Genomic DNA, 72,089 nt, shown 5'->3' with positions numbered 1-72,089 from the left:
CTCTCAGATTCGTCTGGCTAATTTCAGCATATGCAATGGTTCTTTCAACTCTGTGCCTGCCTGCAACGCCTCCCTCTCTGAACTCTAAGGAGCTGAGATTCACCTTTCTGACCATCTTTCCTGTCTTCTATATATCCTCATAAAATATTTACTCTTCTCCTGAATGACCACTCTGATTATCCTTAGACTCCTTTCAGTTCCCTGATGATGTCATGGAAATGTTAAACCCATTATGCTAAGTTAGGACCTCCATCTGCAGCGACCTCTTGGCACAAGCTTCGAGGACAGCATGATATTTTTACATAAAAGTTAGTCTTCATTCAAATCCTAGAGGTCTGATCCTGAAAAAACACTGACAGCTCAATCAACCCTAATAAATACTTAACTAGGTCCATGGAAAAACGCAGAATACAGTTCCACCAAGAAAATCCATTACACCCTTACAATTGAGTCATAAAATATGTCTATAAAATGTACAATTATTTTACCATATTTTTTATTGGAAAATAAGCATTTAGTGTAATTTACAGGTTTAACCCAAAGGTAGTGAGTCTATGACATTCTTTTTCATTAAGCTATTAGGGGAGTCAGGAGTGACAGCACCCAGCTCTAATTATCTTTAAAGTAGTGTTTCAAATTGATCATGCATAATGCAATTACAAATCATAATTAAATTAATTTATATTGATTTAAGATTTTATAAGTTTTTAATAACTACAGTGTAGAATATCTGTTTCCACAAGCTAACACTAGTATTTTCAGGCGGGCGGAGCCCTCTTCTGTCATTAAGAACTTAGTAATCTTGCAGCTACTTTAATGTAAGTGAAGGCTAAATTTTGGGCCTATAAGTGGGGGCTGCTGTTGAAGCTCGAATGTTGGAACTCAGGCCTCCCGCAGGTGCTGGGTGTTAGTTCACCTTGCTACCACTGCAAAACAATATTCCATATCTAGAAGTGTTGAGCATTTAAATACAGTTTTGTCAACAGTTTATATCCAATTTAAAATCACCAGTTTTGAAATATTCCCACACCAGCCGCACAAGGCTCTCCTCTTTCCAAGCGCGCCCCTGCCCTCAGCTGTCTTCACAAACAATAGCACAAACTATGCACAGGAAAAAGGAAACCTGTGTTCTGACTGAGTCATTGGCTCAAGCAGTCAAAAATAAAACAAAAATCAGTGTAAGTGCAAAAGTCCCCCAAGTTTAATGGGAGTAAAGTTTGGAGGCGGAAGCCGACTCTACGCACACAGCGACCTGCCCTCCTCCCCAGCCTTGGTCTATTCCAGATACACCCCTGACTTTGTCAGCCACTGTTGTCAAGGACTACACTTCCCTCAGAATTCACATCCTTGAGACCCAACATCTCCCCTTGTTTTTCTCTCGAGCTGCAGGGAGCGCTAGGGAAGATCCGGGAGATGGTGGTGATTCTGAAAAGATTCCCGTTTTTGTGGTAGAAACAAAATATCAGCAAAGTCTGTCACTTCAGTCTGGTTTTGTCAGGACTCAAGAACTACTCCCTTATGACCAAGTAGCGATTGTATCAGACCTGTAGAGGAATCCCGACACACTACCTTCCTTTCCAGATCTCCAGGGCCTGAGATCTGGGAGCTGTTTGTACTAGCCACTGCTCTCACCGGGAAGTGTGGGTAGAGATCTGAGGATTTCTATTTTATTTTGCTCTTTTATTCGATGGTTTTCTCTGAATGTATTAAATGCTGCAAGTCCTATGAGAGGAAAACGAAAGCGAAGTCATCGGATTCAGGTGGGCCAGCTTGGAAACGGAAGTGATATAAGAAACGTTCAGATATGATCTCAGTAGCCCCTCAGAAGGCATCTTATCAACAAGCAACCACTAAGTTTTGGGGAGCAAGCTCCAAACAGGCTGGGGCAGGAACTACCTCCTGCCTGGACAACCTTTGCTGCTCACGAGCGCCCCCTTTAAGTAATGGGAGGAAGCAAGCGGGATACAGGAGCACAGGAAGCTTTTAGGAGCTAGGACCCCAAGGACTTTTGGGGCAACACATACCCAAGGGAAAGGCTTCATCCTGGAGCTTCACAGGCCTTGCAGTTGGAAATTTCTCTCCTCCAGCTCTGCCCAGTGCAGAAGCCTCACCAGAACCCCTCACTGGGGCCGCTAGGAACTCTGGGACAGAGGGAAACAGAGGGACCACTCTGGGAGGTCCATGGCGGCAGAGCTTCCAGCATGCAGTGTGCAAAGGAGAAAAGTCCCCAAACTCAGCTAGAGGTCGTGCAGGGCTGAGATTCCGAGACAAAACATGGAGACAGTAGGAGTTCAGGAGGCCCTTCCGTACCACCTTTGACTTAAATCTGTGCGTTCCAACCACTACAATGATTTCAGATCCAAACAAGCTTTCTTTGCAAATTCTCTGGTTAGCAAACAGCACACACACACACAAGCAGGCAGTAACCCAGTCCAATGGCAAGAAAGTACAAGGGGTCCCCTAACTTGAGTAGATACAAGCCTTGGTCCTCTCTCCACCAGAATCAGCTTGGTCTGTGCCCTTCCCTGATACAATTCGGGACTGAAAGCCTAAGACAAGCTACCTGATCCAGTTTCAAAGTCCCCTTCTCTTAGTCTCGGACTGTCAAAAACAGCCTTCTAGTCTGATTCAGATGTCTTTCATTCTATTTCTACAGACAGGCAAAATGCTCGCACGGAACAGGGAAACTCTAAACGAATGTGATGACTTAGCCAACGAATTTGGGAAGATTCTTAAGTTGTAAAATCGTCTTTACATGAAAACATTCTTCAGAGAGAGGGGATAGGGAAGGGACAGCTGAGTGTTTGCTAGCAATCCCTAAGCACATGGCTGGGAGAAAATAAAAGTAGTTCAACCAACTATAGCATATTACTTCCCTTAATTAATATTAACAGATGGTAATATGAATTTTCTTAAACTTCAGTTAGAGTTTAGGGGGAAAATGAAGCCTGTAGCCTTAGGACTGGAAATGCCAGCATGGTCAGTCCTGTGTGCCCTAGCTTTGAACTTGGCATAATAAAACCCTCCCTTCTCCTGCATAAATTACAGTATTCTCCCCTCCATGGGGAATGTGAGGAGATAATCAAAATGAACTAGTTTAGAAATTAAAAAAAAAAAAGCTCAACAACCTCTGACTTTAATAAAGTCTTCCAATTAGGGGTCAATTTTAGTATTTATTGGACAATTTCGGTTGGGGTAGACGGACTTTTTTTCTTCTTCTCGATTTTGGCATCGGTATGTATGACTAGCAGTCTAGGTTGTTAAATTTCCAAGCAGGAATGAGTTTAAAATGCATGGATTCTATTATGTGTACAATTTAATCACAAGGTATTTAAAATAGACATTTCCATCTAAAATCCAATCAGAAATCAACACAGCTCCTCAGGCGTTAGATGATCATCTCGGTTTTTGCATTTGTAAACTGGGAGAAATAAATGTGACTTGTGGATACCAAGAGGTCAAGTACGGCTGCTCAAATATTTTTCTTACAAAATGACGGATTTATTAGACAAATAAGTAGCCCGGCTGATGCAAAACCCCCAGTGATTGAATTTTGACGTTAAGTCAACAACAACTCGAACTACATCAGTGCTTCAAGATTTAGTTATGATGGTAGAGATTACTGAGCAAATAAGAGACAGAAATGAATACAGATTTCCGAGGAGCTGCCCCTGGCACCCTCTTCTTGACATTCTCTTCCATATGCTCCCCTTGTTCACACTGTATTATAATTAAAGGACTTGCCTATGCCTCACAATTGGAAAGGAACTTTAAAATAATTAGGCGTATTTTTCTGTTTAAAAAAAAAAAAAAAGGCTCAGAACGAAAGCCAATTGAGTTTCATAATAAATTCCTTCCTGGCCTGAAAGTCACCCGCAATTCCACAATTAGATTGGAGGGAGAATGCATTGAGTCTCTCTCTCTCTCTCTCTCTCTCTCTCTCTCTCTCTCTCTCTCTCTCTCTCTCTCTCTCTCATTTTTCTTTCTCTTTAAGTTCTTTTCTTCCTCTTTAATAGTTTTGGTCACAAACACTTGCTTCTGTGTATTACAAAACACATCGTTCTGTGTAGTTTTGAGGACATGAGAAATGTCAGCATTCCATTCAAAGATGAGGGCCCTCCGATAAATGTATATCGAGAGTATGTAAGATTTCACCTCTCCAGTGTCAATAGCTGCGCATACGCTTGCGCTGGCCGTGGTGCTGAAATTTTGACTTTCATCTGAAGAAGGGGCCTGCAACTCTCTAGGAAGCTTTAGAGGACTGTGTTTCTTCTGAGAGGAGCCTTAAATCATTGAGACTATATTTAAACATAAAGCAGTTTATTTCTGATATTCTCGCGGATAATAGGACTAATCTGTTCCTGGGGGTGGAAATTTTGTCTTTTATTTATTTTATATCTGACATCTTTATTCCAGGGGAGAGTGACTCAGTTTCCCCTCGAGTGCTCTTGGTTCCATCAAGCATGCATTCTTTCTGCGATCTCTTTTTTTTTTCCTGATTTTCCTTCCCTTATTGCATGATTCTCAGCTATCGCCCCTGGGTAGTGGAGCTTCTCGGTGTATAGATGTATAGATACAAAACTCTATTTGATTTTAAGGCTTTGTCTTATTAAGGGCTTGAGTTGATTTGATCTTGTAACTAGAACTTTACTTTCTGGGTTGCTGGACTCAGAACTCCAGAGGTAATAAGCTTGAGCCAAATCTTTATTTAAGTACAATAATTCCACTCTATAAAATAAATCACTCATTCAACTTTCTCCCCCAGTTTGTCATATCTCTGCCATCTAAGCCTGCAGCCCTTACCTACACATATGTTTTCATTGTGCTGAATTTTAAAAATGAACTGTACAAGGTGACTTCCTTGGAAAGTACACCTAGGAATTTTAAATTTAGCCCTGTGCTAGCAATAGAATTCACTACAAAGAAGCGATCCGTGATAGTTTTTACCCCTTGTTGCTCCCAGGATTAGATGATAACTTGTAACAAATAAAGCCTTTCTATTAGTAAGGAGAATATGCTCTTCTAAAAAAAAAGAAACTGAATGGCATCTTTTTCCAACATATACTTCTGTTTACAGTTGCCTAAACTCATCTCCAGATTTATATTTCAATATGCTATTTAGGATGCAAAATTCCTGTCACATTAAAGAGTGCTCATGTCTTGCCCGCTTCCAGCAAATCACAGCAGCACCTAATAAATCCAGCTGGGGTTCGCTCCTCAGCCCGATGCTGCTGCAGTCATTATTGTCCTGCCTTGTTTCATGTCAGAGGCCTCTTTGCCTCATCTGTCATGAAACCAATTTCACTTTATTTACATCCATTCACTAGTTTAATTACTGTGCTGATGAACAGCCTGGAGGAATTAAGTTACGAGTCTTTGGAAACCAAAAGAGACAGATATATGGGCTACCTTTTAACTACAGGGAAAGAAAGAAAGGCTAGTGGCTTGCACCAAAATTTGAAGATACAAAGTATTTCTCCCTACCACGATGCTCTTGAAATTCAGGATCATCCATCCTCATGTGTTCAGCACCTCCTGGATGGAAGTGTGCTTTAAAATTCTTCATATTTACAGACGGACCAGTTCTGCACAATAGCATTCTCCACTTTTAAATGCACTAACCCCCCCCCCTTTTTTTTTTACTAAGATTCACATATGATTTCTTAGCCAAACCAAACAATCAAAGTAGTGGACTCTTTATTAAAAGCAGATAATGAATGTTAACCTTTCCCTGTATCTAAGATAGAAAAATGCTTTTGTGAGAACTGTAAAACTTAATACCTCTAGTCTAATACATAGTACAAAGTACTCGACCTGTATTTTTTACATACTGTAATAGCACTCAGATAATTTTTATTTTATACCATTAAGCACTATTTCAGGCATGCCTTTAATGTGTTGTTAAATCTTGAGTAAGAGCATCCTGTTACTTCCTTCTTTACATGGCCCAACATAACAGAATGTTATAGGTGTATGCTGATGGGGTCTTATGATCTAAGTGAAAGATGAATTCTCCATATGCAATCCAGTATTTACTCACACGCACTGGAAATATAAGATCAATAAACTTTTAGTCATTCCATATATTACAAATTAACTTCTGCAATATAAGCTTATTAATCATGACAGTATTTAAAAAAGACATAGTCAATGGTATGTATTCCCAATTATATCACTCATTACAGCCTTTATAACAAAAATTTAGTAACTTCTCATATTATTTATCATCATCCATATCATTTTTCACATCATCGTTTGTTGTGAAGACAACACATACACTCAAATTAACTTTTGATAATTTTATCGAAGTCTGTTATCTCAGTTAAGACTGCACATGGAGATAAGTAAGTTTTAAATTTAACTTGATTACTTTTTTCTTCCATTCATCTGTTTCTGGTATGGTTTCTAATCTTTTAAAATTAATATACCCATTGGGTTTACTTAAGAAATGTGTGTATATGGCAAACATATTCATCACATAATACAATTTTATTTTTTTCTTCTTGAGTAGCATCTGCAGAGTCTCCATGTGTGGATACAAAGTTACTTTGAAGATTGCACAAAGTTTCTAAACTAAACGTCTAGTTGAAACTTACTTCAAACATTGGAAAACAAGGGATATTTCAACACAGAAACAAGAGAGGTGAGTTTCATTTGTTTGGTTTTTTATATTTTGTCATTTAATTTTTTTAACCTGGATATTCTGCATTTTAATTTATCAAAAACTCAGCTTAGAGTTTAGAGGAAGGGGCCAAAATGTAAATGTGTTAAACTTCCTGTCTGTGTGGATGACTAGAAGTGGAGGGAACCCTATTGCCTGTGTGTAGATGTATATTAATGTATTACATATTCATTGTAAGTCCCCAGAGAATGCCCTCTGTGCCTTGCTTGTGTCCCTATAATAAGCGTTTCCCCTACTCCTTCCTCTGTTTTTAATAAAATTCATCGAGAAAACAATACACATCACAAAAAAAATTTTTTTTTTGTTGCCCAGTGAGTCTTGCTTATAAAGGCTGTTAAATAAAGAAACCCTAGATGGGACCCCTTGAGGTAAAACTTCCTTCTACGCAGCACACACACAAATACTACGCTAATTCCTTGGTAGACAGACTTTTGTGAGCAGTCTTCCACTTAACGCAAAGAAGAGCACTGTTGATTTTTCAATATATAGTTTATTCCTTTTAGTAAATAAAAGTAACTGGAAGGGATTTTAAATGTTTTCTCTCTCCCTCTCCCCTCCCCCAGCTCCCTCATTCTCCCTCTATCCAAGACCTTCCCCTCCTTCTCCAGCTCCTTTTGATTAATAGATCCATGTGGCTAACGGCCTGACATATGGTGTGCGAAGCAGCTTGAGATAGTACCTTAGGCATCCCCTACGGCCATTAACATATTAGGGGCTTATGTGCACTCAGACAGCCAGACCTCATTGAGAGCCAGCATTTGCAGAAAGGCTGCACCCCAGAGCTGTTTGATAGAGAGTTTCAATAATGTACCACTCTTCCACTTTAGGGGACTAGCTTCTGGTGCTGAAACGCTGAGACGGAATTGGATGAAATTTAGAAATAAGATTCAGTTACATTCGGCAACAATCAAAAAAACAACAAAAAACAAAAAACCCACCGTGCTTACATCTGTTTGTATATGGATATGCACGTGGAGGCTCAGCTTCAAGCCCACAAACAGCCACAGCTCCTAAGGATCACATCAGCAAACAGCTAACGTCAGCTGCTTGGATTTATTTTGTTTAAAGATTTATTTTGCTTAAAATCTCCTTGATACCCAGAATCTAGCAGTGACGTACCAGTACAGTTACTGATAGATATCTTCAAAAGCAAGACCCAAACAGCATAATTTAAAGGGATACTTTATTCTGAATCTTGTGGCTTGATATTTTTTTTCTAGTAGAAGAAATCACATGCAGTTTACATCTGTAGCGTTTAAAAAGAAAATCAGGAAGAAAAATTATGAAAATTTAACTTTAAAGGGTGTGTTTGTATTTTAAAACATATTGGCAAATCAAATCCTTAGAGAGATGACTCATCTTCCTAAACAAAATATCAAAGTTTTACTAACAAACCAAAACTCTTGGCAATAACTCAGGAAGGGGGAACAAAACCTGATAGCAAATGTCCGAATATATAAATGTTGGGCGCGGGAGATAATGTAAAAAAATCAAAAGATACATCTCATTCGGAGCTTATTTGATTCACTTTAACCTCAGAACTGAAGCTTGAAATTCGCTTTGCCCACGTTCTCGCCCTTCCAGCGTCCTGCTGAGAAGCCACTGCACCCCTTTTGAACTATATTCTGGCTGTTTGCTTGGCAAATAAATACTGTTCCGCCCTATTAAGCCTTTTAGGCAGTTTTCATCTCTGGATTTCTCAAATACAGAGCTAATAAGGCGATGCTTTGAAGCTGTTTTACTTTCAAACTATAGCCCCGAGGCGTTAAAACCCACAAAAGGTAAGTGAGAAGTAAACCGCCAGGAGCGAGGCTGCGCCCTTTCTTTCAAAATTGCTGGGACTCCAGCCGAAAATGGTCCTTTTCAGTTTAGAACCTGGATTCTATTGGAAGCCACCCCCCCCCGGGTTTTTATTCGGGTGCCACTTCACCAAGGGAGTCAACAGAGAAGAGACAGGTTTAAGTTTGAAAGTCTGAGAATTTCTTGGAGGGAGGTAGAGATGGGTGGTAAAGGCTGAGTTGGTTACCCTAAGTGGAGGTTGGCAAACAAGTGTCAAATGGGAGGCAAAGATTAGGAGTCAGTGGCAGTGAGCTCAAGGAACCAGTGATAGAACTTCTGCAAGAGGCGTGGCAGCGCGCGCCAAGAGATTGCTAGCCGAGATTAAACTCACTTCAGCCAGGACGTTAAGATTACCCTTTAGGAAGACTCTATTAAGGTACACTTGCTCCCTGCTTTCCCAATCCCAAGATAGCTCCCGACCCCGCCCGCCCTTCCGCACCCAACGTGAGATTTATTTATTTGTTTGTTTGTTTATTTATAACATAGGAAAAAAAAGAAACCGAAGCTAATTCGGTTTTAGTAAAAACGGATGAAAAGCGCTTGCCGCTGAAAGGCCACACATTTTAAGTAGATTTCCCCATGTCAAAGGCGCCCTACCCACCTGCCTTTTCAAATACCCACATTTCCGTTGCTAACACAGAATGCATTTTAAGATTCTGCAGAGCCCAGGACGCGAGCTCCCAAACCAGTGAGCCTCAGAGCCCTCTTCACATTTAGCTTCTCTTTCTTTTTCTTCCTTTCATCGCAACGATTTGGTAAAGTCGCATAGATGATCAAAATTAACATAAATCATTATTAGTTATTAGGATTTGCTCTAAATTACACTGTGAATATCGCACCAGCCCCATCTGCCGCCCCTGCTCTCTCAGCAATAGATTGCAGATAAAATAAATGTCCTTACCCCATTAGAAGGTTCCTGTCTCTGTAGCCAAAAGCCAAACAAAAGCAATAAATACCAGGCTTTTTCTCCCAGTATTCAGCTGCGACTCTTCTCATCGCCCTTCCTCTGGAAAAGCTCAATAGCTGCCTGAAAATATTGCATTTTATATCACCAAAGGGCGATTAATATTGCATTAACTGTATTTAACATTTTTAAGCGCGAGTAATCTACAATGAGTTACTTTCTGTTAGTAAGTACAGGGGCATCAGGACTCCTGCAGACCACTTAAGATAGCCTTGTGAACGTATTATTTATCTCACACGTTGTATTTTTTTTTTTTAATAATGTAAGGGTGTGCCGCGCGATGTTTGAAGTAGAAGAAGCCGTGCTAATGGTCTGCTGAAAGTATTCTGACACTGTCTGGAGACGGCCAGGTCTCTGCCTTCATTAAATGTTTATTGTCAACACTTGGCAGGGGCGGGAGGGAGAGAAGAGACCTGTGCAAGTGATTTTCCGCGGCTGGAAATTGTCAACGTTTTGTTTTATTCTGATTCTCGTCTACAGAAGTTTGTATACATTGTGCTGTGCTGAGGGTAGGCGTCGGAGTTATTAAACAAACTTACGCTTGCAATTCGTTTTCCTCCATAAGTGCGCGGTCTCTTTCCTTTCCTTCCTCCCCTTTTGCCAAGTCTTCTTCAAGCTCTCTGACAGTCCCTTCGGTCTCCCTCCACCCCTTTCAGTTTGTTAGTAGCCACCTCCCTCAGAGCAGACTGGGGCGTGCCTCCCCCATTCCACCCGGGGATCTGAGGGGGAACGCGAGGATTTTGCAACACCCCCAATCCTTTCACCCAAATATAAATCCTTCTAGTCTGATTCATTTGCAACCATAGCAAGGCATTAGTTAACTTGCATCTTAACAACAAAACAAAAACCTAGGTCGTAGTCATCCAATTCTTTAAAAAATAAACAAAAAACAAAAAATAAAAATAAAACGTGCAAAACCAAATTTGAAACTTCTGCATCCTTTAACTGACTTTTGACTCAGGCAAGTTGGGATGTAGAAAGAGAATTTTTAACTAATATGAGATTTGAGTCTTCTTCCCTTTTCACTCAGACTGATCTCAAAGGCACTTAGGAGAGGGACTCAACCTCTGACAGCGCCTAATTTTTGAAACCCGGAACTGCAGCTGACTCCCCCAAGGGTCCTGGGCGCCTTTAGTGCGCATGCGCGGGCTCTGCTCCCTCCCCCGCCACGCTCCACGCACTCGGAGTCCGCCCGGACTCGCCCCCACCACAGTCTGCGCTCGGCCCGCTACCTGTGCGCAGGCGCGCGGGATGCCTAGCCTAGGGCTCTTAACCCGCTCGCACCCTCCCTTCCTTGCCTGACTGAATGCTGTCCCTGACCGGGAAAATGCTGCTTGTTTGGCGACTAGGAACCTAGGGGTCAGGGGTCCCCAGCAAGAAGCTTGAGCTTGTGGGGTGGGGGGTAGGGGGTGGGTACAACCCTGATAGCTGAAAATGCGACCCGGTTGCTCTGGTTTGAAACCTCACGTGCCAACCTCCCTCACTGTGGTGAAAAGTTAGGCCGGTGAGGTAGGTGGGCTGTAAAGGACGGCAGCCGGGAGCAGGGAGCCCGCGAGCTGCTCCCGCAGTCACCCGGAGTCCGAGGAGTGCCCGGACGGACAGCCAGCGCCACCCTCTGCAGCCTGCGGTTTTCAGGGATGGAGTCACCCAGGGCTGTTTCCCATCAAGCTGACTTGACAACAATTAAGAAAGTTTTTAATTAGCTTCTTGTTATCATTCATTTTATTAATTTCCAGAACTCTCAAGCCATGAATTATTCAGAGGGCCAGGCAACCCGAGTGGGGTGGCCGCGCGTCCGCGTCGCACGTGCCCGGCTGGACCGCGGCCGCGTTGCGCACTTGAAGTCGCAGAGGCGCGAAGGTTTGATCAAATATTAAATAACGTAATTATTGCGACAAGACTTATCTCGCAGGTGAAAAGAGAGGGCCCCTGTGAGAACTTGATTTGGCTGCTTTTTTTTTTTAATCAATTAAGCTGGTGGCCTCCTTTAAAACAGCCCACGAGGATTGTGTGGCTCCTCTGGTGTGGCTGACTGTTGTAGCAATGACAGCGGCGGCAGAACATTATCCAGTATAATTGTGGTTGTCACTTCCCTCTGGCCATCCAGACACTTAGAAATAAGGTTGGAAACACTAATTTTAGCCAGCCAGAGTCTCCTATTTAAACTAGAAGCACTAAATAAGGAAAGCCCACCCACTTGCAAGATAGAATGGGGGTGTTAGCCCAGGTAACATTCAAGTCAAGAGGCACAGAAAACAAAGATGAGTCTGACCCTGGGGCAGGGACTTACCAACAGTCTTGATCTGGGTCCTCTTTCTGAGAGGCTAAATGTAAGAACTGGACCCAAGTAGTCTTAGTATCACAAGAAAGTAAAAACTGATACAATCACTGCGGTGGGTGCCTACTGTTTATTTAACAGTTTATAACTGAAGTTCAGAATAATTTAAGAACACGCATTAGACAAAAATCTATCCAGAAGCTAGCTGACGGATGCTGGGGACATCCTTTCTTAAGAACTACAGAAAAAGCAGAAGAATCCCGTGAAGAGTTCAGAAAGCAGTTTTAAGAGAAAGGTAGCATTCGGTGGCAAGGCATATATTTTCCTTTTTCCGCTTTCCTATTTTGCTCCTGAGTGTCTTAAGAGACTAAAACAGAATCGGACCCTAGTTCCCCTACCTTTTGAAACGTGTGTTATTTAGAGGAGTTCAGACTCACACATTTTCCCCGATTAGTAGATATGGGAGGCAGTCCATTCCGCGTGTTTTCCCGACTTTCGGAACCAGAGAACTTGGAAAGGCCAAACTACCACAGAGCAGCAAACCATTGCCTTCTCTTCAGGGCTTTCCTTTTAAAATTTGCCATCGGCTGCCGGCTAAAGGAGTCTTACAAGAGCTCTACCATTCCTTCCTGCTCTGTACACATCCAACTTACTAGAAAGCAAAACTTTTTTTTTAAGTTTTGCACAGTTTCCTACTACATAAAATAGGAAACCCTGCAAAGCAATGCATTTTCATGATGTTTTATTAACATAATACTCTTTTTTAAGTACTGGGCAAGGATTTACTTAATACAAAACAAATGCTTAAATTCTTAATACATACATTATCCATTATTATATAATACAAATGTATTTGCCTGCAACATTTCTGTTTGAGCAGATTATTAGAAAAACAACCTTCGTAAATCTTTTTATTTGTTCATTCCTGGATCTCCAACAATGAAATCTGGTCATACTTTTCTATAAAATAATGTGTTTTTACAAATGTATTTTATTAGAAACTCTGATGATATTTCAAGTCAATAACAGAAACAAACCAATTTTGATGGAAGAGATCTATTTTTAAAAATACCTCTAGTGCTTTTTAAAATATTAACAACTGTTTTAAAATCACACCTTTTTAAAATGTACTATTCTTTTCTGAACATCACTTTTCTTTCACAGATATGCCGGTGAAGTTAAAAAGATTTAGCTAAAATAAGATGACTTCAGAGGATATAGTCCCAGCTATTAAGAAAGTTTGTACATTTGGCATTTGATCTAGTTCCAGGTCACAAAAAAAAAAAAAAAAAAAAAAAAAAAGAAGGAAGGAAGGAAAGAAAAGGAAGGAAGAAAATCTCTTGTCAATCTGAAGCAATAGGTGGTATGCAAAATGTTCTAAATGAAGAGAAACATTTGACAAGTTATTGGGGCAGACCAAAGAATACTTTTAAAATGTATTAACTGCCAAGGAAAAGTCGTTTAGTTACAACAGTTTTTAGAAGTGTTTTTAGAGTAGAACAGCACATTCAAACCTTAGATGCCTGTGTCCCTGACCTTGACTTAAATGCCTTTCAGGTGCCTGATTATTTACAGCTTTCCGTCACCGCTCTGAACGGGGTGCAGTGGCTTAAGAGCTTCTGGAATTAAGATTAAAAGTTTGAGGAAATGGACAAGCAATTCATCTTACAGGAGTTATCTGAAACTGAACTCTCATGTAGAAAAAAATAAATAAATCTCATCCTTTCATTCCTGCTGACTCCCCCTTCCCCCTTGATTTTAATGTTTGTTTTCGGCTTTCTGTTTGATGTGGGTTTTTTTGTTGTTGTTGTTTTGTTTTGTTTTTTGGTTTGTTTTGGTTTGTTTTGGTTATCTCATTTATTGACCGGCTCTACCAGGACTTGGCTCAATGTAAACACAAAAATGCACCCAGATCATAAAATTGTTCTTCTTTCAGTCACGTTTTATTTGGAAGTGTGCTGGGACACACCTCCCTGTTGTATGTTGGCGCACAGAAATGGTTCTGATGGGGTGGGGTGGGGTGGGGGGGCAATAGAGCAAAGACATAACCAAGGAGAAAGCCCTGCAGACACAACATGGACAGGAGGAGGATCAGTCGGTGAGACATTTCAGGATTAACACTGGCAGTTTGTAACCACTGTGTGAGCCTGTGCATGAAAGAAAATATTTACAATAATGTTGTGTTTTCAGTGGAAACAGGCAGTAAATAGACTGTGAGATCACGCTATCCACAAAACGGTCTATCAGAAAGCTAGCCCAGTTTAGTGCTCAGTTTCAAATGCATAGAATGTTTTGTGCTGCAAACAATGATATACGACATAATTAAATAAACAACAACGCCTACCCAGAGTGAGACCTAATCGTACTTCTTTCTGCACCTTTCAGATCATGCATGATTTCAGTCTTGCTAGACAGTGCTCCCCCCCCTCATCTCTTCCATTTTCCTCTTCAGTTGTGGTTACAGGATAGTAAGAAACCATCTCCACGTGAGATCCAAACAGTATCCTATGCACAACAAAGCAGGCATTCCACTAAACCACATTTCTTGTTGTTTTTTTTTTTTTCCTTTCTCAAACTGTCTTTCTCATTTAAAAAAAAATCCATCAGCAGTTTGGATTATTAGTATGAGATACCATACATGATTTTCTATTTTGGAAACTCATAGTGCAAATTGAAGTTTCTGCAACTCAACGTTTATCCCTGGTAATAAATGATCCTTGAACAACAACAAGAACAACAGGGAAACACTTCTGCTTTCCCGGATAAGTGCAGACCTATTTGAAACGAACAGGGTGGGAGGGGCTTTAAATCTTTAAATCTCTTCCTTTCTTCTGGGATTTTAGGTGATTTTTCTTACATGGGACTCCTGCCCCCAAATGAAAGCAGAAACTTCTCAGCTTTTCAACAACTTCGTGTTCTCCAAGGGAGGGAGACAGGGACCTAGAAAAGTGAGACTGTATTCAGTGGAGAAAAGTGGAACTGGAAGGAAGTTTCCTCCCTATGATCTCCCACCCTATCATTCAATCTAAATTAATAAGTGTCAGCAGAGTTTGAATCCGGAAAACAGGGCAGGCACGTGAAGGTAAAGTTCTGTAAGTAGGGTGGAAGGAAAAAAAACGTTTCAGATTTGTTCATGGATGCATGAACAAATATATAAAAGTAAAACCCTACTGTAGGTGTTAAGATCGTTTAATTATCCCAGAACAAATATTTTTTTCAGAGAACCTAATTTCTGCCTTTTGGGCTCTCATGGCCTAAAGACCCTCACCTGACCAAGACCAGGCCACAAGGCTGTGGCCATTGGCTCCTGGAAAGTGAAGATTCGGTGTGAATGACCAGGCAGCTTCCCAAAGCGCATGTAAGCTAAGGTCCAGCTGCTGGGCTGAAGCCTTGGAGTCTCTTTGGAAAAGAGGAAATGAATCAAAGAGCGCACATACAGTGTAGGATTTTAGAAGGGAGAGTTAAACACAGAACAACTACCTTCCTCCCCAGAAGCTCAAGGTCCGGGTTGTTTGGTTTTCCTGTAGGACTCACTTGTGCTTGGGAAGTTGGAGTGGTGGTAGTAAGGGTATTGCTGTTTTCTCTTCCTTGGGGGTAAACGAAGCTGCAGAATACTGCTCCCAGGAGTTAAATTCCTAAAGCCTCCTTCTTTGTCTCCCACCCCCTCTTTATTTGTCTAGGGTTTTATGCTTTGTTTTTGGTGATGGTTGGTAGTTTTGTCTTTGTACATAGTTCCTTGGTCCCCAGATGATTTTTGTAAGTGTCTCTGGTCAAGATATCTGTCTATCCCCAGTTCTTCCCCCATCTTCCCCTCCCACCCTAGTCCCCAGAACCATCCTGCTTCTCAAAACCCCCAGCTCTAGTCTTTGCTTTTCTTCCCCCCCACGCCCTGCTCACCTAAACGCCCCCCATTTCTCCTTCTGCCCATGCAACTTTCTCCACACCCACACCCCTTCTCTAGGCTGGGGACAGTGGGGCAGGGTGCAGTGTGGGGCTGAGGGAAGGGCAAGTAAAGGAACTCCCCAAATGCAGGCAGGATAACAGACACTCTAAATGAGGGGAAGTAGGCCAGAGAGAGCCCCAGAAACGCACCCCTCAGCTCCCCAGTGTGCCCCACCCGGCGTCTCACACCCTCCTCAGTAAGTGGCAGAGAATTTCATCCGCTTCTGCTTCTGTCTCTGGTTGCAAAACCACACCCGCACCACGTTCTTTTTGAGGTCCAGTTTCTCGGCGATGGCGGCGATCTTCTCCGAGGAGGGCCGGGGTTGTACGGCAAAATAGGCCTCGAGGGAGCGCTTCTCGGGCGCGGCGATGGAAGTCCGCTTGCGCTTCTTCTCGCCGCCGTTGAAGAGCTCCGGCTTGTTCATTTTCTCACGCTGCGCGCCCTCGGCCTCCTCCAGCCACGCCTGCAGGATGGGCTTGAGCGCGATCATGTTGTTGTGCGACAGCGTGAGCGACTCGAACCTGCAGATGGTGCTCTGGCTGAGCGAGCCCACGCCCGGGATCTTGAGGTTGGCCAGCGCCGAGCCCACGTCGGCCTGCGTCACGCCCAGCTTGATGCGCCGCTGCTTGAAGCGCTCGGCGAACGCCTCGAGCTCGCGCGGGTCCGTGTCCGAGTCGCAGATGGACGCCAGGCCGCCGCGCCCACCACCGCCGCCGCCGCCGACGCCGCTGCCACCTGCCCGGCCGCCGCCGCCCGCCGCTGCCGCCGCCGCGCCGTGGTGCGCCGCCGCGGCCACGAGCCCAGGATGCGGCAGCGGACGGCATGTTCATGGCGGCCGCGGCCGCGGGTGCGACAGGTGGCCCAGGCCGTGCATGTGCGGGTGCGGATGCGCCGATGCCGCCCAAGAGCCCGCCGCCCGGGCCGCCGCCGCCACCGCCCAGGCCACCGCCGCCGCCGCCACCCCAGGGGCCGCCGCCGCCGGGCCACCGCCGCCCCCCGGGCCGCCTGCGCCCCAGGGCCGTCGTGGGCGCCGCCGCCGCCGCCCGCCGCGCCCGCACCCCCCGCGCCGGCCATGAGCGCGAGCGACGGCGACGAGATGTGGTCCAGCAGGTCACCGGGCTCGAGCGCCTGGTGGTGATGGTGGTGGTGGTGGTGGTGCGCCAGCGGCACAGTGGACGTGGACGTGCAGGGCACGCTATTCATCGTGTGGTACGTGGCGTCCGGCTTGAAAGGGTGGCTCTTGCCCTGGGACACCGCGATGTCCACGGCCGCCAGCGCCTCGGCCCGCGCCAGGAGCGTCTCGTCCAGGCTGGCGAAGAGGTTGCTCTGCAGCTGCAGGCGACACAAACCAAACCAAAAAAAAGGAAAGGAAAAAAAAGGAGGGGGGACAAACACCAAAGAAACCACAAAACAAACACACAAGCCGGAAAGCACGGGCAAAAGGCAAAACACAAAGCGACCATGATAACAACGGAGGGGTGGGAAGATCCGGGTAAACGGAGGACCGGGGACGATTGGAGACCATGCCGGGGTGGGGGAAGACAGAAGGGAAGAAGAGAGACGGGAGCAGCGAAGGGCGGAGAAGGGGGACACGGAAACACATTCCGGGAGAGGGAGTGGGAGACGACAAAAAGGGCGAAAAGAAGAAGAAAAAGAAGAAATGGAGATGTCACTCGAAGCTAAGGACCCGTGCCACACACCCGAGCGAGCGAGCACACAGATCGCCTTGTGCAGGCGTGAAATTAACAGAGAAAGTGGAGCCAAGTGGAGAGCCGCAGCCCCAGGGCTCCCCGCGAATGACAGGCGCTGGACAGAGGCACAAGAGGACAGGACCACTGCCTCCCGCGGCCCCGGGCCACACGTGCCTCACAGCGGGGTCCCCCTATGAACAGTCCCGCCCGCCCGCAGGAGCGGGGCCCGGAGCCGCACCGGGCAGCAGCCGCCATGCAGCACCGCCGAGCGGGGGAGGGGGCGAGCGCGCGGGCCGGGGCCGCGGGCGTGGGGCGCTTACCGGCGGCGTGGGCAGGCAGGCCCGCCGGATGGCCTCGGAGCTGGAGTGCAGCGACGGGTACTTGTGCTCAGGGAGGGTGGGATGCATGGCAAAGTGAGGCTGCTTGCTGTTCATGGACATCATCTTGGCGGCTTGGCATGTAAAAATCCACAAAACACTCGCAAAGTCCGCGGCAAAGTCCGCTCGCTCGCTCGCCCGCTCGCCCGGCCTCTGTCCCGAGGCTACGCTCGGCTCGGCGGCTCGCCTCGGTCTCGCCGCGGGCGGGGGCTGCTGCTGCTGCTACTGCTGCTGCTGCGCCGGCGAGCGCGGCCCGCTGCCTCGGACCGCGCAGAGCGCCCGCCCGCGCGCAGGTCCCGCGATCCCGCTTCTCCGAGAGCTCTAGCCCGGCGCGCCGACGGGCTGCGCTCCTCTTACACCTGAGCCCCACTTCTCGCGGCCGGCCCGGGCAGCTCTCGCGAGAGCTCGCGGGCCCCGCCGCGCTGACAGACAGCAGCTGTCTCCGTCTGTCTGGCGCGCGCCCTCCCCTGCCGCGGTGCCGTGCTTGGGCGAGCGCGCGCGCGCTCGTCGAGCCGCGACCGGCGGCGGCGCGTGGGAGCCGCTCTTATAGTGACCACCAGCAAGGACAAGGCAGGTGATGCACCTGTAGCTGGCCAGGCATGCGCACTGCACGTCCCACCGTCCCTCCGCGGGTCTGCAGAGATCAAAAGGGCCAGCTATTGTTGAAGGGTAGGCACCTTTTGGAGGAAGAAAGACGGGATGCAAGCACTCTTCTCGGGGTGTTTTCCTCCCAGAATATATGCGCATTATTTAGGCACACCTCCACTATCCGGGGCCTAACGAGCGGTTATATAATGTATACAGAGAGGCATTTGTATGTTAAATTATGCCCGTGCGTTCCTCTGTATATGGAGAAAAAATAACAACACAGAAACGCGCTGTGGAAGACGCTGTCTTTATGCTGCAAGAACCTGTTTCTTTCATGGTTTATAAATAGGCTCCGGGAGAATAATAGTCATGACAGACAGTTGTTTGAAGCAGTCAGACGCTATTGATTTCCACGTAATTTAATTTCTCTGCATACTTTGTTGTTGCGAATATAACTGTGTCAGGCACCACCAGTGACAGTCACTTAGGAGCCGCAAGGAGGATGTGCTTTCTACTCGGGGAAAGGCTGTTGAAATGAAATTGTGCATTTCTCTTATTGTTTGTCTCCTTTAACCGTGTACAAACTCGCATTTCAAAGGAGCTCTAGGTGATCTGACGCTTCTAGTCATCAAAAGGGAAAAATAGTAAACAGGGTGTATCGGGGATCTTTATCTTTTTCTCTCCTGTCACACACACACACACACACACACACACACACACACACACACACACACACACACTTTTTTTTCCCCCCTAGAAACTCCGGGAAAAGAAATCCACTTCAGAGAAAAGGGAATAAGATGTTGAAAAAAAGAACTTTCTTTTGCTTCGTTTTGGACCCTTGCTTTTTATATCTGCCTGCTTATAGAATCTTTCTTGCCTGGGGTAAAGCTAACCTATAGGAGATTGTGATTCAAAATACAAATTCAAATCCGATAGAAGGAACTGGCATGCTGTCTGGTCCAACCTTCAGTAGTAGTAGTAATAGTAATAGTAATAACAACAACTGTGAAATCAAGACCTAAGAAGAAATAAATTTGCGAATCTGTTATATTATCCTCATGTAGCAGAAGATCAAGGGCCTCTCTCTGGGGAGCCTCAGCTCGGGTGCCTAAGTCCCTAAGGATGCAGCCCTTGCCGAGGGCGATAATAACTGCCCAGATGTTATCACATCTGCTAGCTAGAGAGCCTGAGAGAGAAACTGCTTATGGGAAGCAGAGATCAGATACATAATCTTTCAGGTCACTCCAACACAAGGAAGTCTGCATTTTCACCAAAGGGAAGATATCTCTCTCCCTCTCTCTCTCTCTCTTTCTCTCTTTTTCTCTTTTTCTCTCCCTCTCTCTTTCTCTCTCTCTCTCTTTTTAAATCCAAATCTTTGGATCAGCAGATTTTATTTTTCCTTTCCTTTAGAGCATGTGCATCTTCAGGACACCCACTAGTTTATCCAGATTCCAAGAAGAGCCTACAGACGTCACTGGCTTTTTCTTTCTTTTCTTTCCTTTCTGTCCTCCCAACCCCTCCCTTCCTTCTAGCCTGAGAGGGAAGTGAGAAGGATGTTCATTTGCTGGTTCAAGAAGGAGCCACTTCTTCATCCATTATGGGCTTCCCCTGGGAGCGCTAAATGCAACTTTATCTCAGCGGGAAATGGACGATGAGCGGGACAGCGCTGGAGGGAAAGAGTGAGTCCTATGGTCTCGGCCCCACTGGGTGTCCAGGCTTAACCTAATCCTTCCTGACACCCACTGCAGAGGCTCCTTGCCTTCTCTTGCGGGTGTAAGACAGAATGCCTTGCCTTCTTAGTAGCAAGCTCCAGCGGTCCTAGCTCCAACTCCTGAAGGAAATGCTTGCCTCTAGGGACCTTAGATGGCCTGGGACACAAAGACAAATAGAGTAGCTCTGTGGCCAGATGGATCCACTGGGTTGGGGCTGGAGGACAAATGTTCTTAGCTCCTCTGAGCTAATCTCAGTTCACCCTCTGACCACAGAAGACTTAGGACTCAGCCTGGAGAGGCAAGGGCCCAAGACTCCCTTACTAACTCGCCTCTCTTTGGCAACAGGGGTACTTTTTCCTGTTTTCTTTCTCTGAGTAAGGCCAGACTTCTACCCTGGGAAAATGTCTCCCTCCGCCTCCTCCTACCCCACACTCCCCCAACCCTGGAACTAGAAACATAGGGACTGTGGCCCCAGTCCAGAGGTTACCCATAGCTCCTTTGTTTTCTACCAGGACACTTGTAAGGTATAGAGCACTATTTGTAATTAGAAAAGAGGAGGGCCTGTTGGCCGGGGACAAGGGATAAGGGTAGAAAGTTTCAAGGATCCAAGGCTGACTGAGAGTTGCAAGACCTGTGAATGGCTCTCCTTAAGACTGAGCCTGGCATGGGGTGGGGGTGGGGCAGGGGGGTTGGTGGTGTACCCTAGGGGAATGCCCCTGCATGTTTTCTTTTCACAGCCTCCTGAACAACTTCTTTATCTCCTCCCTTAAATGTTTGCTCAGTCCTGGTCTGGGCCAGTACAAGACCCTGGAGATAAAAGGAGCTATAATATGTAAGTGTCTGATTTCTAGGGGATTATGGTCTGTGGGCATTGGGAAGCCACGAGAAAAGGGTGTGTGCACATACCATAGGTGTAGTATTTGTGATGAGAGCTTGTCATAGGAAAATATAGCGGGATACTTGGAGAGCCATCCTGCCCAAGACTGCACACCCTCAGCTCCACACTGTCCCCGGGAAACTTCCTTATGGAAGGTAAAAGGAGAGTGGCAGGCCTAGGGCCTGTCCCCCACCCCATGTCACCACTTTGCTTTCCCGGTGGCAGCTGCTGTAACCAGTTGGCCCCTGCCTGGGCTAGTCGTCCCCAGATGGGATCCACGTGGGCATGGATTCTGGGGCAATTTCCCCCACCTTCTTGTTTAATGACCAACCCGGAGTATCCCTCACCCCATCTCATAGCTTTGCATTTTATCAAGAGAGGGGTAATGAGTGCACAGTTATTGATTTCCAAGGAATTTCTGCCCCCAGGGAGGGCGAGCCTATCATCTGCATCAGAGACACATTTCTTTCCCTCGTTAATTAATTTCCTCCTCCTCCTTTGGCAGTCCTGGTTTTCTATTTCCTTGGGTAGCACCTCTCTACAGAACCAGAGAGCATTCTGGTTAGTTGGAGTGAGGACATTTGAGAAGGACCCTGAGCACGGATCTTCTCGGTCTGGGAGAGAACTCTTTTGGTTCTACTCTTTACCCAAGAGGATGTGAATGACTTCTGCTGCCCATCTGGATACTGGCTTTCTCTTTTCAAAACCGATGCCCGAAACTGAGTTTCTGCTATAGTTTCTGCCTCCATGGCTGCTCTCCAGGAGGTGACAGGCTATGAATAGGGGGAAGTCACGAGAAGAGGGTACTTGTGGTACAGGTGTGAAAGGACACCAGACAGGGTACAAGGTCATACAGGATGCACCTGCAGGTGCTCCCCAGCCCTTGGTGGTGAAGGAGGCTGTCCACAGGCTCTGGGAGTCAAGTGTCTGCAGGCACTGTCTAGGTTAAAATGAGTCATTTTTCCAGGCTCAGGAGGAACCGGTTCATAACTCAAAGGTCAAGAAAGCTGCTGCTAACTTCAAAGGTCGAGCAGCACAGTGTGAAGGTCCAGTCACATGAGATGTAGGCCTAAGGTAGGGTTTGAGGTGTTCTAGTAGAGACAGTCCCAATCTGTGCTTCCACACTCCTTCACTGCAACCGGGGAGGATTGGCACAGTCCCAGGACCGCCTCCCAAGGGCGGTATCTGACTTCTTAAAGCTTCCTTCCCTGAGTATCCCAGCAGCTTCAGTGTTTACGCCTTGCCCAGGACCTCCCCTGGTGTCCTGGGGCTCTGGACACCGCAGCACCAGTCCTTCCTAGTGATGGGCAGTAACCATGTACTGCATGGTCCACAGAGTCTAATGCACCCTGAGCTGGACCCGGTGAACCCGTCCTCTATCAGTAGGACTCCAGGATTTCGGGAAAGCCGCTGTCCTTGCTCTCTACTCCCACTGCCTCACAGCAGCAGCCCCGGTGCCCTCCCTTGGTCTGTCAGGTAAAGGCCTGCTGGGCAGTGGGGTGTTGGGGACCACCCGACTGGTTTCTCAGACTCCTCGCTCTGCACTCAGTGATGTAGCTGCGGTCAAAGAGAGAGTTCCAAGAAAAACAGGGAAAGGCCATGGCTGTGGTCCTCCTCCCTCCTCCTCCTCCTCCTCCTCCCTCCTCCTCCTCCTCCTCCTCCTCCTCCTCCTCCTCCTCCTCCTCCTCCTTCTTCTTCTTTCTTCTTCTTCTTCTTCTTCTTCTTCTTCTTCTTCTTCTTCTTCTTCTTCTTCTTCTTCTTCTTCTTCTTCTTCTTCTTCTTCTTCTTCTTCTTCTTCTTCTTCCTCTTCCTCCTCTTCCTCCTCCCCTCCCCTCCTCCTCCTCTCCCTCTTCTTCTTCTTCTTCTTCTCTCTCTCTCTCTCTCCTTTTTTCCTGGCTCTTTAATTAAAATGCAACTTCCGTTGAGGGGGCATCTTACTGGATGTGACCACCCCACCCAAAAATAACCTTGTGACCTGCGTTGGGTGTCGCAAGTAAATTCATTGCAGGTCACTCTGCTCTTAGCGTTGGATACCTTATATACAGATTTCTGTATTTCCACCCTAATGTCTCATCAAACCCACCTACCTGACGAAACCCTCCTGGAGAGACAGGACAAGAGAACATCCCTCCCAAGCGCTGGGCCTCCCTGCCTGTCAGTGGACAGTGTTACTTTTGCAAGTCAAATGATCACTCCGATCCGGTTAACAAGGCCACCTCTCCCCTGTCATTTAGGGAACGACCAGAGGTTCCACTGCTCCGTCTGTGCCCTGAGCGCGTGCTCAGGGAAGGAGCGTCCCGTCCCCGGGTTAAAATAATGACAAACAAACTTGTCCACAGGTACGCCAGCCCCTGACCTCACGGGACACGATGCAAGTTCTGTCACCTTCCTGTGTCAGACAGCCTCTGGCCGGCCGCTGGGTCCGGGACACAAACTCGCCCTACCGGTGAGGACCAGCAGTCCCGCCCAAGGGACATTTCGTGGATGCAGAAGGGCGCGCCTGCCGACCTCTCTCGGCCTCCAGGAGCTGGATCCCTCGCGGGGTCTGCAAGCCGTGAAGAAAATCGCGAGGCGGCCAGTCCGAGCTCGGGAGTGCAGAGCTGGGTCCTGCCGCCCCGGCTCTACCGCTCGCCAGCGCCGCAGCCAGCAGCCCCTCCTTTCCGCCGCCCGCACAAATCAAAGCCCCTTGCGAGGGACTGGGAAATAGTTGCCTTGTCATGTAACACATTGCCCTGATTTATTATAAAATTTTAACGAAATCATGCATATTTTAACAGCCTTTAATCACTGCATGAAAATTTAATTCATGGACTGTAGCGCGTTTAAATAAATGAAGTGTTAATTCATTAGGATTAATTAATTTGTTAAAGGATTGTGTGCAAGGTTAAGGTGGGAAGAAAACTCTTTGTTGGTTTCGCGTCTTAATCGCCAGGTTTCGAGAGTGATAATAAAAGGAAAGGAAACCACAGAACCAACCGGCTGTTGGAACGCGGCCTGGGAAGGACCAGACCAGAGCGCCCTCGAGAGCGCGGGAAAGTTGGGCAGGAGGGATGCGACCGGTGGGCCTTCCCTAGGGATTAGGAATGGGAGGGCTTGGGCAGAGGGGAAACTGGCAGAATCCCAAATGGCTGAGCACCTACGGATCCCAGTTGGGTAAGGGACTGAGCTGCTTCTGGTGGGCCGGACCGCACACTCTCACCCTAAACACTAGGAAGACCTCCAAGCCCTCGGAGCGCCAAGCCTTGGCTTAATGGGCGGCAGATAGCCCGCCCCGCCATCCCAGAAGCCTTCCAGTGCCTAGGGAGTCGCTGTCTCGCCACCAGGCCGCCTGTTCCGGCGGCCCGAGCAAGACTAGGAGTCTCAGGGGATTGTGAAAAGAGGCGGAGCAAAGCTCCACTTGAGAGCTGTGGCTGGAGCACTACCGGAAACTCTGTCCTTAGGAGCTTAGACTTGGGTACCTCTTCCAAGAAGCCTGCTTAAAAAAAAAACGGGTTCGTTCCAGGGCACCCAGACATGCAGCGACCAACTCCCTTCAAGACTCTAAGGAGAAAACTCTGCGAAGACTTCCTTACTGTTCACCTATGTTGTAAGAATCAAATAGAACCAAAATTCTATCCTCTCCTCACACTGCTTTGGTGAATGCCCTAGACAAATCTTTGCCTTTTGGAGAATGGGTCTTCGTACCCTAAGGAATACAAAAAGCCCTCAGGTTTAATCCATCCAACTGTCTTAGGGCCTGCTGCTTGCCCTCCACCATGCCACCAAAGATCTTATCTGAAAAACAGGAACTGCAGCTCAAGGTGTTCTAGACTGCCTCTGTCAAGTCTGACTGAGTTCACCCTAGCTGTGCTCCAGATGGATTCTTAAATCTGCACCTTAATAGATGCTTCCTCGCTGTGAGTAGAGTTCCGAGAATTAGGCAATAAACGTTCACTCTGCACTCTGAGATCATTGCTTAAAAGGTTTTCTCTCTGCCAAGTATTATTAAGGGGATCGGGTTACATTGTGATAGGCAACGGCTGCTTCGCAGGACTCCCACACACAGGAATGAAAAGACCTTCTGCGGAGGCTCTGGAAAACTCTTCTAGTCTAAACAGCCTGTACACTGTGAACTGTTAATTTCAATTTGGTACTCACTACCCATACCATTCCACAGGTACAGAAGGAGGAAGAGAAATCTGCTGTGTATGTTACATTTTTAATAACTAGAAACCAATCAGGTCTGTGGTAACGAATGGGGTCCTGAAACATGACCTAGCCTAAGACCAAGATCTTCTCTTGGTCAATGGTACCTTTGTTTCAAGCCAGCCCAGGTACCAGAGAGGGGAGGCAATGCACATTTGAAACCAGGGGACTGTAAAGTCTATTTTCAGGAGTCTTGTGTGTATTGGCTATCTCAATAAAACGGAAGAGTTAACTTTTAGATGGGATGGATATGTAATCAAGGGGACTGCATTGTGATGGTAGGAAGCCTCTACCATTTTTAGAGAGCAATGTAGACATAACTTTTTAGAGATTAACTATTAAAAAAGCTGCCCCTATTTAAAAAAAAAAAACTGTCCTGAATCAAGTGTATCTGAACAAGGGTATCTTTTCCCAACCTGGCTTTAGTGAAATGAACCAATATGGAAGACCTAGTTCATACAATGCCAGTTACTGTGAACCTTTTTAAAGCTCTGTGGGCTAAACTGTGCAGTCTGACATCCTAACTTAAACCCTGGAACTTAACAGGGTAAACACATGCTGCATTCAGTGTTAGTGTGAATTAGACTCAGGAAAATAGGCAGGAATTGAATGTTATTTACACACAAACAGTTCCGAGATTTAAAAAGAATCTGCAAGGAATTCCAAACATACTCACCCCTTCTTGTACAAACATGGGCAAGGAAGATAACCACCTTTGCAGTTAGACACCCAGCTGTAAGCTATGGTTCTATACTATTCCAGCAGTGTGGTTGCTAGTTGTGCTTGGCTTTTGGCAGATTGGAAATCTAGAAAGTGGATTTATACGAAATAGAAGCTAGAAAAACACTTAGCTTCAAGTGTGTGGGTTTGAGTTAAGGTCTTGTGTATAGTTAAGAATGATTTAATAAAAACTTTTAGATGGGATGGATTTTTAAAGATCAGTTACCACTTTTCACTTGTAGGGTTGCTTTGCCTGTGTTTATCTGCGTACCGCTTGCATACTTGGTATCTACAGAGGCCAGAAGAGGGTGTCTGGTTCCTTGGGACTGGAGAGTTTTGAGTTGACACATGGGTGCCGGCAATGGACTAGAGATCTTTTGGAAGAGCAGCTAGAAGAAGAGACTGAACCATGTCTCCTGCCTTTGAGCTTATGATCATCTAGTTTTTCCTCTCAAAGCTGCTGTGATCAACAAGTGTGCTCCAGCACATAGGGTACACGCAGTGCTGGGGACAGAACACAGGCCACTGGGCCTGCCAGTGAAGGACCTTATCAATCGAGCTACACCCCCAGCCATCAAGCATTTTGTTCAGGTTGGAAATCATATGTATATTTAAATCTACAAAGCTGCCCGTTTATCATGACATCAGATACCAAGAGTGAGGAAGAATGAGGTTGTGACTACAGCCAAATCTTCTAGAATGATCACCTATAGCGGAGGAATAAAATGGGCTTTCCAGCTATGTCCACAAGACTCAAGCAAGTGCCCACTCGTTTATGACAACATCGCTTCTCAAGGGTACCGCCTCTTAATATCTAACCTGGGGGTTAGATTTCAATATATCTAATTTGGAGATATTTAGGCCATAGCACTTATACTTACCACGACAAAAAATAGTCCCCTTGATTTCTATGTGGATTCTAAATGTATAGCCATTTCATCCAAAGACCCATCACCACTGGCTCTGAAACTATCCCATTAGTTTTACCATGGCAGAGAAATGAATTATTGGGAAATATGTACGATAAAACAAATACTACCGTTAGCCCCACCCCCACCCCATTATTATTACTTCTGAAAGTGGAGAGCACGATCTTCTAGACCATAAAAGTGATTTGTTGTATTTTTATGGTTTCATTGACTCCTCAGAGTCTGTTATAACAAGGGTCAGCAAATTCTTAACTAAAAGGGCAGACAGTACATATTTTAGGTTTCATGAGCTACAGTTGCTGTTCTAAGTATTCAGCTCTCTTGCTCTAGTCTAACGCACACACAAATACTTAAGAGTGTAGCTGTGTTCTAATAAGACTTTATTTAGAAACACAATTTGAATTTCATGTCTTTTTTTGGTGTGGGGTGAAGTACCTTTTTACTAAAAAAAAAAAAAATAGTGAGAGTATTACAAATATTTTCCTCAAAGACCTTTCAGAAATAGCTGCAGGGAGGCGGGCGGCTGCGGCACTGCCTCTCGCCCACAGGCCCTGTGCCCCAGCCTGTGCACCACAAACAAAACATGTGTGGCTCACCTCACGCCCATAGCTGCCCAGCTGCTGTATTAGAACATGAAATGAAAATAGTGTTTGGGGTCTTTAGAGGCTAATTCATTATCCACGATCACGTCCAAAGCATGTAGTGCATGTGGCATCCTTTATTTAATTACATAAAAAAAGCATGCAGTGTTAAGGTAAGACAATACATGTAAAATGTTCATCGCACATCAGATAACACGTTACTAGAATGCAGCAGACATTTTTATCGTCTATGCTGGCATACGGAACACGTTAAAATAACATACGTTTAAAGCCTACACTAAGGGCTGTGCTTCGCTCTCACTGTCCCACTCACACTTGTTACTTTTCATTTAAAAAAATCTTCTACATAATAGATAGTCACTAGCCAGTCAGAGGCTGTTTGTTCTCTGCTTGGAGAGTGAAGCAAGTGGAAAGGCCCCATGCTTACAGCTGCCCCAGTGAGCAGTGACATGCAGACAGGAACTTTATTACACAAAGGCTCACTGTGACACGACAGATCAAAAACGGAACAGACTGCGTTTCTACCTACACATCTGGGGAAAAGCTAGGATGTTTAAGTTCCTCCAGACCCAGCTGCTCTGTGCCTTCCAATACAGAATGATTCTAACTTACACCCACACGCATATGCATACGCTCAAAGGTAAGCAGATACAAACGACCTGAAGTAGTATTTTCATACAACGTGCTCATTCACACTAGTATGTGCGCGTGCGCATGTGCATACACACACACACACACACACGCACACAGGCACACCAAATGGACAGAACAGAATGCAACAAATTGTAAACGACTATATAAAACCTAAAAAAGTCAGTGAGTCCTCTAAGAAGGGAGTGCCATTTCTCCAGCATGGCCTAGGTAATAGTTAGGCCATCACTAAACATAAATAAAAAGAGGCATAAAATGTCCATTCTAGGAAAAGCTTTAAAGAGCAGAACAGACAACACCAAATGTTCTAAGAAGCACGAGTCCTGAAGGCAGTTGAGTCACATAACAAGTCACCATATCTAACAAGTCAGATCTGAGAAAACATGGATCCAATCCAGAGACATAGAACATTCATTGAAAACGCAGAACACCTAACACTGAGACAGGTCAGACCTTCTCCCTAAGCTCTCTGGCTAAAAAGATGACCAAACGAAAGCAACAGAGCAACGTTCCTTCAAGAGGAAGGGCCCTGGAGCCAGGTAAACCCAGTTCTGACTTGACCCTTGGCTGACCCAGGACTGTAGAGAAGCTTCGTGAAGTGACTCAGGTAACACTGCAAACGCCCCACCCTACAAGGCTATGTCCCTGGTGAGTCAGCTTTTGGTGGCCTTGGATGGGCTGGCGTTGGAGAGGCTGCTCTGTATCTTTCGCTTTGCGGACTGGTTCCCGTTCTTGCTCCTCTTCTCAGACACGAAGGAGGCAGACCATGGAGACTGAAGGGGGCCGGGAAGACTCTGCATCTCTGAGGACATCTTAAATAAAGACGACCCAAACCTCTGATCCTCAAATAATCCTTGGGAACTGCTTAACAGCTGAACACCCTGGGAAAACTCTGTCTGAAACAAACAGTTTTGTGATTTGACTTCACTAGCTCCCGAATGAGAAGTAGTGTGGAGAGAAAAATCTTCACTCATTTCATGGTCAGATGGAGAGAGGAGAAAGAAAGAGGAGGGTTTCCACTCACTCCCACCTTCTAACCCATCAGCTGCGAGAGCATTTTTGGGAAGACTCAGTTTAGCTCCTTCTTGTAACTTGTCAGGTTCCTCAAGAAACTCCCTGCCTTGAGGTGACTTTGAGGACCCCTCTGACTCCACTGATTTAAAACCGTTATTGCAAGGGCTCTTGCTGTTGTCGGACTCTGACATCATGGAATCCAGCTCAGAGATTTTGTCAAGATAAGCAGCGTCCATGGAGGCCTCGCTGGAGGTCCTTGTCCGGTTCATTTCCAGGGAGCGAATACAACTCAGTCTCTTGGACAAGCAGGATCCTGACTTCTCACTCAACTTTGAAGGTATTTCCCCAACAGGATTTGCAATTGTATTCCCCTCTGAACCATCAAACTCTAAGCTCTGGGCATAGCTTGTGGAGCAACAATCCCAAAACTCTGTCTTTGAGGAAGCAAAACAGTCTGATTTCTTCTCATTTCCACTTCTATCGTCCTCTGAAGAATTGTTATTACAGGCGTTTGGAGAATCACAGAAATCATCAAATACCAGTTTTCTGAGATGGTTTGCATGCTTTTTGGAACCGCCTGCTTTGATCACAGGGTTCTCCCTGTTTTCTGGAGTGTTGAGCTGAAGGCAGCTGAGTGACAAGGGAGTGCAGGAAGCCTGGAGACCATAAAGCTCTTCCTCCTTGTAAGGAGCGCAGTCGCTTGGCTTGCTGCCCCACTGTCGCTCCAAATAAGTGTCCATCGGTGTCTCTCTCGCACCCAGCTGTGCTTCTGTGGGCTTGGGGTATCTGTCTTTGTTTTGGAGACAGTTTGGTTCAGTCCTGCTGGTGCTCTCCTGTCTGGCAGAACTGGTGTCAGCTAGTCTGCTGCTCGAAGGTGTGGCCAGGTGAGAGGCTGAATTGGCTGAGCCAGCCTGCTTTCCAGCACCTTCACTCGGATTCTTGGATGCTGCAACGTCATCGCTGCCTTTGGGCCCCTTGCCATCTGCGGAGGGCGCCCTCTGGCACAGGGCACCCATGCCTTCCTCTGTCTCCTCCGAGTGCCTCAGCTGTGCTACCTGAGACTCCAGTTCCTCTATGTATTTATCGCTTCGTTCTAGAGCTTTCTTGAGGCGATTGGTTTCACGTTCATACTGTTCTACTTTGGACTGAAGAGCAGCAACTGTAAACCTTCCAACCCTGGAAAGAACGGAGGGAGGTTAATGATATAGCTCAGGCTGCCCCTCCCATATAGCTCAGGCTGTCCCCCCCCACATAACAGTGACGCTTTCAGTCATGTACGTGAGATTTCAGAACACTTACTGAGTAGGACAAAGGCAAGTCCAGTGTAAAAAATTGATTATCCTAATAAGGAGTAATAATAAGCACACAATAGAGACAAATCTAGTCAGACGTTTTAGTAGTGAAATCAGACCAATGTCTGAGACAAAGGCAGAAACCCGCTGATGATTTCCCCTCCAAGAGCTAGCTATCAATCCAGCTCACATATGCATGAAGAGTTATCCCCTAAAACAATGGCGAAGATTTATGATAACATTTGAACAGTGGTCCACATCTTGAAATATTTACATTCAATCATTTTCCTATCGTACAGCAGTGTTTTACAATACATTTCTTATACAATGTCACCTTGTCAAACATAAAATGTCAATTTGAAATTCAGAAATCCAGACGTCTCAGGAGGGGAGGTTTTAAATACTTATTTGGAGCCTTTCAATTACAGTCGCTGCTGATATGAAGCTTTCTCTTGGCCTTTCTCAACACTGGGCTCTAATTCACTCCAGCTCTCCTATTTTCGGTATTTTACAACTGTGTGGGACATCAATCTCATTTCTTCCAACTTTGAAATACGAAGTCAGTGCTTGTGGTTCCAACATACTACGCATAAAAACATTTTTATACTTTCTGAAGGGGTAGATTTGAGAGTAACGAGAAAGAACATCGAAAATGCACTTGTTACCTGGGACTATCCCTTTCCCATTCTTCTGTCAAGTGTGGGTGCTGGGTTCAGTTGAGAAAACAATTTTTGAGCGGCTAGTACAGGTGGGGAATGCATCTGGGGCTGGAGGCACAGACTTACTAAGACTATCCCAGGTCATTAATTCTACGATGAGTGAGAATTCTCATAGGAAACTATTTTCATAGGACACCATGAAAAATCCCTTTACCTCTTCAAACTCCCTCAGAGCCCTAGTTATTTTCTTGGTAACTTCCATACTAACTGATTGATAAGAATTGGACAGCTGTCTGTGTGCAGAAAGCTATTTGAGAAGGAAAGCTTTTTAAAAAAAACTGTTCTTTTTCTTCCCTTTCTTAATTACAAAAATAATTAAAACTAAGAAAATGTATCAGCAGTAAACTGTGTGAAGGAGTACAAGAAGTTGTCAGGAACAGTACCCTGTACAGCCAACTGTGTCCTAGAGAGCCACTCAGTGCGCCACCTCCTCAACCCCTGGCCCAACTTCTCCCCAGCATAGCACTCGTATGATCTCTTGCTCCCGACAGAAGACATGAGCAAAGGTAAATACAGAATCATCACATCTCAGGGTAGGAAGGGCTCTAACAGATACAACTGCTGAATATTGATCTCCTCACTGCAATTAACTCAAGTCCCAAAGCACACTGCCTTCAGCTCCTGAACTGCAGGACAAAAGCCACAGGGACAAACCTCTTCATCGTAAGACAAAGTTTGCTACTACAAGAATTTGGTTAAGCAATGTCAGAGTTTTTCTTGGTTAAAAAAAATGTTTGGCTTCTAAATATAGTTGGTAGCAAAGCCATAGTTCTTCAAGAGAACTTTAGAAATGTGGACAAAGATGGGAGGGCATTCTGCAAACATATTTGTGAGTTCCTGATTGAAACCACTCTGGCATAATCAAGTAACCTGCATGTTTTAAATGGGAAAACTGTGTAGCATGTTTATTTAATGCAAAGAGCAAAAGTGACAGCCTTACATTTACTCACACACTTTATAACACAGGTATCTTCACATGAAAAAAAGACTAAATGGTTTAAAATCAAATACTGCTTCCAGACAGCACATCAGAGGCTACCAAATTGTGTGTGTGTGTTTGTGTGTGTGTGTGTGTGTGTGTGTGTGTGTGTGTGTGGTATAGACATGTATGTATGCTGTGCATAGGCCAAAGAATGACAACTGGGTGTCCTCTCTCACTTTCTGTCTTATTGCTTGAGACAGGGTCTCTCAACTGAACCTCAGCAGAGCAGTGGATAGACTGAGGGCCCCGTGGTCCTCCTATCCTCCGAGATCAGCGTCTGTGCCCAGGCAGAGACGTCATGTGTGTCAGAAGTCCTTCCTTCCTCGGACCCTCACACTTATGCAGAGAGCACTTGCTCACCGAGCCATCCCCGGGTCCCACTTAATGGTATTTTTAAATGTAGCAAGGGTTCTACTGATATTCCTAGTCATGTTTTTCTATCACTTCAGAGAAAATCAGAAGTGCCATGGGAACTAACAGACATCAGCGTTAGACAATATATTAAGGAGGATAAGCAAAGCACACCTCGTTGATAAAGTTGGGCTGCTTTCCGATGGCTCAGTGATTTGAGAACCGCACCGCTCCATTTTAACATTCACACAGACTTACAATACTGAGTGATGGGACTTGTTTTTAACCATGCTAGTGAGTACACTGACAGAAACAGTCAAATCCATGGGAACCATTTGTCTTCTGACTCTTCTACTGGAGTCGATGTGCCAGGAGAAGAGAGGGCCTTGGGGTCGGCATTCACTGCTAGACTGTTAGAATCATTCCTGCTCCACAGCAGCCCCTAGTTAATAGTCCATGTAAGTATAAGCCTCCCACTTTAACTACGTTAGTCCGTTCACTAAGGTAGAGCCAACACTACAGGACGAACAAGCTAACTAAGTCTGTCCTTTATGTGTAAGTATGGTCACCGCTACAGCTAAGTCTGTCCTTTTATGTGTAAGTATGGTCGACGCTACATCATTAAACCAAACACATTCCACACACGTGATTTCTTTTTTGATTTACAACAAGGAAAGTGATGGAGTAGCATATAGCTTTTACTGTAGACTTTATACAGCATGGCCATTTAATTACAGGCTTGATGTCCATACGGCTCCATCTAGAAAACTTTCCTTTTCACCTGAGTAAAAGACTGAATTTTTGACATGCGTCAGGTAAGTTTTAGTGATTCCAAGGCACTTCTATTAAATTTGGCAAAAGGTAAGTAAATTACAACACAGAAAAACAACCCAGCAGACACATATCATGGCGGATTTTCAAGAAATAATACAATGAACACAACAGCTTATTTGTCTTTTGATTTTAATACTCTCCTATTCCTAATTCCAGATATTTCCAGAGTACATAACATTAAAGAAGCAATGCCAAGGCAAGCCAGAGGGATTTCTAAGTATCATTTAACATTACTTCCTTTTCCTGAGCAAATTTCAAAATGGTGCATTTTTATAAACATTCCATTAGAGACCAAAAAGCTTTGATTTTCAAAGTAGCAGTGATGGCCAAAGGCTTCATTATGCTAGCGAAACACTGTGAGCAGTTTGGGAGCTGACACTGGAAATGCATTTGCCAGAGTCTAGAGATGCTCACAGGATTTTCGAGCCTGCCAATGTTAACTGAAGTACACATTCTGGATGAGAGAAAAGGACACAGAGGCAAAGGCCTGTTCCTGGCCGTACTAAAATACAAACAAATGAAACACAAAGAAATGAAGGTCTTACTAATTTGACCTTTTTTGAACACTTATTGAGAATATCATACGTAAGTATTTACATCATTCACCCCTCCCTTTCCCCCTCCACTTCTGCCCATGTACTCCCAATCCCCAAATCAACAGCCTCTAAACCTTGAATCGCTGTTTATATGTGTGTACATTCATGAATACAACCTTCTGAAATCACTCAGCATCCTCGTGTTTAGGGCTGACCTCTTGGGATTAGTTAATGTAGCAGGGCTTGTCCCTGGGGAGGACTCACTCTCCCCCTCCCAGCAGCCTTCAGTTGGCTCAGTTCTTCCTCTTCTGGAGGTCAAACCCTGTAAGAATCCCTCCTTCCATGTTGGCATGTTGACTGGTGCTGTCCATCTTGTAAGTCTTGTTTAGGCAACCATACTGTTGAGACTGTGTCTTTCCTGTTATGTGTATGAGGCACTATCTTAGGCAGACGTGGCAACTACAGTAAGAACGTCTCTAAGGACACACAGTCCGTAAGACCACTTTCCCCCACAGATGTTCATGAAAAGGAACAAAATGTGTTTCAAAGAGGCCAGAGGAAAAAAAGGAGGGCAAGAATCATTAGAACCTAGTATTTGAGGAACTAATTTTCAGTGTCTCACTGTCAACTACAATTAAAGGACTAAATGCCACAAGTACAGGGGATTGGCTACCAAAATACTGCATTCTTCCTAAAGATTTCTAAAATCACATTCTTGTTTATTTTGTGTGAGTGTCTGTGCACTCCCACCACAGCAGACATATGGGAGCCAGAGGATGAAGGTCAGAGTATGTTCTCTCCTTCCATGTGGTTTCTGGGGCCTCAGACTCAGGTCGTGAGGCTTGGGCAGATGCCTTAACCTGCTGAACTAACATGAGCATGCCATTCCTGAGAAACAAGGCATCCCATTTGCATTCTCAAAGGAATAGGTGAATTAGTCCTCAGGCTGGGGTCATAGGCTGGGCAGCATCTCAAGCTTGCTGAGGAGTCTCTGACTTCCGGTTTTTCCTTACCTACTAACTGAGGTAACGTGAGGGAAACAAAGTGAAAGCACTCTGAGTCTCCACTGGCTTTTGTGGTCTGGCCCATCTGACAAATCTCAGTGCTATTAAGCATTAAGACAGGCACATCAAAGTCTATTTCAGGATGCCCTTTTTTTTTTTAAATCCACATGACTCTGGAGAAAGGGTCCAAATAATAGAGAGCCCAAAGTTAGTGCCCAAACAAATCCAAATAGGTCAAAAAGAGTGCACAGGTTGCCCTGCCCGTGGGCGGCAAGTTCTGACTCCCTTCGAGGTCTTTACAACTTGACAATGAAATGCCTATCCTTCTAGACAGCTCCACTGTGTTGTTAAATGTCTTTGTAAAGCTCTGAGTAGTCCTTTTAACTCTGGTAAAATGTTGCCTTACCATCTAGTTGGTAAGAAGCACAACAGTAAGCATAACAGGAACCTAAGCGTCTGTGACCCGGAGTCCCAGCGTATGGAGGAACCCATGCCTTTGGAGTTGAACCATCCATAAGATGGTGCTAAAGTGGAGGCCAACCCACGCCAGCAGAGCAAAGGAAGGTCTGAGTGTTTGCACAAAGTGTCTTCAGGTTAAAGCTCCTGGAGTCCAACAGCCCGTTCCCTGCTGGGACTCCTTTTGGCAACTTGGAGAGAAAGACTTTAAAGACTTGCCATACTAAGGACTTTTACCTTCAGTTCCAAATTGGCTAGAGAAACATCTCCTGGGCTGGCAGGAGGTTCCATAGGTACAAGTGCTTGATGCTGTGCTCAATGATGACTGAGTTCAACCTTAAAAACTCATGGTGGATGGAGAGGACTGGTGCCAGTAGGTTTTCCTCTGACTGTCACACATGGAGCACACGGTACGCAAGCACTACACCCTCAAACCACAATACGCACTCGGACAAAACACACAGGTAAGATGAAAAAAAGGAAAGAAAAAGAGGAAATCAAACAATCCCGAGATAGGAGGGAAGCTACGAAGCACTGGCTATGTCTTTGCAGCCAGTTGGTTCTGACTTTGAGGTTATGACCATGTGTTTACTGCAACCCCCGCCCCCTTTAGTGTTGCTTTTCCTGTTTTAGTATTTCCTTCACCATTCTTATATGTACTGGATTCCTGGCAGTGCATCATGGCTGTTGAACACTGGAGTTCATTATGCTAACACTAAGCCCTGTTCCTAGGTAGCATGTACATGAGTGATGGATTTCCCCATTATTTTAGGATTGCTATATCACTGGGTACAGCTTACTCCATATAAATAGGACAAATATATAGTGTTTTTACTTTTAACACTTTGAAATCCACAAGCCATAAAAGATGACACACTAAAATCTACAAAATTCATTGCTTTTCTATTGCTAGAAATGTGTCCTAAATAAAATCAGATATTAAAAAAAGTTTTCAGACATGGCTGACTGTTAGAATGTCACAGTGCTTGTCTGTTCAACCGACTCTGCATATGCCAGAGAGCTTACCAGAAGCAAACTGATCACAGACATGAGGACAGTACTGAGGAGAAAGGATGGAGAGACCTAGAAGAAATGACAAGTGGGGAGAGAAAACCCTTGACATTAGAGCCTGTGGACATCATCGTTACACTGAGAGCAGAGAGGGGAGAATGGGGGAACCTGCAGACATAGAAGTGTGCTAATGTCTCAAAGGATCGAAAGGAGGCACAGTCCCAGCTTGCTTTGTATTGCTGCATAGAGTGAGCCCAAGAGCAGCATAGAAAGGACTGACTTGGTTCACCCTACAGTGTTCACGAAATGAGCAGGCCACCTGTCTCAGTAATCACGGGGGTTCACAACTGTCCTATGGATTTTAACTTCTTGTCAAAACCTTCCACCACACTATCAGCATACATGTATACGGACATAAAATGGCAAGAGATACTCAGTACACCAATATTTACTTAGCCCAGTTTGAAACACCTCGCATCACCTTCCACCACTGAGGGAAGTCACGGCAGGAACTGAAGCAGAGGCCAAGGAGGAAGACTACTTAAGGGGCTGTCCACCATGCCTCGTCAGCCTGCTCTCTTACATAACCTAGAACAAGTTACCTGGGGTGGTACTGTTCACAGTGGGCTGGACCTTCACACCAAGCATTAGCTAAGAAAATGCCCCACAGACAGTCAAGAGGCAAATCTCATAGCAGCATTTTCTCAATGGCGTTTTCTTCTTTCCTGATGACCCTAGTTTGTATCAACTAGCATATTCACATACATGAAGAGAAGAGAAGCATAATTCAAAACCTCTCGTATGGCTTGTGTTTTTAACAAAAGCATAATACTTTAATGTCTCAAAATTTCAAGTGCTTCAAATTGTGCTTATAAAAATATACTATTAGTTTTATCATTTCATGCCTACATACATTTATGCTGATAGTAACATAATGTTTTGACAAAATATTAAATTCTATAAGGCAATGGTGAATTTTCCCAAGCGATTAAGACAGCTTGTCTACTCATTTTATGAACCACTATGCAGAATAAGGGCTACTTAAATTAGAACAGTTGATACATGACTCAGAAACTTATAGTTAAGAACAACTGCAATCACCCTAACAAAGAATGACCCAGGCACTGCAGAGATGAGTCAGACTAGGGCACTTGCTGCTCTTGCACAGGACTAGAGTTTGGCTACAAACGCTCACATTTGCTGGCTCATAACCACCTGTCGCTCTAGTCTCAGGGGATCCTACTCTTGCTTCAGGCCTCTGAGGACACTACTTGTATGCGGTACACAGACATTCATGCAAGCAAAACATCCAAACACATAAAATAATAATAGCATTTTAAAAAGAATACTCCATTCTTGGAGTATATTTTACCACAGCATTGCCTGTGCATGTAGCAATGCATGCAGGGTTTGTTTTGTTTTTGAGACAGGTGCCTCCTTATGTTGGTGAGACTGACCTAAACTCGGGATTCCTCTACCCCTTTCAGCCTCTCAAATGCTGGAGTTAGAGGCATTAATTTTTCTTTCCTTGTCTTCTGTATATACAATCTACCCGTTAGTTAGGAAGTCCCCTGCCTTTCAGCTAGTGTGACGAGCATGACATCAGGGAGTAGCCCACAATATGAACCTGCTGTCAGGAATCTGATTCTGACAGGAATGGGAGCACAGGAAGGCTTAGCTTGGGGTCCTGCCTTGTGCATGTGTACAGAGGGTCCAAAGCCCATGGCGTTTCAGGTACAGTGAAAGGGAAGACCAGAGCTGAAGAAACTCAAAATTGTATTGGGGGTAGGGCTGAAGACTCAGGTGTCTCCGTGTGATTTCTTCTCTCGACACCTGCCTCCCGTAGGCTTGACTGTACATTTCCCATGTCTACTTCATCACTAGATGTGTTCTGGCAGGAAGCAGAAGATGAGCATCCCAGGCACCACAGGCAAAGTATCACCGAGCTACATTTCCATTCCCCGCTGGCCACCTGTTGCTGAGACATTTCTAAAAATGCTTCCCCCAAAGCTTTCTTTTTAAAATTAAGCACTTAGGTACATAGATTCATAGAGAATTTATAATCAAAAGAGGATTGTTGATGGCAATCTTTAGCACACCTTATTTCCATAGAAAACGTCGTATACTGAGGTATAGTGAGGGGAAAAAGAAGCACATCCTCTAAAAACCCAAGACAATCAACTTCTCTTCCTTAGCACATCACTCACCACTCAAAGAATAAAACATAAAAAAGGGAAGTATGTTTTTGTCTATAACTTGCCAAGACTAGTTAGAACGAACATTTAATGTCTATAATGTCACCACTGATGGTGGGCACAGCACCGAGGTTTACTGGATATTTGTTGGCAGGGGTCTTAGAGCCTTTTCCTTCTAGTCTCCCAAAGTAACATTTCAAAATCGAGGCAGAAGCTGGGCATGGTGGCTGCCTGTAACACTTACACAGAAGTTAGCCCAGGAGAATTCCAGGGGTTTGGCCCTCTGGGAGACACAAGGAGACCCTGTCTCAAAACAATAGCAAAGTAGACTCTTTTAGATAGAGAACAGGGTTTAAAAACAACAGCAGCACCATCATTTTAAAGAAAGTACTTTAGTGTTTACTAAATTAACCATGCACTTGTAGTTAAGGATTAGACTGTTGGAACCTGACATTCTCAATAGAAATGTCCTATGTATTGGGCAACATGCACGAACAGGGACATGTTAATCCCTTCAAACAAGTCTCTAATGAGGCCTGAGCCCACACAGGGTCACTCAGGGTCATAAGGAGAAACACATACTGTGTTCTTGATAGCTTGTCTCCTTCCCTGTATTACTGCTGACAGGCACTTGGTGTCTAGCCTTTGTTTGAAAGTTATAACAAGTGAATCACCTTTTCCCATCCCCAATCCCACCCCTCAGCAAGCACGATTCTCTCTGTTCTATCACTGAGGTAAGATTCATTTCAGTGTGAGATGGATCTCATTGGGAGAAGTTTACTAAAGGACTGATGTTGAAGTCTGCATGACACTGATCACAATCATCTATGGGATGTTATTTTATCCTTTCACATTTCTAAAAGTGTAAACAGGTACATTTCCATAGTAACCATAACACAAACTCAGGAGGAGAAAACACTAGGGCTGAGTGAGAAGCCATTCTAAAACTCCCCAGACAAGTGTCTGTATACATTTTCTACTTTAGCTAAACCCTTCCTTTCTTTGTCTCTCCTCTGTGCATAAGGAGCTATGATCTGGCTGCTCTGTAATTATTACTCAGATGGATTACTGAGGACTAACGTGCTCAGGGGGCTGTGAGGAAGGTCTACAAGGTAAGTAGAAGCCATTGTTCCTACTCTCAAATATTCATTCATAATCTCTGACAACCATACTGCTTGGTTAACAACAAGCATTGTAAGCACCTAAAATATCCTATCAACACAATAAAGACAAGTTGACAGAAAACTGCAATAACTGTCTATCACCAATTAGCTGTATATCCAGAGACGGCCCCTCAGGCACCCAGCCCAGGGGCTAGAGCACAAGTGGCTGTCACAGTCTGGCCCCAGGGTATCATCAGGCTTCCCCTGACAGCCTACAAGTTCCCCTTCTGGGAAAACTAAAGGGCAGAACAGAATCAGTCACCAGATCAGGCAGAGGTCAAATACCAGGAATCACTGTGTTTGTCAGAGCAGAATCTGGACAAACAAAGGAAGCTGGACTAGGTCAAGAGGAGAGGGCAGCCCAAGCCAGCCAGACGGAGGTGCTGATAAGAAAGGAGAGGGTATTGGCATGTGCATGCCTTTAGGAAAAGCAGACTCATGAACTACAACTGAGATGTAGCTTAGAGCCAGGACAGAGAAAGATAATCCAGTTTATGTAGAGACTCAGAAGAAACTAGGACTGAGGAAAAGTAACCTCTAATACATCTCCTCTGGTCCCCTCTGGAACGGCCAATTTCTGACATACCTTAGAGAAAAAAGCTTCAGAAATTTTCCTGATCTCGTCATTTGCAGAGAATGCCAATCTCTGATGTCCTGCTCTCTTAAACCCCTCCCAAACTCTTAGGCACATAGAAAAGCTATCTTACAATTCTGGTTCGTTTACTTTGTGAGTAGTAGTACATCTGGAAGTACACTGAAGTGCCCCTCGGCTGGCAGAGTAAGTCAGCACCACAGTCACAGTGCTGATCAGTCACAGCATGATCACTAAAGAGGTGACTACTAGAATAATCAGAAGGATATTGTGTTCCTCTGCCTAGGGAAATTGTGAAGGTTCTCAAAGAGAGCTTGGGTTGGATTTCAAACAATGGGGAGCCACCACCCACAACAACACAACAAATGATAATGATGGTGGTGACGATGGTGGTGGTGGTGGTGATGATGATGAACTACTAGGCAAAACTAGGGAGGATGAAGGAGAAGTAGGAGCCAAAGCATGCAAGTGAGCCCACGGAGAAGCCTCACATGACCAGAGCAGAAACAATGAGAAGGCAAGGGAAAAGTCAAGAAAGTTTAAAGGTCAAGCACTCAGGACCTCACAGACTGAAATAAGGAATTTGAGCTTCACTGTGAAGGTAACTGAGAGCCACCACATGTCATCAAATAGAAGAGCAAGCTGATCAGATTTATAGTCTAGGTTTGGGGGAACAATGAATAGATAGATCCTCAAGGACCAAGAGACACTCACGGGAGAAGAAGCAATAGTGAAGTTAAACAAGAACTTACGTGCATCTAGGCTACTGGGCATGAGATGATAGCTTACAGATGCAGTTCTGAGAGGTATGTTCAAGAGAACATCTGGATAACCAGGTGTGGAATGTGGAAGAATAGTCAACAACAACAACAACAACAAAAACCCAGCAACCCAGTGAGTAATAAAGTCCCTGAAAAGAACACAGATGAACCAAGCTGCACATGACGGAGTATACTGGATATGATTACCAGTCACACACATAGAAACAATGCCCTCCCTCCTTCTTTCTTAGGAGCTATGGTGGTTTGAATGAGAATGCCCCCCCCCCATAGGTTCATACATTTGAAGGTTTTGTTCCCAGTCACTGGGGTCTTGTTGGAGAAGGGATGTCACTGGGGGCAGGCTCTGGGGTTCAAAAAGTCCACACCAGCCCCAGTTTTCTCTGCTTTGCCTGCTGTCTGCAGACAGGGTGTGAGCGCTCAGTTACTGCTATGCCTGCCTCCTGCCATGTTTTTCATGAAGCCAAGGACTAAACCTCGTGAGCAAGTCCCCGATTAAATGCTTTCTTTTGTAACCTATCTTTGTCATGGTGTCTCTTTGCAGCCATAGAACTAAGATACATGTTACACCAATCCTCTAGTTCTTTCAATCCTCTCAATAGTATATTATCTATAGAAACTGAGAGTGTCAATAAGCTAACTGATGTGTCATCTTCTTGTTGATCTGTTTATATAACCAAGACTTACAAGGTGCTTTCTGGTGTGAGAGACTGAAAGAGATAGGCTGCAAGGCTCCTACTCTCGAGTTCAGAACGAAAGAAACAGACAAGACATAAACAGCTAAACAACACAGTAAGTGCAGGGACTGAAAAGACTATAGTGACCATACTGTAAGACTGGCTGAATATTAACTATGGACTCTGTTCTAAGTACATGTAAAAGTTTAATTTGCTTAACCCTGAGTGTAACTTTTATGGTAGGTAAGTTCCACTGGCCCCATTTTACAGAGGCCCCAAATTAAGATGGAGAAAACCCAAGAGGTTGTAAAAACAGTCAGTGTTCAGTCTAAGGAACCTAGCACTAGAGCCCTGTTCCTAATTGTCATACTGGAACCGCTCCCCGTGTGATGCTCTTACCCCAGCCTTCCCTTTGACCACTCCAGAAATGGTAAGGAAGCAGGAGGCAATGAAGGTAGGGCTGCTCTCAACAATACGATCAGGAAAAGTGACTGTGGTGATTGACAGGCAGTTCCATCAACGTCAGAAAGGAGAGCACTCTACACAGACGATGGCAGCCTTGCATGCCCTATAAGCAGGTGAGCAAAGCTGTAAAGAGTGAGCTACAGAGCATGGAGAAGGAAGACAGGTACATAAGAGCTTATGCAGACTCTGGGTTTATTTATTTATTTTTTTTAAAGATACTGGCCAGTTTAAGGCAAGACATTTAAGCAACTTGATTTATACTCTACAATTTCTGAGTATAGCAGAAAGTGAATTATGCAGAGAACACAGGGACAGAGTAGTAGCACAGAAATTTAAAATTAGGTAGCCTGTCTTTGGAACTAAGCTGATAACCACTATACTCTGTGCCTCAACCTCCAAAACGTTGTACATCTGTCTTCATAGTCTAATAAGTGAGGTGACTCCACAGCTCAGGACAACAGCAGCTTCTTGGCCGTAACTGATGACAGGAAAAATTTCTGCCTATTACGGTTTGACTGTGAATGTCCCATTAGGGACATTTTCAGTGAGTTCCCCATGGAAGGTGGAGGAGCATCTGGCTGGAAGCAGATGCTAGGACTTTAAAGGTGATAACTGTTGCTGGTTCTGCACTGGTCTAGCCATTTCCTGGGCTATGCCACCTGAACAGTGGTTGCTTCAAGGTCTGATGCCTCAAATCAACTTCTCCCATGTCTTCCAGATTTGAATGGTTGAAAGTTCTCTGAAACAGTAAGCTAAAAAAAAAAGCCTTTCTTCATTTTAATTATTTCTGTTGGGTACTGTGAGCACAGCATATGAAAAGAATATGGAAAATCATTACCAAGATCGGGCCACGGCTACAATCACATAAGCCAGATTATTTTGTTCTTAGCTCTTTGGAAGTGGTTTGTGGGGAAAGGTAGACCGGTTTGGAGGGAGACGTGGCTTAAGGAGTCTTCAAAGTCTCTAAGTAGAGCATAATTGGAGACTCCAGAGGGAATTCTGAAGACCAGAATGCTGATAGAAATACTGATAGTAAAGACTGCATGTGAAGTTTCAGATGGGAACAAAGATTAGAAGCAATTAAACTGGGGCCCAGCCGTATAGTGTTCTGACACAGAATTTATCTACATTTTGACTATGTCCTGAAACGTAGTGAGACTTAATAGTCTAATTTGCTTGTCATAGAAAGTTTCTAAGTAGCACGGTATTCAGGCTGTGAAATGGCTACTGCATGTGCTGGAGAGATGGCTCAGTGTTTAAGGACATGAGCTCTACACTGGGTAGCTCACAGCTGCCTCTAACTCCTCTGGACTCTGTGAGCACCCGCACTTATAAGTACAGATACCTACACACACACACACACACACACACACACACACACACACTTGTTTTATAGTGAGAACCAAGAGCAAAAATGGAGGGTTTTAAAATCATGCAGCTTGGCAAGGAAAGATACAAGATCTGAGTTAGTGCTCTAGACAGTAACTGAGCTTAGTAGCACACTTAGTCGCACACTTTGCATTGGGACAACAGGAGAGATGAGCTGTTACCCTTCCCATTCAGAGTCCCAGGGTGTAAAACTGCAAAACCATTTAGCATTCATTTACAACGAGCAAGCTGAAGGGGCCTCTTGATAGATGAAGGCCACCTAGTGAAATGCTTTTCCGTGTTTAGCCATGCAGGCAGAGACAACTGCATATGCGAAGGGGCCACACTACTTAAGTTGGCAACGGCTTGGTGTTGTTCATATGATACTATTTTACAGTATATAGAGTACGAGAGTTACAGAGCTGAAGGCTTGTACCCAGATGTCATAGAAACCATACTTGAGGCTTGGTAGTGTATAGTGTTGGATTCTGTACAGGGAGCCCCTGAGCATACTGTGAGTCAAGCTTTAAGGTGAAGTCCAAGTTGCAGTGGAGATCCAGGATTTTAGAGATGTAGAAAAATGGTGGAATGGGTATGAGAAAGCTTTAGTGGAGCTAGGCCAAGACAGGCCACAAGTGGCAGGGCCATAGCCCAATGGGGCTCAGATGATGCCACCATATCTTGGAGCTACTGGACTGAATGCGTGTACGGCTTCCATCTAATCTTCCTTTGCTACTCTACAGTTCCTCCCACTTGGGAAGAAAATGTTTATTCATTTTATGTTGGAGTATGGAACTTTTATTTTGATTTTACAAGAGCTCACAACTAAGAGATCTTATTTCAGAACTCTGAATTAAAGTTAAGGATGGAGAAATGTATACTTTAAGATTAGATATTATTAGATGAGATTAGATAAAATTAGATAGAGGACCAAAGATAGAGCAGAAAGAAAGATAAACGATTACTTAGACTTCCATTATAAAAGATAAAGCCATGTCACTTGAAACCAATATAAAAGCTCCAGTTCTCCTTGATTTCAACAGGGGGACTCAGCCTCAGATCATCATGAGAACTCTGTCTCAGTGTGCTTATATCTGGACACAAGGTATTCAGGGGGTAATTACAGTTAAACTAAGTCACAACGGTGAGACCAAGCCTGCAGACTAGTATTTTTAGGAGAAGAGAGAAACCCTTTCATTCTTCTCTCATTACCATTTGAAGCTATAATAAGAAAAGTTGCTGTGGGTAAGTCAGAAGTGAGCAAGTGTCAGAGGTGAGCATGACAGACCAGTTCTCAGCTTCTGCACTTGTGAAAAATAAACCTATTATTTAAGACATAAGTCAAACTGTAAATGTATTTTGTTATGGAAGCCTGAGATGACTAAAACACCTTCTAATTCTTTTTTACTTTAGAGTCTAATTTAAAGTGCAGTCTTAACAGTCTGTTCAGGTCGTGGGATATGTCAGAGAACACCACCTTACGTATAGAGTAAGAAGTATTCCTTTACACTTAACCAACTAAATAGGGAAAAAAATTAAACGGTTAAGGCACTTCTTACACAGTGAAGGAAATGAATGGCTGATTTCTGTATTTTGCATTTATTTTTAAATTCTTAAAATTTTATATTTGTTTCTGCACAGACAGAAGTACTCTGCAGTGCACTGGATTTTAAGTATTTTCAGCTGGGATCAGCTTCTCTCTAATTCCACCAGGATTTACCGATGCAGAGTAAACAAGGCTATAAATCACATGCAATGCATTTAATACTCAATGCTTTGCAAACTGATCTGGAATAGGGGTCAGCTCAAATCCCTGTTCAAGTGAGAATGTTCCCCTCCCATGAACAGGAGAAGGACAGAAGTTGAAGATGCGAATGCCGCAGTGATAATGGACTCAGATGTGTGGCTGCTTGTTTGCAAGTAGACGGGAGGCCAGATTTCCTCAGGTGAGAGTCTCCAGTTAGTTATCTGGTAGAAGTCATGGATATTTAAAAGCACACATTTTGTGGCTGGCACTGAATTTGAAATCTGGTGGGCAACTTTTCAAGAAATAAAAGCTACAAACAAAATAGCTTTCGTTCCATTCAGCATGCTGTGGGAAAGGGCTAATGGAAGAGCATTACTGTGACTGGCAGGGCAAGCTGCCAATAACAAGGATTCAAGCCCACATAAAAGCAACAACTTCTTAGTTTATTTCACTAATTTGTCAAAGCAGGACATTATTTGGCAGGAAAGAAAAACAGGGCTGGAGAGGGCGGGAGAAGGGAGCACTTAAGAGTAAAAGTTAGACTTTTTAAACTACTGGTTTGTAACCTCCCTTTGTGTAAGCAGGGTTTTCTAAACCGCACTACTTCCCACACAGGCTGCTGCTTTTCTGGTTGTCTACACTTCATGATTGCTTTTGTCGTCTTACAATGGAACAGTGTCTACGGGTCAGCCGTGAGGAAATGATGACATTCTGATGCACAGCCTTCAAAGAGACTGCACACTTTGCAGCCATACTGTCCCTCATCTGCCTGTTTCCTCTGGGTGGTGGAGTGGGGGTGAGGGCTCCAAAGATGCTCTCCCCTCTTTTCTGTCTTCACCCCTTAACTCCTAACTCCTCCTTACCTAGATAAACAAATTAAATGCTAACTAGGTCAAAGCTTACAACTTTGTATCTTCTGAAACAGAGTGAAGACTCTAGGTCATAAAAGAATTTGCTTCACTGCAGTTTCAAATAATCAGCCCAAGATTTGGTGACAAAACCTCATTCTATTTCAGGCAAGGCTTTTCCTATGGTTGCTAAGCACTCAGAGTCTGGGGCAGTACCCTGAGGTCCGATGCTCCTTGACCACTTACTCCTGGGCAGACTGAGTCCAGTGAACCTCTCTCTCTGCGCCTCCAGCCTCTCACTTCTCAGGGGTAACCGGTTACAACCTCCAGTCCCAGGCAGAGAACACAGCACACAACCAAGATGTCACCCAACAGCGGCCCTGCGCTGTCTCAGTATTCATCGGTTCTATTAAATAGTTATGTAAAGCCAAGTGAAGACACACTTGTCTTAGGAAACATAGGGCAGGATTTTTATACAAGAGAGGCAGAAAAGAGCAAGGAATGAGATCCTTTCTACTCAATTAGCCCCAGCTGAATCTGAGACTTGCACTTGATGCTCAGAAACATTCAGTTTTCCTAACTGGAGGGTCGAATGGGTCCGCGCCAGAGTCAGTTTAGAGGCACTGACAAGCCATGGCCTCCCTCTGTGAGATACATACTTTTGGGGAGATCTGTTGTCAACTTCAGCCTTCAGCCGCAAATTCTCCCTCAGCAGGCCACCATTTTCCAACTTCAATTTTTTATTTGCCTGAAAAAAATAAAAAAGAGTCAAGGCCAAATTAACACAAAAGTACTTTGTAAAAATTATGACATGAGGGTTGGGGATTTAGCTCAGTGGTAGAGCGCTTGCCTAGGAAGCGCAAGGCCCTGGGTTCGGTCCCCAGCTCCGAAAAAAAGAACCAAGAAAAAAAAAATTATGACATGAGCTGTGTGTGTTCTTATAGGAGTAACAGAAAACCAAATATTAAACACAGCCCTCAGAAATGTAAAATCACCAGTGCATAGTGTGAAAGTGCAAGTGCCACAGGTATTTAAACCCAACACTCCCCAGGCCCTGTCTGAGTCCTGTGCCCAGGGAGATAAAGCTATATTAGTCGGCTAGATCAAAGTCTAGCTAACTGCTAATGGCAAATATATGTGATTCTTTTTCTGTTTGACTGTAACTGAATACTCTGAACAAGGCAAGATTATACCATAAGCAAGTATTTACAAACTAATGCTAAAGAGTTAACTCTTAGTTAAAAACATGTCTGTAGTAATAAATCTAACATGAGTAAGCTAATGATGTTCTTTTAGAAGATCTTTCTTATTCTGTCTTCCAAATTCTGATACAGTTAAAATTTAGGCAATATATTCTAGTTAGTTCCACCAATTGTCCCTTGACATACGTATGTAAGAAAAAAATCCTTCCAGCATGGCCTTTTCTCCCTTGATTTTTACAGTATCTAAAAATTACTAGGACACACTCAGGATCTCACCTGGAATATAAAACTGTCACAAAAAGAAGGGAGGGATCACAGGTATAGCCTGAAATAGGTAATGCTCTCCGTTTTTAAAATTTTCTTAAAAGCTTCTTTATTTAAAATCCTATTACTATGTTGGTATATTACTAACAAAAGTTAAACTCTATATATTAATCACTAAACTAACTTACCCAGCAAGAAAAATAGCTAGAACATTATGTTTACAGTTAATGAGTTGTAGAATTACTATTAGGAAAAAAGAAAGAGTAACAAGAAATTTTAAAAGTACATGTTTAAAGAATTTGACCAGTGCTTTTGGTTAACTTCCATAATGTATTAGGTTCCTACTTACATACAATTGTGCCTCAACAGTCACAAGACAAGGAGTGTGGAAAATACTCACTTGCAGCCTATACCCTTCCTTAAACTGACCAGGTTACTTTTGAGCTGGTTAATTAGACTCATCCAGGTTCACTGTGGGCTCTGCACACTTGTTCACCTTCACAGATGCACACAAACCAGGATGGTGGAGGGTTAATTCCTTAAGTGACTGACAGACACCATTACTGCCCCCTGAAGATACAAGGAAAGCCATTGACTTCCTCATATGTACAGTGAATTAAGCTTTCAGGCACAGCACCGTAACAGGAGGCACTTAGTGAATGGTTTCTGATGATAACAACAAGCTTAAATTAGAACCCACTTGATTTCCTCCCTGCCCCCACCCCCGCTCCAAGGCAGGTATCACTGTCGGTGTGTTTCAGGCCTCTCACTCGTCCCACGCTTTTTAGTATTTCTCATTATAGGCTGGGTAGCTTCTAACTATTAGAAGCAAATGATGGCTACAGAAAGTAGAGTCTTGCCTGCTGACAGTACCTGGAAATATCCAAGACTTTCATTCTTGTGCATGCTCAGCTCTGACTGGTAATGATGGCTCATGGCTCCCAACGCGCCTGAGTCCAAGAAGCATCAGAAGCCGATTTGTTCACACCAAGTCGCACTTCAGAGTTGCTTGTATTCCTGCATCTGACTTATTAGAATTACCTGTACTTCATATCTGATCTTGTCTCTGTAGACCATGCTTTTCTATTCATTTATAGTCTATTGTCTAATCTACTCTAAGGGATTCTTATGTCTTAGCACGGCTGTAACTATTGGATGTAAAATGACTGTATTTCTACATAACCTTCTTTTCATATATCCTATATAGTAACACTAGAAGGCCAGAGTGGACTTGCATACAGCTTCATAAGCAGTATCTCTGCCAAAACTGTGGTATCTACAGCAGACCACACACGACTTGCTGGTGGCTCAAGGAAAGGCATGGACGCCACTGAGAACGACAGGCTGATGATAGCGCAGCTCCTTTGAGTCCCTCTGGTTTGTCTTACCTTTAACAAAGATAACAGGCTTACACTGAGGCTGGCTGCCATACACAAACGAACCACACACTTCCTCATAAATGCAGTGAAGTATGTACGTAGTTTCTTTTTTCTGTTGTTGCTCCTGAAAGCAGTTTCCCTCTTACTTTCATACTGGCCTTTTATGAACCACACAGCATTTGTTCTGTATATGGAAGATGGTTTACACTGAGTTGAGGATGTTTCGTTCCTACTTAACCTCATGGCAGAGATGAGAGCTAATACTCAGTGGTTCTTCTGTAAAATATCATATGGAGTCCATTAACGACTTCATGGCTCAGGCTGCAGTAATTCAGAACAAGAATAGCATCTTAAGGCAATACAGATAGGTTAAAAGGGCAGCTGCAGAAATGAGTGCTGTAAAACTGTATGCAGTTAGCACTACTGTACTGCAGGGCAGATAATCCTGACGTCAAGCCAAATGCTGGTCTTTGTCCAGAAAGCAATGCCTGCCACTACTCTTGTACGAAGAGCATGCATCTCCCTCCTTGCTAGATTTAAAGCAATCCTAAGAGTGCTCTTTTCCCCTAACTAATGCTCTCTTTATCTTGTGGGATGGGTAGACAAACAGGAAAACGAGTCAGCCTCATCTAGTAGGTGACTCTTCTGTGTAAGTGGTCTAAAGTAGGTTCTCACAGCTTTCTCGGTAGTCAGTAAATGTTTAATATGTACTCAGTCAGCTTTCAAAATAAGACAGTGGTAGTGCTAGAAAAGATCTGGTTAAAACCTTTGGTTCAGCAGGGTACAGTGGGCCACACCAGTAATCCTAACACCGAGGCAGGAGGGTGGCTAGTTTGAGGCCAGCTTGGGCTCCATATAGAGGTCCAGACAAGCCTGGGCTATATAGTAAGAACCTGCCTCAAAACTCAAGCAAACACGTGTTTCTTTGCTAAGTAGTAATGGATCATGATTGTTAATGCACATAAGGCAGAGCACAGAGAAGCGGAGCTCCCTGTCCTTTCGACAGACGCAGCTCCTCCACTTTGGTGTGGAGGCAACTACTGTATCCGCAGTTATAGTCACAAATGCATCCACCCGATGCTTCCTGGCAGCTAATGACAGCTAACGAGAATTCATCTTCCTGCTGCATACCAATACTTACCCACGGCTCAGTCCTGCTCTCACAAACTAGCTAATGGTGAGTCAGGTGGCTATTTATACTTGTGAAAGTGCTTAAAATATTGTAGAACTAAAAATAATCACAATCGATTCCCCTCCCCAGACTACAACTTACCTCTTTTAACTTATCCACATCATCTTTTACTTTTTCATATATTTCATTGGCTGTTCTGAGCTTTTTCTTCCATTCTACTACTGATTCTGGGTCAATTTTACTTGGATTATCGGCCATTGGAGGTTTGTCTTCATTTTGACTGCCTTGCATCAAGGCTAAAGGATCCAGAATGGTCTTGATCTGTGACTCCAAGCTGAGATTTTTACTTTTAAGTTCTTCTACCTCTTTCTGCAAACAATCTATTTCATCCTAAAAAAGTGCAGAAGTCAATAATCAGATACAGACGAATGGCTTGTACATGCTAAGCCAGACTCAATTTGTTCTTGAATATTACACTCAAATTTTTATAAATACACGGGGCTTTATATATAGTAAAAGTTTTGTTCAATTTAGATTTTTTTAAAGATTTATTCATTTATTATATATAAGTACACTGTAGCTGTCTTCACACACACCAGAAGAGGGCATCGGATCTCTTTACAGATGGTTGTGAGTCACCATGTGGTTGCTGGGAATTGAACTCAGGACCTCTGGAAGAGCAATCGGGGCTCTTAACCACTGAGCCATCTCTCCAGACCCCTCAATTTAGATTCCTAAAATGTATTTTGACCCTCACAAACATTGGTACAACACTTACTTAAAATGCTTACATTTTAATTCACAGACAGCTCTGGTTTAAAAAAATGTTACAATCCTTTAATTTTGTTTAAGGTATCATCAAGAAACTATGAAAAAACATGAATTTCAATAAAAAGTAGATTCCAATTCATAAGGAACATTTCAAGCATGTTAATTACTTTATAGAGAGAAATTTTAAAGTGTTGGTCAAAAGAGTCAATGAGAATTTTGTTTGATATTTTTCTTTTTGCTTCTATATCTGAAGTAGAAATAAAATCCTTCCTCTTTTCATCCCAGATTAATACCAACAGTGGGTCTTCAACCACTAGTCAGAGCTATTCCAAAATCTGCTGTTCTACTCTGGAGCTGCTGTTCTTGAATGCAATTGCAAATATTTGGGATAGATTCTTCTGTGTAATACCATTTATGCATCTATAATGAACACAGCACCTTAATCTGAGACTTAAAGAGTCTATCAGAAAATAAAATCTAAGTTACTCCAAATGTCAGGGCTTGTCTGAATGCCCATCCCATCTCCTGCTGAAATACAGCTGCCATTGTGACATTAAAGGGGGGAATAAAACTAGAAAGCCATGTTCTCGGTAGTCCTGTCTGTCCTTGAACTCAGTAGGTAGACCTGGGATTCCCAGAGACCTGCCTGCGTCTTCCTCCCAAGCACTGGAGTTGAGGGTGTGTGCCATTCCACCCAGCATAAGCAGCTGTGCTCTTTAAACTGATACAGTGGTGAATAAACACGCATGCATTTACACACTCGTCACTGTGGAAAGCACATGCAGGGAAGAACATTTACTCCATCACTTATACTCCAGCAGAAAAAAAAACTGTCTGAGGCAACTGAGGTAGCTCACAACAAGCCGTAACTCTAGTTCCAGGGGACACAACCCCCTCTCCTGGCCTCGAGCACCTGGTACTCAAGTGGTGCATAGGCACACATGCAAACAAAACATACACATAAGACAAGGAGCATAAATTAAAAATTAATTCTAAAGAAAAGAAGAAAGAAAAAAGTTTTCCATTCCTTTCTTTTCTCTGAAATCCTAGTCTCTCATTCTTTACTTAAATAAAATCATTCCTCTATTTAAAAGAGAAAAGGGAGAATTAATCAAATCTGTGCAGACTGGCACTACAGGCTTCAGACTGGGCATGGTGGTGAACGTGTGTGATCTGAGCACTTAGAGCAGAGGCAGGAGAATCACAAGGCCCTCAAAAACCAAACAATCCCTGATGCCAACCCAGTCCCCCAAGAAAGGACCTGAGGGGACCCACACAGTTTCCTAGTTCTTGGCTCTGAGCTGTGCGGACACTTAGAGCAGCCTTACCTCCAGCTCCTGCAGAGGATGTGAGCTAAGGTGGGGCACACTCACCTCGTACTCCCTGTGGAGCAGCTCCAGCCGGGTCCTGCGAAGGTGCCTCCTGACAGTGTGGCTCAGCATGGGCTCGCTCTCACTGGTTCCTCCTGCACAGGAAAGTCTCACTGTGGCTTTGTTTGGGCACAACGGACATTAGCCCCTTTCTTTTCTCATACTGTGCTACAAAGCTTCCCCATAACCCCAGAAATAAAGTTTACACGAGTGAGGTTGGAGACGCTGGTCCAGTTAAGGATAATGTGGAGCCAATTAAGGTTTAAAAACATTAATGCCAAATTAGGCCATGAGAGGAGTTTCAAACAGGAGCAGAAACAGCACATTCAGACTCGGGGTGCTCTGCTTTTACCTCAGGGGCTACACTTTTGTTTTTCCTTAGCAAACATTAAACAGGAGTCTGTAAGTAGCCATAGGTGGACAATATGTTTCAGAAAACTTCATAAGTAGTTGTAGTGATCTAAAATTAGGGGGAATTGTCTGTCTGTGATAGAAATGGAAAGAAAGATTCCTGATTGAGTGCAAAAGACAGGGACTTTGGGGTCATCTGGGCATTTCCCTTCCTTAACCCTGAGGAGACTCCATTAGACTAAGAAATACCTTCAGGAAAACATATTGCGCTTGCATCATAGCATAGCAAAGTCAACAGAAGAAAGGGCTAAGTTACCAATCTTGAATATAGCTAATCTAAAAACAACTGTTAAACAAGAAAGCCAATCACTATATTTATATTTAAACAGACTATACCGACTACACACACACCAACCAGGAAATTATAACAAGAACAAGTCTGGGTACTGGTGACACAACTGTCACGGGTTTTGATGACCAGTTACAATGGACTGACTCTCGGCATTAGCTTTGTACCCTGACTTGTGAGAAACACATTCAATATGAATTATTTCAGAGAGTTCTGAACTAATCCTGGGCTTGCTGCCTTTGTAGTTAGCAGGATTATAGCAAACAAACAAACCAACCAAAATAAAACAAACCAAAAAAACCCAAAAAAACAAACAAAACAAAACAAAACAAAAAACAAAAAACAAAAACCCCAAACCACCAAAATAAACCAATGGCTTTAAAGCTATTCTTTTTCAGGATGGACTTTGCAAATACAAGGATGATGGACTACATCAGAGATGGTTACTTCAGAGTTCATTAATATTATTTAGATAGAAATGAATGGAGCAGGAAGAGCTGTGGTGAAAAGCCAAGAGAAAACACTAAGTTACTTAATCGTCAATTTTACACAAAGGCCTGACTCCAAGTAGATTTGCACGGAGGGAGTTTAGCCCCATTGGCAGCAACATAGCAGAGAATGAGCCTTCTGCTGACTTCACCACTGTGGCCTGACAGAAGCTTTGGAGCCAACCTTGATCCCAAAGCCCTGCTCAGTCCTCTGCTCTTGGTCATGTATCTTTCTATTTTCATCACAAACAGTTATTTAAGAAAATCTCCCCTAATTTTAAATCACTACAACTCATTCTTAAAATTTCTGTAAGATGGGCTGGAGAGATGGCTCAGCCATTAAATGCTACACTCAGAACCAAAACTATGATTTTATTGAAAAATGTTGTGTATCTACAGCTAATTAAACTCACTTTTAATGTTTGCTAAAGAACAACAAAACGGTAGCTCCTGAAGTAAAAAGAAAACACCCAGAGTCTCTCTGACTGTGCTGTTTCTAGCTCTTGTTTCAAGCTCCTCTCATCTATCCTAGCATGGCACTAAGCTCCTTTTTAAAACCTTAAGTAGCTACACATTGTCCTTCACTGGACCTGACTCTCCAATCTGACTATCCCAATTTTGTGTCTCCCTTACAGCACAGCCCACACACACACCCCAAGCAGCATTCCTGGAGTATACTTTGGGGTATACCACTTATACACTCAAAACCTAAAGGTCACCCACTTCACCAAGTGGCTCTCAGAGTCCCTCATCTTCTTTCCTACACCCCCTGAGCTTCCACTTTCCCTCTCCCCTCCTCTGCTTCTGGGACTTTAAACCACTAATATTTCTGTTCTCATGCAGTCTCTAATATAAGCTGCATGTTACCTAAGGGTTATTTCAGAAGCCTTCACAAGTCTACTGCACTAGATACGCTCTCTCTTTCATATATTCACATATTCACATATATATGTATGAATGAACTCACTATATACAGTCACTAATAAACCCAATATGATATAATATTGATCTGTAAAAATGAGAATTTCTATCAGCCTTCTCCCAAAGCCATCTTAAATCTATTCTTATGCACATATAAAATAGTTGCATACCAATAATCTCTTTGCACGGGTTTTCAGTAGTGATGGGGACTCTGCAGGCTGGACATTGGCTGTTGTTCTTCAACCACAAGTCGATACAAATGGAACAAAACACATGGTTGTTGGTGCATACAACAGGCTGACGTACCTTTGAAAAAGGAAACATCACTTTTAGTAGAAGACAACTGTAATAACTGGATTCCCAATGTGTGTGTGTGTGTGTGTGTGTGTGTGTGTGTGTGTGTGTGTGTGCGTGTGTATGAGAAGGGAACACTTAGGATTAAAAAAGATGCTTCTCCTGATGACACTGTTTCTCTATACCAGAGAAGCTTGCTGACAGAACTGGTCATGGAGAATGCAACCTTGACCTGACGTGCTTACTATGTATTTAACATTTATAATCAAAATAGAAAATGCTTTCTATTCACTGAGTCTGGGACGATTTTTTTTCAGCCTATTTCTGTTTAGGATGGCAGGATCATTACTGCTCCCGTCTGATGCCTGAATTCTTCAGTGCATCCCCCTACATCATGAAGCACCAACCTAAGAAGCATTACACACAACTGCTCTGATCAGTGTGGTGGTCATCACTTAATTCACAGTATAATGAAATTGGGGTATTGGGGTGTTGGGAGAAGCAGGTAGTGAGTGAGACGAGTCTTTCTAAGAACTTAGTAGTTTCCACATGAGCTGGCTGATATGAAAGATCAAATCTGGCCCTCTCCCTAGTTTCTTGTCTCCTACTTTACCATATAACTTCTTTTCTTTCTCCCCCACCCCCTTTCTCTCTTCTCTTTACATGACTGGAAATTCAGGTCTACTGTGTTTATGGATGTTCTAATTTTATCTTCTGTTCATAAAATGTATTATGAGCACCACGCTTCCACATACCAGGAAGACATTAGCTTATTTATTCTATAGTCCCTTCTTCCAGTAGTGAAAAGTTATTTCCTTGGATACTAGTGATTTTCCTGGTGCTGTGAAGAAGAATGGCCCCCAGAGGTTCATATATTTTAATTCTTTGTTACCAGGGAGTGAAACTGTCTGAAGGGATTTGGAGCTGTGGCTTTGTTGGAAGAGGTGTGCCACTGGACCTTGGGGTGTCAAGCCAGGCCTAGTGTGTCTGTCTGTCTGGATCAGAAGGCAGTTCTCAATCATCCTCCAGAGCCATGCCCGCCATGGCTCCACAGAAGTCAATACTGAAGACAGAAAACCTTACATTATACAATGGGACCAAGATGCCTCACTTTATAAGAAACGATATAAATGCAACCCGTGAAACAATTAAAATCAGTAAGAATTTTCTGTGTTTGGTTATGCACAAAAGGTTAAAGAGATCCCCAATCTAGAGGCTGGTTTAGATCAAACACACTGGTTGGCATATTATTTACTAAAGTGTCAATGTCAGGAGAAACAGGTTTTATATGTGGTGAAAATACAAGTCATGTTTTGGTCATGGGATGTTTCTTACATCATTGAAGTGTAAGCCTAGCATTAGGAGGATTTGAGCTTCACTGGCATAAAAGACAACAGCATCTTAAAACACAGGACTAGAACAGATTCCCGGGGCAGGCAAAATGGTTAGAGGAAAAGAGCACTTAGAAAGTACAAGAGGGGCATCTAGAAAAGGAAGCGGAGAACAGGGCCTGTTGTAACAGGAAGGAGGACAGGGCGGCTGTCAGAGGAATCAGAACAAAGAAGTTTCTTGGTAGGAGGCAGCTCGGAAGATGCTGGTGAGATGATTGAGGCAAGGGATACAAAGTTACAGTTTGGATCCTGAGTATTCCCCAAAGGTCCGAATGCTGAAGGCTTTATCCTCCCCTGTGGACCCTAAGAAGTCACTTGTGGTGTGCCCTTGGTGGTTGCTGGGACCCACCCGCCTTCCCTTCCTACTCTTAGCCTCCTAGCCGAAGAGCAGGTTCCTCTCCCATGGACGCCTCTTACGATGTTCTATGTTTGCCAGAAGCAGGAAGTAAAATGAACAGCTGCTGCGTATAACATTCACAGTGCAGGAAGACTACGTCTCTGCCAACTACATACTCTTTTTTCTTTTAATGCTCACTTTGTGTCTTGCTTAGAAAATTCATTATTTTCACTTTCCCCATTAGACTTAGTCTTTGTATCTAATTACAGCACCTGTTACATTGCTTTGAAAGATGGTAGGATTAATAAAAGTAAATTTTGACATGGCAAATTAAAAAGTGAGATAATGCTGCCAAACCTGTCTTCTCAAGCAGAAGATCTATGGTCAAACAGTAAGGAAAGAGTTTTACCTTTCTACTCATTGTACCTAAATGATACAGAAAAACAACTGCAGGCAGACCACTTCCTCTGGCTGCTTGGGGCCATCAACAATGCAGAATCATCTGTGGTGTTGGAACCTGCTATTATTGTCTCTGTGTAGGAGGTTTAGAAGCTAACCAGTCCACTTCCCTGGGCAGGCTGCTTATCAGGTGATGCTTTGCAGAGGGCAGTGTGATGTTAGCTTTGAGACCCTCCAAATAAGAAGGTATTAAGGAGAAAAATCAGTGCAAGAATAGACTATCCCAATGCAAAAGAGGAGCTTCAGAAGTGTACAAACTGGTGATATAATGGCACAGGGTGCTAAGAAAAAGATGGGCCACGCATGGAAAACGCAGCTTCACCGTGGGAAGCCCCAGCAAGCTAAGAGCCCCAGAGGAAAGAAACCGTCAGCTGTGGTAAAGAGAGCTAAGCGTGGCAGGCAGGCCCACTTAGCTTCATAGGCCATCAGGTGGGCAGGTTCTCCCACTTCCCCCAAACGCCCCAGGTTATAAGTCCTTCTCTGGGGCATCGAGGTTCAATCTGAAGGGTGCATCCCAAATGCAATGGAAGGGGAGCTGGAAGAATGTGGACGCTTGGTTCTTGGCTGGAGCAGCAGAGCTTTCCGAATCTACAACAGTGAGAGGCAAACAGGAGAGCCCGGGCTGGGAGCTACTAACTGAGGAAGTATTCACAGTGGGAAGAAAGTGCTGCACAGCGAAAGGGAATAACCAGTCAAGAAGATGTAACGCGCGCGCGTGTGTGTGTGTGTGTGTGTGCATATATACACATATACATATATATACAGATTGTATTGAACAAATACTTCAGAGAGTTAAACTAAGTCATCAATCAAGTAGAATGAATACCTAAGAATATTTCATCCAATAGAAACAGAATACATAGTCTTCTTAGCTCATGTAACCACCACTAAAATACAAGACATTCTAGATCACAGAGAAAAATTTAAATGTGAAACAATAGAAACAATCTTTTGAATTTCGTCAGCAATCTTTTGATAACCAGTTGGTCACTAAGGAGTAAGTGTGGATATTTAAAATTTTATGGAAGCAAATGAAAATTAAAAACACAACTTCCCAGAACTTTTGTTATATAATCAATGATAAAACTTCCTAAGACCAAAGTTTACAGCAATGAGTGCTCACACTGGAAAAGAGATCTTAAGTAAATAACATAATGATGTACATTGAACCATAAAATTAAGAACAAGGCAGCCAGAAATAATAAAGACTATGGCAAAAATGAATGAAATGGAGACTAAAGAACAATAAGTGAAATCAGACAAAAGGTGGTTCTTGAGAACCACCTCTTAGACAACCTCTTAGCCAAATTAGAAAATTACAAAAGCAAATTTCAAATTATAAAGTAGCAATAGATTATTTTACGGTTGGGGATCACCACAACACAAGGAACTGTATTAAAGGGCCACAGCCATAGAAGTTTGATGGATCACATGTGTCTGTAAATCCAGTTCCAGAGAACCAGACCTCTGTAGGCACGGATTATACACACGGTGCACACACAAGCAAAATGTCCATACATATAAATTTAGAAAAAAATCTAAAAACACATTAAGAAGATCATATATCATGACCAAGTTGATTTCTGCCTAGGGAGAGAAAGCTGGATCAATATATACAATAAATAAGAGATTAAGTTAAAGATTAAGAAAAACACATAACATCAAAAAAAAAAAAAAAAACCATGAAAAAAAAAGCCTTGACAAAGTTCACTATCCCTTCACAATAAAAGTGACAAACTAGGAATAAAAAAACCCCCATATTTCAAAATCATAATCCTATTCATAGGGCTGGAGAGATGGCTCAGTGGTTAAGAGCACAGACTGCTCTTCCAGAGGTCCTGAGTTCAATTCCCAGCAACCACATGGTGGCTCACAACCATCTGTAATGGGATCCAATGCCCTCTTCTGGTGTGTCTGAAGACAGCTGCAGTGTACTTGTATATGAAAAATAAATAAATCTTTAAAAAAAGCCTATTCATAGATTTATAGGCAATACATTTGAGGAAAAGCTGAAAACATTTCCTCCAAAATCACAAAGGAGACAATCACGGAGTGCTCACTCTGTCCACTCCTACTCTCCTGCTTACAGGCCTCAGCTAGAGCAGTGAGATGATCCTCAAGAAGAGCACAGCTCAGAGCATCCCTGTGTGCACATCATGTGGTCCCAGATTTAAAAGACCTTATAGACTCCACCAGAGGATTCTTAGCTCTGACAAACAGCCTCATCTCAGCAATAGGACGCAAAACCAACGCCTGCTAATCATAGCACTCCTGTGCACTAACATGAACTCTGACCGGAAAGAAATCAGGAGAAATCCTCTTCTTCACAGTAGCTTCAAAAATAAATACCTCAGAGTAAATCTAACCATGAAGGTGAAAGGTCACAGTAAGAACTTGAAGACACAAATGAAATAAATTGCACAAGTTACTAGATGATGGGATCGCCCATGTTAATGGTCAGGAAAAACATTGAAAATGGCTAAATTATAGAAAGGAATCTAAAAATCCAATGCAATCTCCATTAAAATATCAACATCAACATTTTTCACAGAACTAAGAATTAACACTCTGAAGCTACAGAGATGGTTCAGCAGTTGACCCAACAGAGATCTTGCAAAGGATCATGGTTCAGTTTCCAATACCCACATCAAGTAGCTCACAGCTCTAACTTCAGCTCGGGGGGATTCAATACCCTCTTCTGGACTCCCTGAGCATCAGGCCTCACCTATCTACAGCCCTCACAAATGTTCTCCTAATTTTAAATCTTAAAATTCACTTGAAACCACAAAAGACCTTCAGTACTTAAGCAATCCTAAACAGAAAGAACAACAGAGTATCATAATATCTGACATTTCAAATTGCACGACAGAGCCATAGTAACAATAACTATATGGTACTGGCACACAGGGAAACCGCTGGCATAGAATAGAGGACCCAGACAGTTGTACCCACCTAATTTTCTTTTACTTTCTTAATGTGTGACATAACCTTATTTGTAATTATTCTCTAGGATAACATAATTTTAATGATTAAAAACGCATGTTCTTACTTTACTACTACTACTACTACTACTACTACTACTACTACTACTACTACTACTACTGTTACTATAAACGTTACTACTATGCTATCGCTCAGATGAAAACCACAACCGAGGCAACCCAAAGTATTTAATTGAGGGCTTCCTTAGAGTTTCAGAGGGTTACTCCACAAACATCATGGTGAAGAACACAAGGGATTTTGAAACTTCCAAGTTCACCCCCACTGACAAGGCCACATCTTCTAATCAGCCATCTAATCTCAACAATGGTGTCAAAAGCACCCCTGGTGCTGGGAAAACTGGGTATCCACATGTAGATGAATCATACTAAACCCATGCTCTACTCTAGTAAACAACATCAATTCAAAGTCAATCAGGGACATGAGAATTTGAAAAGGCTGGAGAAAAATATAAGAAATATATTTAAAAATAGGCACAAATGCAAATAAGTCTGAACAGCAAAGGAAAGAATCAGAGAGTGAAGAGTAAAGAGATGTTACAGACAGGAAAAATATCTTTGCTAATTATCCTCAGACCAGGCTTTAAGAGCCAGAATACATAAAGAATTGGGAAAACTACACAGCAAAAAAGCCAAATCATCCAATCAGTCAATGGGCTAATGAACTGACACGATAGTTCTTAAAACTAAAACGAGACCTACCTGTGATTCAGATAGACCACGGGTGTACACAGCAGGATTCTAAGTACACACTACAGAGATACCTGTGATTCAGATAGACCACCGGTGTACACAGCAGGAGTCTAGGTACACACTACAGAGACACTTGCACTTCCATATTCACTGCTGCAATATTCATAATAGCTAAGGTATGGGACCAACTCAGATGTCCATTAACAAGAAAATGGATAAAGAGGATACATATACAAAACAGCATCTTACTCAGCTATAATTCAAAAAAATGAAGTCACATCTTGCAACAAAATAGATGGAACTGGACATCATTTTGCTAAGAGAAAGAAGCAAGAATCAAATACCAATTGTGTTCTTTCATATCATAATCTAGACAAATTTATGTCTGTATAGGTAATGAAAATAGAAAGGAGACAAAGAAAAGTGGGGGAAAGACTTTAATAGGGAGGGGAGCTTATAGAATACACACATGGCACAAAAGCAGGAGGGACTATGTGGGGAGAAGAGAGAAAGGTGGGAAATGAAGAAATACATACAAAATCTTTGTATGTATTTTGGATATTATGGTGGTTTGAAAGGTTTGTAGGTTCACATAATTAAACACTTTGTCCCTGGTTACTGGCACTGTATTTGGGGAACTTTTGTGTTAGAAATTATGGAACCTTTTAAGAAGTAGAGACTCGCTAAAGGAAATATGATTGGAGGCTGACTCTTTGCTTCCTGTTTATGGTTGAGTATAGGATCTCTCAGCTTCCTGATCTGGCCATCTGCTGCCACGATGGTCTCTCCCTCTAGAACCATAAGCCAAAATAAACTTGTTCATCCCACGGTCACTTTTGGTCTTGGTGTTTTAGCACAGCAGCAAAAAAGTAGCTAATACACAAATTGGTACCAGAAGACATGGGGTATCTATAAGCAGACATTAAAAGACCTTCCTAAGGCTAGAAGACATCACTGACAAGGGTAATGTGGACTGTGGAGGGCTGGCTCGAGAGATTTCAGAGAACAAGGCCACTATTAGAAGCTAGGCTAGAGAGCATCACTGTGATGTTCTGACAAAACTAGACCTGCCTTCTCCCCATGCCCTAAGAACTTGCCTAGAGTTAAATAAAAAGATTTCCTTGGCAGAGGAAATTTCAAGATGGCATAATAGTAGGTCTATGGTATAGTTATTACTAATAAGTCATAATTTTCCAATAAAAAGAACACGTGGGCACAAAGAAATTCTAAAAATGGACAGTTTACAGGGAAAAGTTACAGCCAAGGCTTGTGCTGAAAATGAGGGAGCAACTGTTAAAGTATCAGTAAGAAGTTGCCTCCTGCTCTGCACTGAACAGTAAGAACAGAGCTCTGAAGGCAGGACGCTACTAGCTAAGCTTCCAACATAAAAAGGGAGAAAGCCTAAAGGTGGCTTGCTCCTAGAAAGCAACTGCTTCAACAGACAAAAGCTGCTGCTAATGTGGTCAAGTGGGTTGAGCATCCATCCCAAGTTGGCAGCCACACTCGGTGGTATCTTCTGTGTGGTACTCACTGCCTTTGGAGGCACAGAGAGATGTAAGAGTAAGGGAGCTCTTCCTCTATGGTTTCCGTGAACCACTGAGGCCAGACAACACACAGTAGGGAAGCTGAGAGGCCTAAAGGCTCTGAGAGATCATTGTGTAGGAAGAACCCACGATATTGAAGATATCCAAACCACAAGACATCCGACAAGGAGAGCTGCATACAGGGACCAGCCCAAGAGAGATTTATGTTGCAGGCAGCAAAGCTGGGGAGGGGAGCCATCTAAGCCCCTTGGTACTAAACTCTCAGACACTGTACACAGAGCTACAAGACTTTGTGTACTGCTGGGTGTTGGTCCAGTGTTTCCTCACTATGCCCCATTCCTCTCTTTTGAGATGGGAATATATAGTCTATTTCACCTTACATTGGAAACATGTATTTTTTAAATATTATTTTACAGAGGAGTCATAGTTAAGAGATTATCTTGAGTCTCAGAAGAGACTTTAGATATATTTTTGAAACACTATTGAGATAGCAAAAGGCCATTAGGACTTTAAAAGTTGCTGTAAACTCATTTGTGTCCAGGCATGGCCATGAGCCCAAGGAGCGGAATGTGGTTTGAATGAGAAATGTCCCCATAAACTTGGGTATGTGGCTACTTGGACCAGGATAGCCACAGTATTCTGGGAAGATGAAGAAAACTTTAAGAAGGCAGCCTTACTGGAGGAGGTACATCACCAGGAGAGGGCTTTGAGAATGTCTAGCATCACCTCACTTCCAGTTCACTTTCTCTCTCTGCCTTCGCTGCAGTCTCTGCTGCCATGCCTTCTCCACCATTACTGACTTTCCTTCTAGAACCATAAGGCAACATAGTCTCTCTCCTCCTCCTCCTGCTCTTCCTGCTCCTCCTGCTCCTCCTGCTCCTCCTCCTCTTCCTCCTCCTCCTTCAGTCAAACAGCAACAAAAAGTAACTAATATAAACACTAACTTAAAAGTAAGTTCGCTTGGACTGGAGAGATGGCTCAGCAGTTAAGAGCACTGACTACCTTTCCAGAGATCCTGAGTTCAAATCCCCTCAACCACATGGTGGCTCATAACCATCTGTAATGGGATCCAGTGGCTTCCTCTGGTGTGTCTGAAGAGAGTGCGACAGTGTTCTCACATAGGATAAATAAATCTTTATATTAAAAAAAAAATCCCCACCCCATGGCCTCCCCTCCTCTCTTAAAAAGTCCTTTTATTTGACTATACTCAAGGTAGTAAAATACAACGAATTCAGTACTCCTTCAGTTCTTGTCTACCCATGTTCCTTTACCCAGATCCCATCATATCAAATACCTGAACATGCAGAGGATTAAAAGTTCTAAGACACAAAAATAACCATAATTTGCAGAGATTATTAGTCTTTACGATGAAATTTCTCTCAAATGAGATCTCTAGCAATTAAGACAGTTCTCTTAAAAACTAAAAAGGCAGGATCACAACAGCAAAGTTAAGTGCCATTTTACATAGCAAACTCCTCAGGGTATGCATGTTGAAGTACGAAGCACCATAAGATAATGTTTCCAAGATGCTGAAGAAGAAGAAGAAGAGGAAGAGAAGAACAAGTAAAGTGTACTGTGCTCTTTGGTACAAAGATAACTCTATAGTCTCTTTCTTTCCATCCTTTTTAACACAGGGGACTTTTGTGTAGTCCTGGCTGTCCTGGAACTAGCTCTGCAGACCAGGCTGGCATTGAACTCAGGGACCTGCCTGTCTCTGCCTTCCGAGTCTGGGATTAAAGGCTTGTGCCAGCACACTCAGCTTCAGTTTTCCTATTACGTCATTTTATCTCTCGTATGACCAAACCCTCTTCTTCAAACTGCAAATGTACTTGAGAGGAGTCGTGTTTAAAGTTCCTCTTCACCAACTGCACTGCTAGCTTGGGCTCACCAATAGGGATTATATACTGGTTATGGTGGTGGCTCTTCATGTGGGGTTTTCAGAACTGAAGGATTTTGGGCTGTATATGGTAGGAGATTTAGCAAGCCAGCAGCTCTGGAATCCACCAATCAGATGCTCTTGGCTTACCCCTGGAGGGCAATCAAAGAAACTCCCTACACATTCCCAAATGTTGCTGGGGAATCAAAAATCTATCTCCACCCCACTGAGGACCACACAGATCCTTCTAACAAGGTAATGGGGGGTGATAAAATTAAACACATTTTCAGCTGTGGAAACCGAGAAGCAAGGAAACAATTACAGATTACAATTGGGAAAGCCTGAACTGTATTCAATTAAAAAAAAAAAGTTCTCTCCTGGAGCAAGGTTAATAAACAATAAGCTAGGAGTCATTTTTTTTTTAAAGTATGTTTAGAGATGGCACTGGTGGAATCTATGGGTGTGAAAGAAAATATAGATCGGATCCACCAACAGCCCAGCTCAAGTAGTGCTTCTGTGGAAGCTGTTCTTCTGCCTGCCATGGAGATCAAGCAAGTCATTCTTTGTCACAGCACATGTGCTATTTCACTGGCCTTTCACTCTGACGCTGTCGCTGTCGCTGTAAGGCTAGAAGTTGCTTCCAATCCTAACTTGCTTTTATTTATTGAATGGGGAAATCTATGCTGAACCTCCAACACCTAAAAGCCGGGATCTCATTGGCTGGCGCTCGTTTCTTTCTCCCCCCCCCCCCATAAGCCTCGGGCTGTAAATTGCAGCCTACATTCTCGGACACACTCCATACAAAAAACAATCCCGGGTGGGAAAGACTTGTATCAGTTCTTTTCAGTTCTTGAACCACTCGGTAAAGGCACGCTCTTTTTCTTTCTTTCTTTCTTTCTTTTTTTTTTTAAATCGGAGGCACAAGCGGAAATGAAAGGGGAAAACGAATGCGTGAGAACATTCAAAACTCCGCTTCTGATACCAAACTACTTTCTCCACGTAGTTTCACAAACCCATGAGCACCTCTTGCCTCTAGTGACCGATCCTACCTCCGAGTTGAGACCACGCTTTCTCATTCTAAACAGCAAGAAGGGAGAGGGGGCACGTATCCCCATCACTGACTTTTCAAATCGGAACACATGGCAAAAGCCATCCTCCAGTCGAGGATGAGAAAAGGGAAGGACTTTAAAAATGGATCGTGGTCCCCCTAGTCCGCGAACAACCACACTGGGGGGGTTCAGGAGACCAGGGAACTCGGACAGGGCTCCTGGGAACCTGCCTCAGGCGCTGCACGCCGCACCGGCGGCAGAGGATGGAGGCTGCGGCGCCCACACACTGACCGCTCTTCGCAGGCCGGCTGAAGCCGCCGCAGGCCGCCCAGCCCCGGGGCAGAGGCGCCAGAGGAGCCCACCGATCCCGGTCGCCCCCACGCCCTCCAGGACCGGCCTCCCGCCGCCTAGGAGCTCGCAGGTCAGCCTTCCCTGGCACCCGGCGCCTCACGCCCCATCCCCGCCCAGCACCGGGCCTCGCTCCGCTCCCGCGGGCAATTGGTCCTCAACCCGGTCTCCTAGCCGTACCCATTACCTTCCCCAAGCAAATGTGGCACGTGATGGGCAGAGTGAGGGACAATGTAACGTTCTGCACGGTCTGAGCCATGGCAGCGTTCAGAATCCCGCCAACACGGAAGTCCCGCCGACAGCAGCTCTTCGCCACGCTGGGAATGCGCGAGGCCGGCTACGGCGGCCTGGCAGGGCCACAGTGAGCCGGGGCGAGGGGGACGGAAGCGCGCTTCGGAGACGCGCGGTCACCCCGGAATTTTCCCTTTCGTTATTAAATAGTGGTTATTATTAATAACACATCTCAAGTAGGTCTCTGGTCAGGAACTGAAAATTTGCTGAGAATGGGAAGGAAGATGGTTTGCTAGTGGTTTTGAGACTTCAAAATTTACGAAAAGTGTAATTAGTTCAGGAAGGAGAGAAAGCTATGGTGTTTCAAACTCACATCTTTCCCAAAAGAGGTGAAATGGGGATTGGGAGGTGGGCCCCAGGTCTTGAGATAATGGAGCTGTCAAACATTTAAAAATGTCAAAACGACGGCTTCTTTCCTATTCCTAAAGCACTTAATTGATTTAAAAGCAATGGTTTTCTTCATACAGAATCATCCAGAGATATCTGGGGGAAATTTTATCTCCTTTCTCCTGGAAGACAGACTTTCACTAGTCCTTCCAGGAGGTTTAAGGATTCGTTCCAGGACTTCCATTCACCCCAAGAGAGGAAACTGCGATCAGTGCAAGGCATACATAGACTTGCACAATGCATTTTAACGACTTCATTTCAGTTACAAGAAGGATGTGCAAGGTGTTGTTGAACTCCAGGAGATAATTGATGAAGTTACAAATTAGCGTTTTCCGACCACGACAAAGAAAAAGAAAAGGCTCTAAATGTTTCTAAATGAATCTAAACCTGTCAGATTTGGGATTTAACTGCAACATGGTATAAACAAGAAAGAGCTGAAGTGAGAAGTGATACAAAGTAAGGTAGTGTGTGAGATGGGAAATTTAGAAACCAGAGCAATGCCTTTTGCTAATACTCTCTGTGAAAGAGGCAACTTTAAGAAAAGTTCCTGACTGATGGAGAAGACATCCCTGCCTCAAACTTCCTAGGTCATGACCTCAGGTAGCTTCTGACTCAATACCTTTCCTGTATGCATACATGTGGTGTGTGTGTGTGTGTGTGTGTGTGTGTGTGTGTGTGTGTCTGTATGTTGTGTGAAATGAATGTGAAGGCTAATCATCTTGGCTCTAAAATAACCAGACAATAATGCAGTTGGAGAAGCTGGCAACTGATCTGATGAAGGCCAAATCCAATTCAAAACTGGCTCACCAGTGGCCGTGAGAATTATCCCAAATAGCTCACTATCCCTGTCTCTGAGAATCAGAGGCTACCCTCAGCTTGGAATTGAAGAACCAGGCAAGACAGTCACACTGACTCCCTGTATAGTGGACACTATAGATACCTGGCACGAGAGCAATCTGCTTCTACAACCCTGTGCTTACTTGAAAGCAAGGCCATAAATCCCGGGTCCAGAATTCACAAGTTTAGCAAATGTATCGTTCACATCCCCAGCCTTGAAGCCCAGGATTGGAATGAGGAAGCCAGATGGTGTTTTGGGGCCTCCACCTTCAGCCTCTGAGTGGGACAGAGGCTGAATGATCTGAGGTGACCTCCATCCCTGAGACCATGATGGCAGGGAATAGAGAAGTAGAAGACACCTCTCTTCAAGAATTCTCCTTCTTACCTGCCATGTTTACAGTTATACTTACCCATGTTGTAGTGACCCCCAAGGATAAAATTACTTTTGTTGCTACTTCATAACTATAATTTGGCTACTGTTATGAATCTTAATGTAAATATCTGTGTTTTTGGATGGTCTTGGGTGACCCCTGTGAAAGGGTGGATTGACCCCCAAAGGGTTGATATCCTTGGTTGAGAATTTTCCTTAGTTATCTTTAATCTTTCTTTATAGTCCAGTCGTTATCCCCCTCCTGGTCGGACTCTGACAGCAACAGTTTCTCATCCCATTCCTTCCCCCACCCATCCTGCCAGGCCTCCCCACTCCCTGGGGCCTTAAGTCTCTCGAGGGTTGGGTGCCTCTTCACTCACTGAGGTCAGATCGGGCAGTCCTGGGCTCTTATGTGTGAGGGATTGGTGGCAGGTGGGAGACACAGGCTTCAGACCAGCTACTGTATGCTGCCTGGTTGGTGGCTCAGGGTCTGAGAGATCTCATAGGTGGAGAATTTTGAGGATTCTCTTTTTTTGTGTGTTTGTTTGCCTGTTTGTTGTTTTGCTTTGTTTGAGGCAGGGTTTCTCTGTGTAGCCCTGGATGTCCTGGAACTCACTTTGGAGATGACCTTGAAATCAGAGATCTGCCTGCCTCTTCCTCCCGAGTTCTGTTATTCCGGGATTGCACCACCACTGCCCAACAAGAGAACTCCAGATTTTGATGACTTATGTCAATACCTAGTCTCAAAGATAAATTAAAAAAGTAAAGTCCATTTTAATTAGAATGATAAGATCTAGATATTTCCAACAGCTCTTCCTACTTTTGCTCTTCTGGGCACAGGCTCCCAATGCTCTGCCCCTGTGTCTGGAATCTTATCTGTATACCAGACCGGCCTGAAACTTGCAGAAATCCCCCTACCTCTACCTCCAGAGAAGCATACAGAGCCATGCCCAGGCTCAGACTCTATTTCTTGAGTTTAGGGACTGCATTTAATGTTTTAGTGTATGGTACTAAGTGATTATTTTGCAAATAGTAATGTATATTTTACATATACCCTGCCTTTTTATAAGTCCACGCTATTTTATTTATTTAAACAATGTCTTTCTTTTGGGTGCATGTAAAAGGTAGACTATTTTGTTTTGGGAGAATTATTAAAAAAAAAGAGTACGATTCATTTTAAGAAAAATAAACTATTTAAAATGCAAAGTAGAGTAAGTGAGACTTCACCTACATTTTCAACACGACTCTCTGTCACTCCTAACACTCTAGGACATACCCTCACAAACATACTAATTTGTATATTTGAATAAGCACAGATTGGATCATGTAACAGGCCTGATTTGCTCACTTAATGCTTTGTCCTGTGCATACAAGGTCTGAGGGTGTTCATTTGTGTGTGTGTGTGTGTGTGTGTGTGTGTGTGTGTGTGTGTGTGTCTACATAGACATCCATGGGACATTGCTATGAATATGGGTTGATTAGGACTTTCTAACAAGAGTTCCAGACTAGCGTTCAGGCTTTTCTTTAGATAAAACAGCAGGTCAAGGACAAGAACTCCTGTGCTCTGTAAAGAGCATTTCCGGTTTGGAACATACTATGTTTTTAATAGATAACTGTTGTCACAGATGCTAAGAGATACTGTCATTACTCTGAAAGGCCAAAATTCCATGGCTCACTGGCTACGTGTTTTCAATTTTGTCTTCTTTGTTTCTTTTTTGTTTCTGTTCTTTCTTTTTTTGTCTCTTTCTTTCCTTTCTGTTATTGAGATAGGTTTTCTCTGTGTAGCCCTGGCTGTCCCGGAACTCACTCTGTAGATCATAGTGGCCATGAACTCAGAGGTGTAGCACCTGCCTCTGCTCTGCTGAAATTAAAGGGGAGCTCTGCCACCATCTGACTCTTTCTTTATTCTTAATTGAGATAGATTTTTATCTTTTAAAAAATATATTGATTTGTACGTGCTCAAGTGAGTATGAAGAAGGTCGGAGAACAACTCGCAGGAGTCATTTTCTCTCCTTAGGTCATGTGAGTTCTAGGGCTGTCACTCAGGTCATCAGGCTTGATGAGGACCAGCTTTACCTGCTGAACCATTTGGCCCCCTAGTGCTGGGATCAAAGGTATGCGCCACCATGCCTGGGTACAATATATTCTTTTTCTTTTTCTTTTTCCTCCATCTTTATTAAATTGGGTATTTCTTATTTACATTTCAATTGTTATTCCCTTTCCTGGTTTCCAGGCCAACATCCCCCAACTCCTCCCCCTCCCCTTCTCTATGGGTGTTCCCCTCCCCATCCTCTCCCCATTACCACCCTCCCCCCAACAATCACATTCACTGGGGGTTCAGTCTTGGCAGGACCAAGGGCTTCCCCTTCCACTGGTGCTCTTACTAGGATATTCATTGCTACCTATGAGGTTGGAGCCCAGGGTCAGTCCATGTATAGTCTGGGTAGTGGCTTAGTCCCTGGAAGCTCTGGTTGGTTGGCATTGTTGTTCATATAGGGTCTCAAGCCCCTTCAAGTTCTTTCAGTCCTTTCTCTGATAATGGCCTTAAAAGGGATGCTATGAACTGAGGGCTTCAGTTACAAAGGGTACCTGGAGTAGGTAAATCAAGACCCCTGAGTCCTTAGAATTGCAAGACAGTAAATCCAGAAGACTCTTAGGGGTAGTTATGAAGGCCTCATCTTTCACAGATAAACTGAGGCTTGGCTATGGTAACACGGCAGATAATAGTAGGATTGGAGCTAACTTCTAGCTCATTCTTGAGGCTCTCTGTGGCTGTTGGCTCAATGCCTTTGTGTAAGCCCAAGATGTATTATTAGTAGTAAAGTAGTTCAGTAATAAAAAGTCAGTCATAATTGAATTTCTTTGCTACGAAAACCATCAAATAGCCCTGGAACACCTTTTACCCCTTGTTTAAATCAGATTCATTTTAATGATAAATTATTTAAAAGCAAGTTTTAAAAAAATAAAATCTTAAGTGCTATTAAAAATTGATTAGAAATGCATTATTCTCTCATTGACCCAGTTTAGATTGTTTTTTAAGTTTGTTTTTGGTCAAAGCTAATAAATTTGAGTAGATGTCTCAGATAGATGGGTTGTAATCATTGGATCACCAGTCAATTAATCACAACTTCATAAATATTGATTTCATATTAAAGTTAGTTTCCATTCCTGAAAGACCATTTTTCGCTTATTTTAAATTTATACACTCCACCTAGATTGTGGTTAAAGCTATGAAAATTCGTAAAAATTATATTGAAAATTAATCAGAGGCACTAGCCCAATTCCTTGGGTTCATACGAGAGATATCATCCTCTCAAAGGCTGGGGATTATGAGCGAAAACATCCCAAAATGATGGCAGAAGAACATGTTTCTTATTGTAGCAGAGAAGTTAGGATGCTCTGTGGTGTCTTTGTGTTTTACTTATGAGTATGTGTTGTCCACTCTCATTTCAAAGATCCGTTCATGCCTTTGTTCATTCAGTGCCTGTTCCTTAGAAGAATGAGGGAAAGATCACTCAGAAAAAGTTCTCTCATGGAGTCCCAAATACTGTCTGCATTGGCTTGAAGCAAAAACTGGCTCCTTGGGTAGCAATAGAAATTGTGCATCAATTTTAGATGTAAACACAGCATAATGGCTGCAGAATAAATAAGCATAAGGAGTTATTAATTTCTTCACCAATATTTAAGTACTTTTATGTGCTAGGCACTTGTCTAATGGCTGGGTGTAAAACTGTGAATCAAACAAACAAGATCATGGGCTTCATTTATCCACTGAACAAATATTTATTGATTACCAATAACGTGCCAGTCACCAGACTAGAAATAAAGCCTTTTATGAATCTGACAACCGAGTCTAGCATGGGTATTACATCCTAAAGTAGCTAAATCCTTAGTAATTTCTCTCCTGGATAATTTTATTGCTGGTTTGCTCCTGGCCATTGTGACATAGCAGGTTATAATATTAAATATTTTAAAATGTTGCAAATTGGGTGATTGTTTTACATTATGTCATTTTAAGAGGATATTTTATTTCCACCTGAGGCTAAATGTTGCTTCACAAATGTTTTTGAGTGGTAGGAGATAAATGAAGGAAATATCCTTTCCGGGCGGTATTGTAACAGGAATCACTAAGGCTGAAGAGTTTGTAGGGTTTTCCAGAAAACTCTGGGGAATGGGAAACCAACTTCCACCTAGCTGTTTTCAACATTAGTTGAGCATGTGAGCACATTTACTTCCTTTTTGCTTTCATTTTGTGTGTGAACAAAAGTTCTAAGGCGATGCTCCCCCATAGGAGCCCCAAAGCCAGACTACCCTAAACAAAGTGAATGGTTTTAACTCCTGTCTCCCGAAAACCCACAATTGATTGACATCTATTCAAGGACAGCTTTTACAAAAGGGCATCCTGTACTTGACCATGGATGGCATCTTCAGCAGCTAGCTCCAGTCTGGTCAAGTTGCTTTTCCTAGAAGCCAGAGCTCCATGCTTTGTTTTTTGTTCCACGAATTAGTTACATTTATTATATATTTGCTGATTCATCAGTCACTGATTAACCAGTAAACTGTAACTGTCCTTTAAGGTACGGCCTCTATCACAAGTTCGAGATCCTCATTAGCCCTCTTACTTCCTCCCTTCCACTCCACACCAACATTCCGATACTCACATAGACATATGATACACAGCTAAGAAACTGCTGTGCAGAATGGAAGAGGTCATAGGCGGCTCCATCGGTGCCTGTTGCGGTAGACGGTCACCTTTCTTCCGTAGGCTGCAGACACTACTTATTTAGGCTGCATGTCCGAGAACTGGGCAAAGTCACCTCAGAGCAATCCCTTAGGTTTAAAACAAAACCATCGAAGGGACTAGACCTTGTTGTTAAATCAAATTGTATCACAAAACAGCTATCAAGCCCAGA

General features: G+C 43.8%; 2 protein-coding genes across 2 annotated transcripts; both read right to left on the bottom strand.

Annotated features, from left to right (window-relative positions):
- Positions 1-15,899: 15,899 nt before the first annotated feature.
- On the bottom strand, positions 15,900-17,840 carry Pou4f1 (POU class 4 homeobox 1). Its single transcript, XM_032917676.1, is given in 9 exon segments — positions 15,900-16,402; positions 16,405-16,459; positions 16,461-16,521; positions 16,523-16,550; positions 16,553-16,601; positions 16,603-16,691; positions 16,694-16,720; positions 16,723-17,038; positions 17,718-17,840. Coding segments are annotated over 9 exon segments (1,251 nt in total).
- Positions 17,841-28,620: 10,780 nt separating this feature from the next.
- Positions 28,621-65,621, bottom strand: Obi1 (ORC ubiquitin ligase 1). The gene is made up of 6 exons (XM_032917853.1): positions 65,479-65,621; positions 54,472-54,607; positions 52,196-52,287; positions 50,193-50,441; positions 46,734-46,822; positions 28,621-30,231 (listed from the first exon to the last, which is right to left on the bottom strand). The coding sequence occupies exons 1-6, from the start codon at positions 65,548-65,550 to the stop codon at positions 28,695-28,697; spliced, it is 2,175 nt and encodes a 724-aa protein (XP_032773744.1). The 5' UTR covers positions 65,551-65,621; the 3' UTR covers positions 28,621-28,694.
- Between the last annotated feature and the right edge of the window lie 6,468 nt (positions 65,622-72,089).

The sequence above is a fragment of the Rattus rattus genome, chromosome 12, assembly GCF_011064425.1.
Source record: "Rattus rattus isolate New Zealand chromosome 12, Rrattus_CSIRO_v1, whole genome shotgun sequence".
NCBI lineage: Eukaryota > Metazoa > Chordata > Mammalia > Rodentia > Muridae > Rattus > Rattus rattus.
This window is presented reverse-complemented; position numbering and strand designations above follow the sequence as displayed.

Excerpts from the sequence above, each read along its gene's own strand:
- Obi1 (XM_032917853.1), bottom strand. The coding sequence starts at position 65,550 with ATGGCTCAGACCGTGCAGAACGTTACATTGTCCCTCACTCTGCCCATC. Across the intron at positions 54,608-65,478 it reads GCCACATTTGCTTGGGGAAG|GTACGTCAGCCTGTTGTATG; the intron begins GTAATGGGTACG and ends CCTTTTTCAAAG. Across the intron at positions 30,232-46,733 it reads GACAACAGATCTCCCCAAAA|GGTTGGAAGGTTTACAGTTG; the intron begins GTATGTATCTCA and ends CGTTCTTTCCAG.